The following is a 72,089-nucleotide window of genomic DNA, read 5'->3' as shown; positions in this document are numbered from 1 at the left end:
GACTTAGAGTTGGCAGCAATTGTGCATGCCCTGCAAAAGTGGAGACACTTCTTGCTAGGGAAGCCCTTTGAGCTTAAGTCGGACAACCAAGGACTAAAATACATCTTTACCCAACCTCACTTAAATGCCAGACAAAGAAGGTGGTTAGAGTTTCTAAGTGAATATGATTTTGAAATTGAATATATTAAGGGAAAAGAAAATAGGGTGGCAGATGCCTTAAGTAGGAGGAGACACTTGATGACTATAGCAACCTTCAAAACCTCTTTCAAAAGGCAAGTAATGGATGAACAAGGACATGACCCATGGTATGAGCAAGTCAAACTAACTATAAGACACAACCCGACCGATCCTAAGATCGAAGGGTATACATTAGATGAAGATGGGTTGCTCAGATACAATAATAGAATCTATATTCCTAATTCATGGAATTTAAGGGAAGTAGTCTTGTCGGAGGCTCACAATGCCCCTTATTCAGGCCACCCAGGAGTTAACAAACTTTATGCAGATCTAAAGAAATTATACTTTTGGCAAGGGTTGAAGAGCGATATTGTCAAGTACGTAGCTAAATGTTTGGAGTGTCAAAGAGTAAAGGCAGAACATAGACACCCAGCTGGATTGTTACAATTGCACGATGTACCTCAACATAAGTGGCAAGTTATTAGCATGGATTTTGTACAAGGGTTACCCATGTCACCTTCTAGGCATGATGCAATAATGGTGGTAATTGACAAACCCACTAAGGTGGCACACTTTATACCAGGAAATCTGACGGATGATGCACCCACCTTGGCTAGACGCTTCATTAAAGAGATATTTAGGTTGCATGGAATACCAGAGAAAATCATATCAGACAGAGATGCAAGATTCACTTCAAGGTTTTGGACCACTCTTCAATCAGCTCTAGGAACTCAACTAAATTTTAGCACCGCATACCATCCGAAAACCGACGGTCAGACAGAAAGGACAAATCAGATTATGGAAGACCTGCTTCGCATGTACTGCATGGACCAACAGAGGAAATGGGAAGAGTACCTACCTTTGGTAGAGTTGCCTACAATAATACATATCAAACATCTTTGGGAATGGCACCTTTTGAAGCTTTGTATGGTAGACCATGTCGAACACCTTTGAGTTGGGATAGTCTTGAAGATAGAGTGATTATTGGGCCAAATATGTTGAAAGAAATGGAAAGGAAAACTAAGGAAATTAGGCAAAGATTGAAGGAAGCCTCGGATAGGCAGAAAAGTTATGCAGATAAAAACAGAACACCAAGGGAGTTTGAGGTAGGAGAGAAAGTCTTCCTAAGGGTTAGGCCACACAAGAGTTCCATAAGATTTGGGAAAAAGACTAAGCTTGCACCTCGTTATGTCGGACATTTTGAAATATTGGGAAGAATTAATCCAGTTGCTTATCGGTTGGCCTTACCTCCCCAATTGAGCCGAATCCATGACGTCTTCCATGTATCTCTTCTTAAAAAGTATGTACCTGATGAGAAACACATTTTGAATTGGGATGCTTTACAGGTCCAAGAAATGGGGGGAATAATGATAGAGCCATTCAAAATCTTGGAGAGGCGCCAGTGCCAGTTGCGCAACAGAGAGGTTGATCAGTGCAAAGTGCAATGGGACCAGTATGACGAGAAGAATGCCACGTGGGAGGATACTAAGGAGATGCAGCAGCTGTTTCCTTTTTTGTTTTGAACATGATCTATAAACTCTTTTGAATGCATTTAATAAGTGCATCGGGACGATGCATAGATTAAGGAGGGGAGGATGTCACAACCCTCCTTTATCACCTTTTTGATTAAATACAAAACTCTATTATATTTCCTTGGATAAACTATTGAATGAATATTGTAAGGGAATAAAAATAATAAACCACACACACACATGGAAAATATACATATATATTTTTAATTGGTTATTTAATTTCCCTCACCCAAATTAAGGCACATGTTGTAGGAGGAATAAGAAGCTTCTAGAGGCTTCTCCACCACCCTTGCATGTAACTCCTCCCACTAAGCCTAATCAATTTGCATGGAGGCCAAATTGGGAGAGAATCTCTTTTTTTTTTCAATTAAAAATTAGGTAGTGGGAATTTGAAATTTCTTTTATAAAAGAGGTACAAGTTTCAAAATGAGTGTTGGCTATTCCATAAGAAATTCTGCAAGTTAAATTCTCCTTTGTAGTCAATTTTCATTTTCAGCTAAGATTTTGTTGGGAGGACTTCTCTTCAATTTGGAGGATCAAGGAAGACTCTACACCATTTTCAAGCACCCAGGTTCCTTCAAACTTAGTTTCGTGCATCTTATTCTTGTTGTAGATTAGATTTGATTAAATTATTTTATGAGAATGAAATTCATTTGTGTTTTGATAAGAAATTAGTTTTCAGATTTTGATAAGAAGTAGATTAAAATGTTTGAAAAAAAAAAGTAGACTAAATTGTTTGATTTATTGTTTCAGATTCTTGATAAAAATTAGTTTTAGATTTTGATAAGAAGTAGATTAAAATGTTTGATAAAAAGTAGATTAAATTGTTTCAGATTCTTGATAAAAAAATTAGTGGAGTAAAATGTTTGATAAAAAGTAGATTAAATTGTTGATTCATTGTTTCAGATTCTTGATAAAAATTAGTTCAGATTTTGATAAGAAGTAGATTAAATTATTGATGAGAATGAGATTCATTTGTTTTAAATTCTTGATAAGAAATTAGTTTCAGTTTTGGAAGAAGTAAAATAGAGTCATTTGATGAAAATTAGATTATTGTTTTCAGATTATTTTTGATAAAAATTAGATCCATTCATTTCAAAATTTTGATAAGAATTAGACTCGTCCAGATTAAATCATTGGAATATCTTATTAAGTTTTAGATTTGAATCTTTCTCTGGTTATTTGATTTAAAGTCTGAAATGTAATCTTTTTCTCTGGTTATTTGATTTAAAGTCTGAAATGTATTCTTTTTCTCTGGTTATTTGATTTAAAGTCTGAAATGTATTCTTCTTTCTCTGGTTATTTGATTTAAGCCTGAAATGTATACTTGAAAGGATCTTGCTATAATCAATCTCTCTAAGATTTCTCGTTTTCTGGTTATCTAAATCTTCTGTAGAAATGCGTTTAAGATTTTCCCTGTGTGTATAAATAAATCATCTCTCTTCTCTGTGAATAGACCTCCCTGTGTAAAGAACAAAAGAAATGAAAAAAAAAGAGAGGAAGAACCTCTTTGGTTACTGCTTCATTGTAATTATCCCTGAAATTCAATCTGTGATTATTATTATTATTTCTATCAGACCTGTTATCTACCCTTCTCTGAGTGATTTCAATAATTTTAAAATACAATACTCCTACATTAAAAATAATAATATATATATAAACATAATTATTTATATACATATATATATATATATATATATATATATATATAAATAAATAAACACCAAAAAAAAAAAGAAGAGGGAAATCAAATCATTCAACGTTAAGAAAAAATCGTTCAAATCCCCGTAACGCACGGCGTTCCACGTAGAAAGGACGGCAGTGCATGGACAGTTACATAGTAACCGTCGCAGGGTATGGAGGGGCCCACAGGGTCCCCTCATCTCTGCGGACCTGCGCATGCAGGGCCGCAGGGGTGATGGGACCCGTGGTCCCCACCCCGCACCCTAATTACTACCAATCAAAATAAGTTATTTAATAAAAAAAAAAAAAAGTTCTTTTCCTTTTTAATTTGTGAATTGGAATTTTAAAATTGGATTCTTTTTTTTTATATATGTAAATTAATACACTATGACAGTTACTATTTGTTATATAATTAAACTTTTTTTTTTTTTTATTGATAGAAATGGCATTTAGGAAATAATGAATTCTTTTTTTGTGTAAGCTTTATGATATCATATTTCGACTTAGGAAAAAAAATTTGGGCTAATATGTAGGAAGTTCATAATTAAATTGCCCTTAGTAAGTTTTAAAATTGTAGACTATATTCTTCTAAAAATTAAGTTACTCAACCCATTAAGAATCATTGGGACACTTGATTGGTCCTTAGGGATTAACTTACAATACAAATGCTTAAATTTAATCGTTATTTTGGACTCGTTAAGTCTTCTTACATCATAGATTAATTGCTCTCATTGATGGTTCATAACATGCGAATTATTTGTGGAATAACTATGTCTCTCATGCAATTACTATTATGCAAGTTTCGTGATGGTCATTATTATGCAAATTACACTTCAAGTAGTTATTTCAATTATTACGCTTTCATTTTTGTTTTCGTAGTTAGAAAACTAAACAAAGGAAGTTGGAAAACCAAAACTAGCAGCGTTCGGTATATATGGTGCCTCTGGGTCACACTTACGGGTAATGTCGTCGTGTTGAACTACTGCACTTAACGCCTAATAAAGCTGCATTAACGACGTCTGTGGCATCGTCCCTATAAATCGTCGGGGAGTAATAAGGGACATTTGGAAGTTAAAATCCAAGGGGCGGGTAATCCCTCTTGGATCGATAATTTAATAAGATAACTTTTAAATGATTTTCACATCCGTTGAGATACACCATAGTAAACCCCTTTTTTTTTAAGGATGGTCAGGTTAAATACCCTCATGAAATTTACTTTCATCTCGAAGGGATATTGGCGTTTTGCAATTGGGTGACGTTCATGATAAGTATTAGGATCTAGTTATTTTCTTTTTTTAGGCCACAAGCAATAGGCCATCTTGAGCCTTCGCTTAAGTGCTACCATCGTGGGTAGCAACCGCAGAGAAACTGTCTGGGACACTGACCCTAGAAAGGGTTGCGTACCCACAAATCAGTTTACATCAAACCATAGATTAGAAAATAGAACTACATACTTTACGCCTTGATCCCGTGCCGAAGCGGGTATGTAGGCAGTCTTGGGACGGAGTTGTCCCTCGTACTCAGGCGTTCGTGGGTGGGGTCTAGGCTTGGTTGAGTAAGAATCCTAATTGAAAGATAAGGTAATCAAACTTAATTCGATGCATACTCGGAAGGAATCCCGTATGGATTCGCTTGACTTCCCGAGGCTTTAAGCCAAATTCCGAGGCAGAATTCAAGCTTGTAGTATTTTTAATTACTCCTAAGGACGGCGACCTCGGTGCATTCTTGTTAGAAGAGTGTAGTACTTAGTGAGTGACTCAGGACCCGAATGGTCCCGATGAGTCTAAGTCTCTGGCCAGAGCATCTCCTATCCCGTTTGGATGGATGCCTACCCCGTATGGGTAGATGCCTATCCCGTATTGGATAGATGGAATTTTACGTCCCGTATGGACAATTGCCTAACCCATATGGTTAGAAGCTCATCCCGAATGGATGAATGCCTAATCCTAATTGGATGGATGCCCAGAGTATGCAATTGAATAAAACATAATAAAAAAAAATATAATACTCAATTTTTGTTGAATCAATTTTGGTGGGTTATTACACTTAATCAGCCATCATATTGCCAACATGCTACCTTAACCAAAAACATTAGCTACAACACCAGGGACTTGAAAAGATAGAAGAGAAACATCCACAAAGCATAAGTATTATATCCAAAAGCACAAAACCATAGCACCAAATACAGAGGAATGTGGAGCAAGAACTCTTCTAAACTGTCTTCATCACAATCCTCTACAATTTCACTCTTCATCAACTTTCAAAGGCCAAAACACCTTGTAACAACTTTTGCTCATTTAGGAGCAACAAAGGAGATACTACAACATGTTGATTTTCCCAGGTTTTATTGGATGTATTTTAGTGTATATATCTGATTCAATCTGATACTTGCATTCTTGGAATTCTATGTGTTCTCAAATTGAATAACATTATACTATATATATTCCTTTGGAGAGGCATGTCCTTGAATGGACATGTCTCTCCTTTAATTATAATAATTTAATCAATATTATAATGTTTCATCAATCAATTATTAATTTAGAATAATATAATAGATTAATATTGAATATTAAATTTTATATGATTAATAATAATATAATAATATAACATAATAATATATTATTATTAATCAACATATATTATATGTATTCTAAATGATCATTCGACTGAAGCTACAAACATTAACACTCCCTCTTAGCTAGGGAGGATGATCAGACAGAATGTGTAGTGATCTCCCATGTCAACACTTATGGCCCTCACCATTACTCAAAAAATATCATCTCATGATATTGGGAGTATTTGCATCAACCATATGATGCTCATCACAGGGGACCATAGTCTCAAGGTGTGAATTCGCCTCCGTCGGTGATTCTATTCACAAGCTCTTGCGTGGACTGCCTCTGTCGGTGATTCTATCCATAAGCTCTTGTGTGGATTGCCTCAGTCAACGATTCTATCCATGAGCTCTCACGTGGATTGCCTCAGTTGGCGATTCTATCCATGAGCTCTCACGTGGATTGCCTCAGTCGGCGATTCTATCCACAAGCTCTTACGTGGATTGCCTCAGTCAGCAATTCTATCCATGAGCTCTCACGTGGATTGACTTAGTCGGCGATTCTATCCACAAGCTCTTATTTGGATTGCCTCAGTCGGCGATTCTATCCATGAGCTCTCACGTGGATTGCCTCAGTTGGCGATTCTATCCACAAGCTCTTAAGTGGATTGCCTCAGTCGACAATTCTATCCATGATCTCTCACGTGGATTACCTTAGTCGGTGATTCTATCCACAAGCTCTTACGTGGATTGCCTCAATCATTTGTTGTCAATGCTAATAGCCAATAGTTATCGATGTGTTAGCCTTGACAACCGATAACTATCGGTGTAGACTAACACACTAATAACTATCGGTGACTAACATAACACTACCCGATATGCAACCTGATCTAATGCAATCCGATAATATATATTAATCGGAGTCATCATTATGTTAGATCAATATTCATCTAGATACAAGATTCATTCGATAGATGAACATGAGAAAGATGCATAGTATGATTTAATCAATAGTTTGGTCATATGCAAATATAGAATGACTATCAAGGATGATTCAATTGCTTGATGGTTTTATCATAGTTATCGATATGATAAATGATTGAATGAGAGACTTCATTTATCTCTCATTCAATCATTTATCTTACCGAAGCTATTATGCATTAACACTCCCTCTTAGCTAGGTAAGATGAATGTAGACAATATATTCAAGCATCATAATTTAATAGATAGTGATCATTTTAGTCATTCATGAGAATCATACCATCTAATCATTTGGTATGTAGTATCACCTAAACACGTGATCCTGAAGTTCATCACATCAATCTTGTGATTGATAGGATATCACCTAAGCATGTGATATCAGTATTGCCTACACGCAATACTTAAGGATAATCATATGAGAAAGCTTAATTTCTCACCTTATGCTAGTTGTGATAAGTGCACTAACATTTTATACAAATGTTATATCACCTAAATACATGATATGAAGTATCACCTAGACACATGATACAAATATCCATCACGTCAATCTTGTGATGACACGATATCACCTAAGCACGTGATATCAGTATTGCCTAAACACGCAATACTTAAGGATAATCATATGAGAAAGATTTAAATTCTCATCTTATCCAAGTTGTGGTATGTGCATTAACATTTCATATGAATGTTTTACCACAACACAATCATGGCTTCATCCATGATTCACCAGAGATCCACCATGATAACTGGTTTGGACATTATAAGATCGTCACCTTATAATGTCTCCATACAAGTGTTCATTATCTTGAGAGATTGTCACCTCTTAGATATGAACCCAGGGGATAAAATCCAAAAATGTCCTGTCATGACAAAGAAGTTTACACATTAAACATGCAAATACAAATTGCAAAGAAAATTACCTTTCTATCATACCTAAACCTTTTCTGAAGTGATCAACCTTCACTCTGAAAGAGGTTTTTGGTCAGAATATCTACAGTTTGATCTCCAAGGGAAAACCCCCCTACTCGCGGGAGAAGCACCCAACATAAAATGTCTTCTTTATATATCAAATATGTCTAGCAATAATGCAAGATACGGGCCCAATATATGTTGCTTCACTCCTTGAAGCAAATTTCACAAGAGCAAATTTAATTGGCCTTCTTCAAAGGATCGATCTGCTCTAACTAATATATAAACTGCTCTTCACATAAATTGAATGGATCAGAGAATGAGTTTGCATCTTCTATATATATGAGGGAGGCACCCTTTCACAAGGGGTCGGTCCTCAATGACACCATTTGTCTCTTCACAAGGGTGACCACCACAACATCAACACTCCCTCTTAGCTAGGGAGGAATCCTTGTTAATAATATAGTCATGAAATGACATCCACCATGGCTACTCCTAGAGAGTGGAACACGATTCATCACAGTACTCAACATGATGATATCCATCATGGCTACTCCCATGTATGAGAATGCATATGAAGTATGAACACAAGTGCCCATCACAGAGTTGCTCAACTTGATGTTTTCATCTCATCATGACGTTCACCATGACTGCTCCCAAAGGGTGGAACAAGGGCCTTCACCTCAAACTTCTCCCTCACAGAGAAGAGTGTATTAATAAGGGCTTGCTCCTCAAACTTATCTCTCACAGAGAAGAATGCATTAAGCATATTTTCATGATGATGTGGCTCCCTCTGATATCAACCTTCTGACCTCCTTGTCTAAGGTTGCTTCTGATGAAATGTTCGACTCCCTCTAAATCTGATATCAACCATATGACCTCCTTGTCTAAGGTTACTTCTAATGAAATATTAGACTCCCTCTGAATCTGCTATCAACCATCTGACCTCCTTGTCTAAGGTTACTTCTAATGAAATATTAGACTCCCTCTGAATCTGATATCAACCATCTGACCTCCTTGTCTAAGGTTACTTCTGATGAAATATTAGACTCCCTCTGAATCTAATATCAACCATCTGACCTCCTTGTCTAAGGTTGCTTCTGATGAAATGTTAGACTCCCTCTAAATCTGGTCTCAATCATCAATTCGTTTATAAGCATCAATTTATTTCTCCCTTTAATTCAATTTTATTGTGCTTTCGTCCTGAAGGTATGTCAAAGAGAGATTACAAATAGCTCATAAACTAAATTATCTCGAACAGAAATACCAATAATAGAAGCATACAAGATTTTACTAGCCAATATTATAGCATAAATTACAAACTCAATAATTCATGTGCCTAAATAAAACATGGAATACTTATCTTAAGTTTAAAACATTTCCTTTCATAAGGTGAGCCATATAAGAAATATCACGCATGAATCATCTCTCATCATAATTCCCTTTGAATGATGTAGAACATTTTCATAATTTTGATCAACTTTCATTATGATCTGCCACACACAGTCGTTAATAACTTTTGAAATTTACCCAATTTATCCAATCTCTTCGGTGAGATGTTACAAAATATAATTACAAACATTTTCTCCAAGTTATAGTCAGATCCAACGGTTAAAACAAAAGTTATGACATTTTTCCCAAAACTGCTAACCCTAGGTAGGGTTTCAAGTGACCTGCACCAAAGTCGTCATATCTTGCACAAAACTGAATCAAATTTGATGAGATAGACATATTTGAAAACTAGAAACACAGATCTTTCCATCCATATATTATAGTCCTCATTTTGAGGCCAACCAAGGGCCATACAATGGCATATTTCAGACTGAAAATTCTAGAAAAAAACTGAATTCTCCAACCCTCTCCAACCTCCAAATTAAACTTCACAGGCCTGAGCTCTGATACCATGTTGATTTTCCTAGGTTTTATTGGATGTATTTTAGTGTATATATCTGATTCAATCTGATACTTACATTCTTGGAATTCTATGTGTTCTCAAATTGAATAACATTATACTATATATATTCCTTTGGAGAGGCATGTCCTTGAACAGACATGTCTCTCCTTTAATTATAATAATTTAATCAATATTATAATATTTCATCAATCAATTTTTAATTTAGAATAATATAATAGATTAATATTGAATATTAAATTTTATATGATTAATAATAATATAATAATATAACATAATAATATATTATTATTAATCAACATATATTATATGTATTCTAAATGATCATTCGACTGAAGCTACAAACATTAACACAACAATATGCCTAAGACCATAAAAAACAAATCACTTCATCATCATGCTTCTCATCCTCATCTTAATATGATATCATCATGATAACATCTCTACAATCAAACATCACAAAATACTGAGTGTAGACATCAACACCAAGAAGGTGGACATCGACACCAAAGAAAATCTTCAACCATTAACCAAATAAATTATACATCAATGACCACAAACTACAACACAACACATTAGTACCATGTAATTTTGTTAGCAAAGGGTTAACACTAATGGACAACAACATAACTACACTAACAACAATCTTCAATATCCTCATAATCATTGAGTCAACAATCTCTCCACAACTTGACAATCACAATACTGAGCATATCATGATATCAATGACAACATCAAGTTTATAAACACACAAGTTGAGGGTTGACATCAATGACAACAACTACCAACATTCCATAGCTAAGCATTCTCCCTGGTTCATGTAGTATCTAGTTCCCTTTTTTTAGTCTTTGTTTCAACTTCTATAGGCTTTTTTCCTTTGAATTTCTCATATGTCCATTTTTCTTCATTGTACTCTTTCACAAAATCATGTAATCCTCACACAAACGAATGAGTTATAATGCCATTTTTTTTCAATCACACAATTTTCTTATTTAATTTTATATTAGACTATGGAATTTTTCCACTAAAATACCAATATTGGTTAGATATGTCATATTTAATAGTTTTGATTAGTTAAGCACGAAATCTTGGACTCGTTACATAATTGCCATAAGGGCAAATAGAGTGAATCTCACCAAGAGTGAGAGTAATTAGTTTTTTGGTGTTCTTAAGGACCTCCTAGTTCTTTTCCAATTTAGCCACTTCTGCTTCTAGCTAAGGGTTCTTGGCCTCTTGCTTGATTTTTTCTCTGTCCTTTGTGATAACCCTCCAACTTTAATAGTTGACCTTCTCAAAATTTTAATATTTATATGAAAACTAAATTACTTGTCTTAGTTGTCAAATTATTTTTAAAAACATGTGGTAACTAAATAAATTATTATTGTCTATCATGCTATGTCACATTACTATCATAACATCAAATCTTGCTTCCATCGAGACCATAAAACACACTAATTTATTTACAGCATAAAAAACACTAGTGTATATATATAATTTATTTGCATGAATTTGAATTACTTTCCCATATTTTTTATGATGAAGGTTCAATAAATTTCTTTCAATATTAATAGTTATGTATTTATATTTTTTATTCTATGTATAAGGGGCTTTAATAGCAATAAGTGTACATGTTGGATGTTCTCTACATTGATTTCTAAATCAGTTTTTATGTTATCAAAATCTTGTGTTGTTTTTAGTGTGATTTATTCTGACATTAGCATATTTGCATTCCTTTAAAATAATAGCATTACTTTCCTTATTATATGCAATTGAAGACAAAATACTACATTACACAAAGTGCTCAAATATTGACCCAAATAGTATAAACTATATTTTCTAGAAAAAAATTATACTCTTTTGGCCATTTTATAGCCCCTTTATCTTACATTTACCCAACAATCTATTTGGCACATAACATAAAAAAAATTGGTTGAATTGATATTAACCCTAAGCCTCCAAAACCATGAGGAAGGCAACAATACTTCCATGTCATGTAATGAAATAATTTGTGTAGACACCCAAATCTGTCTACTTAATTAAATAAATACTTAGTATTTATTTGATTATTTAACCATCGATCAATAATTAGTTAAATTAACTCATCTTAAACCTCTTCTCCTATTAATTAAATAAATTATTCAATTTATTTAATTTAATTCATTAAACCATATTTTGACAATTAATTAAATAAATAAAGCATATTTGTTTAAATAGCCCCTCTCCACATTTTAAATAAATCAACATTTATTTAAAATCCCCAAAACCCTCCCACTTTCATTCTCCTACAAATGCAAGTTGCATAATTTTAGTTGAAATAAATGAATTTTAATTAAAATCGCCTTTTATCCTCACCCACTTGCTCACTAACTTCCTTCTAGATTCTTCTAAACCCCTTCTAGACTCTTCTAACCCCCTTCTAGACTCTTCTAACCCCTTCTAATTAGCCTAATACCCCTGTCTAATCATTTGCACATCCCTTAAGAAAGGTCACTTCTCAAAACAAGGCTTTGTGTCTCCAACAAGTTAACATCAAAAGTCTTCAATAACCATTAAAGGCTCTTACATGACCATAAATGGTTAACTCAAACTTAACCTTTGGTTAGAGACTCTCTCTCTAACTCAACCATCCTTTAACTCATGGGTCTCTTCAAGCATTCATTGCTTTGACCATGGTTATCCCTTTTACTCTTGCACAAGAGTTTATCCCTTGGATAATAGGTTTATCCAATAACCCAACCCACATGAGGTTACCCTCATGTCTCCTCAGGCATTAAATGCTCTGTCTCTCTCCTCTCAACCTCATGTCTCCTCAGGCATTAAATGCTCTGTCTCTCTCCTCTCAAGCCATCTCATGTTGACACTTGTCATCATGGGATTGGGTTGAAAGCCATCGCATGGATCCTAAACCCATCAATCTTGACCCTTCACAAGCCCACTCAATCTTAGCCATTCAATCAACATTTTTTCCTATAAAAGGACCCGATTCCCCAAGCAAAAAAGGATAATTGGACAGCATTAGAGCATTGTTATTATAGTAAATTCGCATAGACATTAGGAGCTTTCTCATAGCAACCCTTTTACACTTGCATAAGCATTTGTTTTTCATTTACAACCATCTTGAATCTCCATATGGCATCCATGGATAGTGCTAAAAGTTGAGAGCTACACTCATTTGGGACTTGGAGACGAGAGGAACAAGGAAGAGCCAACATCATCAAGCATAGGGGGGAGTATTAGAGTTGTCTAGCTCTTTATTTCCTATTTGCTTTATTACTAATCTTTCTTGATATGCTTTTGAAATGGATTCATTTTCATGTTATGGTTATGGTTGAAAGTTTACTAACATGTTTTCCTTGTGATTGTCCACTAATCCCATTTTCATAGCATCAATTTTTTACCATTTAAAATGCCTAAAGGATATCCATTGAGAGCTTCGTAATCTTAAATTAGGATTCTTTAGAAGGCACCTAAAAAAATAGTAGTGCACAAGAATGGTTGCCATAATTTTGGAGTTCATACCTAAAACTTATCAACTAGTGAGAGAGGTTTAGTAATATAATAGGCTTTTGTTTCCTTAATTCTAGAAATTACAATATACCATAAGGTAGAGAAAACCTCCTGAAAATCCCAATCTCAGTAGGATCCACAATAGCATAAAGGTCACACAAGATAAAAGAGATTGCTTTAGCTGCAAAATGGATTTTTCATACTCTGGAGGGTGAGGAACCATGAAAGGTTCTAGTTAGAAACAACATTAAGCTTGTTGTTCCTAAGCAAGCCAAGGCCTAGAAATTTCTCCCCTTTAGTGATCTTATTGTTGGTAACTTCCCTGTCTCCCCGACTGGTTCTACTATGTTCAAGACAATATGAAAGGCATGTGAATTCATTAGACACCTTATTACTAATAATAGGATTATCAGCAATAACGACTCCTTTTGTAGTGAAAGGTCCATCTGGTGGAGCTTGTTTCACAAGGATGGGCCTCTTGCACTCACCCAAGGATGCTCTGCTAAGAGCTGGTTTCTTAAAGGTATTTGTTGCTTTAATGATATTATTACTAATGGTTAATTGATTTCTTGGTTTGAGGTCAGTTAGAGGTATCATCTACCCCCTTCCAACTAGAGGACATATTCTATGCTAAGGGAGGCTTGTCTCGGCCTTCAACTCCCTAGGCCATGCGATGAGGTTGTAGGTAGATACAGGTCCTTCATCTAGGTGGAAGGCTCCCCCCTTATGAATACCAAAGCTAAAATGGTTTATGATGCTTTGTGTTCTAGTTTTGATTTGATTATTCATGTTAACTCGGTGTAGCACATTAATTGCAACAATGATGAATGGCAAAAAGTCTTCACTTGGCTATGGGACAATAACATTACACCTAAAAAGAAAGGATTCGAATGGCTTTTTAACCTTTATAGACTTCCCATTGAAACTAAACAACAAGATATTGTTGTGTGTAATATTTGCAAGGTTGTTGATTCTACTATGCATATCTTTTTTTATTGTATTATTGCTAAGGAAGTCTGGAATATCTTTGGGATTAATTTTTATAATGGTTTTAATTATCATGATGTTGTATTTGGTTACATTATAGCTATTAAGAAAGATAGCAATCTCTTTTGGTCTCTTTTATCTTGTGAAATTCTTTAGACTACTTGAAAAATTAGGAATGAGGAAAGCTATCAAGGAAATGATAGGTTGCTTATTGAGTCTCTATGGAGACTCATTATTCATATTGTTGATTTGTAAGTTTCTATTGTCATGAGACTGGTTAAAATTTTTGAGAGATTTATAGAGGACGATACTACCAGGGTCTACCTGTCTGAGCTGTCACATGGTTATACTTGGTCCAAATTCAACATCGAAAGATCCCCCTTTGTCAATGCACTGGAGGCTTTCATGAATGAGATCAATGAAGGTAGAAAGATAGAACACTAGTACGAGGCCCCCTTGGATGGACTTCCTGGATTGAATAGTAAAGATTAGGCAGTCATTAGTTTTGTTGTGTCTCTATTTATATGGTCTATATTGTATAACTCATATGTATAGAACTCATTTTGCATACAGTACATGGGGACTCTCTCTCTCTCTCTCTCTCTCTCTCTCTCTCTCTCTCTCTCTCTCTCTCTCTCTCTCTCTCTCTCTCTCTCTCTCTCTCTCTCTCTCTCTCTCTCTCTCTCTCTCTCTCTCTCTCTCTCTCTCTCTCTCTCTCTCTCTCTCTCTCTCTCTCTCTCTCTCTCACTCACATTTAAATTCATTTAAAATTGCATAACATATTTGAAACTTTTATATTCTTTATTTAAACTTTTATATAGACATTATGATCTACCCATCAGCAGCAGACAGAAGTACAGAAGTAGAAGAATGAGTAAATGTCTAATTAGACTATTTGACGTTAGTTTCCTTCATAAGACATGAAGGGTCATTCATCTTTTATCTTGATGATGGAGTCTTATGAGATTCCAAATTATCAAAATCTTTGCAACACTTTTATTTATGACATTTCTGTTTACCACAATCATAAAATCAGTTTTCTTTAAAACCTGCTAAGAGATGATCAGGGATAAATAATCTCTCAGCCAAAATGTTCTTGCATTTTCTTTTAGCATTATCTCCAAAAATATGTGCTATGGTTACTCTATTTTGCAGACCCATTACAGTCACACAGAGTTATGTCTCAAAGTGCTACGTGAAGCAACTACTAGTATATTTTTTTCTCAAACACCTCTTGATAAATCTGCACTATAACTTAGCATTCTTGAGGGTTTTCCTAATAAAACTTGGGTTACAATAGGGAAAGAGAAAAGTCACTGGAACTCTATATTCAGAGTTTTCCTTGAACTATGGTTACTTAATCTACCCATGTGGAATATATTAAGAGATATGAATTCCTTAACCATGGTCAATTTACCTAAGTAGATGCTTAGAGTTGGCATCAAACTAGAAACCCTTATGCAATTTTGGACATAAAATACCAAGAACTGCTATATCATTGCCTTGGCCATTATAATTATAGGGAAGAAACATACAGCTGATAGGGGCATAAAGCATTTAAACTTGAACCGTAGAATAGAAAATCTCTAAGTTCTGAAATGATCCTCTAATGCTGTAGTAATTTTTGTAATCCCTAAACCTGAAACTTTTAACCCATGATTAAAAAAAAAATGAGCATAGCAAACTTTTATACCCATATTGAGCCTCTACACGATTCAAAAAAATAAGCATAGCAAACTTCAACAGCTTCTAGTCTGAAATAGCAATTTAGTGTTAGATTCTAGTCTGAAGTTCTCATGAAAAAGTTTCAGAATTTCATCAAACGACTAAAATAACAATTTAGTGTTCAGTTCATTCTATTCACACTCCTGTTTTGTTTTTATTTCTTAGTTAAAGTTTTAGACTCTTCATTCTACGCTTTTTTACTGTACTGGGACATGAGACATGGGACATGGTGGAGTTGCTTTTCTACACAGAAACATGCTCTTAAATTTCAGCTGCTGTCTGCTTTAGACTAATGTAATTTAAGTGGAAATTGTTTGGAAAAAAAATTGATGTATGAGTGGTACCACTGTGTCTTTGCTTTGTCTAGAGCGCCTTCGCCATTGCAGAACCTGGATCAAAGGTGCTCCCATACATCAATTTTTTTCCCACACAATTTCAACTTAAACAACATGACATTTTTCACATTCATCTCAAAATTTAAGAGCATATTTCTGAACAACTGTTACAACTCCACCATGTCCCCGAATTTCCATACAGTAAAAAGCATAAAATGAGTCTACAACTAATAAAGAAATAAAAATAAAACAGGAGTCATGAATAGAATGAACTGAACACTAAATTGTTATTTTTGTCAAGAATGCCGCAAAATTTTACTCTATATTTGAAAAGCATGAGATGAAATTCTGAAACTTCTCATGAGAATTTTAGACTAAACCTAACTTTAAATAGTTATTTTAGTCAAGAATGCCGCAATATTTTTCTTATATTTGAAAGTATGAGATGAAATTCTCAAACTTTTGGTGAGAATTTCGGATTAGAATCTAAAGCTAAATTGCTATTTTAGTCAAGAATATCCAAAATTTTACTTTTTATTTCAAAAGTATGAAATGAAATTTTGAAAATGAGAATTTTAGACTAAAATTAACACTAAATTACTATTTTAATTCAGAATTCCCAAAAATTTTATTCTATATTTGAAAATTATAAGATGAAACTCTGAACTTTTCATGAGAACTCCAAACTAAAATCTAATAATAAATTGCTATTTTAATCAAGAAAACCCCAAAATTTTACTCTATATTTAAAAAATATGAGATAAAATTCTGAAACTTTTCATTAGAATTTCAGACTAAAATCTAACACTAAACCTTAGAGTTGAAATAAGTAAATCACAGAGCCTATATGGTAAAAACCTCGCTTTCAACTGTGACTTTGCTTACTCTGTAAATATATTTTTTTTTTAATCAGTAAAGACAGAGCCCAGATTTATATTAATTATACATAATTACAATATTTATATTAATTGCTGTGTAAATATTTAATGATCTGTTAAGCTACCAAATTATCCATGGCATTGGCGGCAATGAGAACATTCACTTTTTTTAGAAGAAACAGCAAACACACATGTTCAACTGTATTTCTCTTTACACCATTTTTAGCTGCATGTCATAAAAAGCCAATAAATCTAGCACATTTACTATTTAAATATAAAGATTTGCCTTGGTAAAATTAGGATCACTCAAAGAAAAGAGGAAAAACATTAAAAAAAATAGAAAACAAAAGATGTTTCATGCAATTGGTGAGGAAGGAGGCGGTGGAATTTTTTTTATAATATTTTAATATTATTTATTTCTTGAAAAAAATAACGTGAAATATTGTAAAAGTATATCTTAAAAAATATATAGAAGTTAATTAGTTAAGAAAAGAGTTTTAAAAAATTAGAAACTAAAAAACAAAAAAATAATATCACAAAAAATTTAGATAAATCATAAAAAAAAATTATTAAATTGTTTTTATCTATAATAATTTCAACATTCCACAATCAAAAGTTGGTCCTGAATCGTAATGGGAGTACTTGCCATCATAGTATTGTAATAAAAATATTTGCTCTAAATTTTAATTATTATAATTTTGAATTGTAATAAAAAAATTTGTTTTAATTTTTATTCATTATAATTTTGAATCATTTTTATTTTAAAATTATATTAGAATAATTATATTTATGTAATATTAACTACAACTCTTATTTTAATAAAATAATATAAACTAGCAATTGCACTTTTGTGTGCAATGGATATGCTAAAGGCGTGGAAGGTCAGTTGGCATGTAGTTTGTGAGGTCAATTTGTGGCCATGAATGACTTAATTGAGAGGTGATAGCTTAAAATCAACTATGCATCCACTTACAAGGACTCAATCATAAATAAAATGGAACCTTTCAATTGAGAAGATAATCAAGTTTCATTAGCAACACACTCGTGTGTTGTTTGCAATGGGTGAGCACGAGAGAGAGGTTGAGATAGGGATAGAAAGAGGTATATATAGAGGGGTAAGAGTGAGAGAGGGAGAGATGGATAAAGAGATAGATATAGAGGTACAAAAGAAGATAAAGATAGAGATAGGAAGTGATATATATAGATAGAGGGAGAGAGATATAGTGGTAGAGAGAGAGAGAGAGAGGGGGGGGGGGGGATAGATGAAAGAAGTGCTAGGGAGAGATAGATATAGAGAGGAAAAGAGATATGCATATAGAGGTCCAAAAAGAGGGAGAATGAGAGAGAGATGGATGGATAGGAGGAGGCATGTCTAGAGATTAGGGGGAGAGATGAAGATAGAGGTAGAGATGAAGATAGAGAGAAAGAGGAGGGGAAATAAGATGGACCAAGGGAGAGGGGGAGATAAGGATAGAAAAAGAGGAGATAGAGAGGAAGAGACAAAGAGGAAGAGATAGAGAGATATATAAAGGAAGTGGGAGAGATGAGAGATACATATAGATGGTGAGATAGAGCTAGAGAATTAGAGATATAGAGAGAGGGGAAGAGGGAGGGAGATAAATAAATGGACAAATACATATGGAGAAAGGATGAAAGAAATAAGGGAGATAGATATATATTGGAAGAGAAAGAGAGAGACATGGAGATATAGATGAAGAAAACGGAGAGAGAGAGAGAGAGAGAGAGAGAGAGGGAGAGAGAGAGAGAGAGAGATAGAGATAGAGAGAGAGAGAGAGAGATGACCCAAAGAGAGAGTGGGGGGCATTGATATAGATAGATAGAGAGGGACACAGAGAGAGATAAAGATATATGTATAGAAAGAGATAAATAGACTACTTAGAGAGATATGGAGAGAAATATAAAAAAATTATATATTGTGCAAGAGATATGGAGTGAATGAGAGAGGGGGGACGCAAGAGGTTGAGAAAGGAGCTAAAAAAGACGAGTAATAGAGAGAAGGGTTTAGACTTTAATGCAGAGAGGGAGAGAGATAAATATGGGGAAAGATAGAGAGATAGAGATAGAGAGAGACAGAGAGAAACATGGAGTGTGTGTTGAAATAGTAGCTAGATCAGATACCTATCTATTGTATTTTAATGTTGTCAATGACATTAAAATACACATGTATTATCTATTATGTAAATTGAATTTCGGGCTGGACCCAATCATGTAGTGTGGAGAAAATTAATTGTAACTTGTAACGTGGTGACACTAAATTGTTACTTAGGGCTGGGCCCAAATACATGTGATTTGTAATTATGTCTTGCTATGAATATTGGGCAAGACCTATATATAATGTAACTTGTGGATAGGACAGGCCCTATAAATGTAACTTGTAATTTGCTCTGACCCTAATTGGGCGATGTAACTTGTGGTCCTATATTGAATGTAACTTGTAACTTGTGAATAGGGCAGACCCTGTCTTATGTATCTTGTAATCTTAACCCTATGTTTTGGCGCCAAGTTGAAGGGGATGACCTAGAGTGATTTGGTAGGCTGAGTCACATATATATAGAAAGGCTTGGTTATTGTATCAATATACACTTAGTGAATTGTCTTCAATCAGAAAATTATCTCCTTCATTCAGCAAATTGTTTCTCTGAGACAGCGAACTATTCTCAAGGGTAGCGAACTTCATCTTGTGGACAGCGAGCTTCATTTGAAGGCTCTGAACTATCATTGATGACAACGATCTTCATTCTAGAGACAACGAACTATTCTCAAGGGTAGTGAATTTCATCTTGTGGACAGCGAGCTTCATTTGAAGGCTCCGAACTATCATTGATGACAGCGATCTTCATCCTAGAGCAGCAAACACTATATCTGGGGCAACGAACCTCCTTAACAGTAGATACCCTATGCTTAGAGATAAGTTTATCATTTATCCTTAGTTGAAGGTGTTATCCTATTATGCACAGTTTGTTGGTTCTGATTGCTTCAAGTGTTGAAGTCATATTGTAAGATACTTTTGATTATTACATAATAAGATCTAAGATCTATAGTTGGGTTTTTCACCTCCAAGAGGGAGGTTTTCCCAGGGTATTCTTGGTGTTCCTTGTGCACATTGTTTTTGCTTGCTGTTATTGCTATGTTTTGGTACAGTTTGATCCTAAAATTAACAGTGTGTGTATATCCATTAGAGAGAGCAGAAGTAGAAAGATATAAAAAGAGGGGGTGATGGGTGTTAGGCCCAATATGGAAAGCTGATGTACTGAGAGGGGAGGGGTGAATCAGTACTCCAAAACTTTTTTTTGATAATAACCTTACTATTATGCATAAACAGAATAGTGTAGTAACATAAAATAAAACTAAAATCAACAGATAGCAATCATACATGATTCACTCCATAACACATATATTTTGGTCGCGCAGAAACTCTTGGTTAGAGAGAAAAACTGCGATGGGGATGGCACCCACAACTTCACTACTGCAATAATAAAGAATGCTGGATTAGAGCTACATTTAGCTATTTCTGATAGCTTACCCTGTTAGGAGTATCAAGATCAGTTAGATCTACCTTACTAAAGTATTTTACAACACTATATAAATGTTGCACCTGGTTAAAGGATTTACAATTTATAGACTTGGTTAGAGTCTTTTACCCTATTAAAGGTTTCTCTTACAACTTCAAATTTTACAATTAAATCATTACAAATATCTGCAACTTTACATCTGAAATGCTAAAGCAGATTCTATGTGCTCTGAATAAGATTACCTAGCTCGTAGCATACCTCGGTAACCCATAATGAAACTCGGTAAACCCTTTTGTTTACTCTGTTCTTCGACTGTTCACTGATAACCTTCTCGGTGACCTCTCTATGTCTCTGTAATAGTCTTCCTTCATGCATACACACACACATTCCCTTTTTCTAACCCTAGAATCATGTTGTATAAATAGATCTCTTACAGCGGTGATTTAATTCATTGCTTCGATCTTACAAAAAGATTCTTCGAATGAATGACTAAACGAAATATCTCATTGGTTAGATTGACCTTGTAATCATACACAATCTCCTAGTGCAATTTCCAATGCAAAAATAGTTAGACGTGCCTCGATCTTGTAACACGTTTTCATGTGCATGTCAGGTTCAATGTATCTGGTAAAACGTTTCACTCGGTGAGTTAACTTTACCACTCGGTAGCCATGAAACTTTACTCAGTAAACAGCTTGGTGAATACTGTGTTCTGTAACTACTTTCTTCTGTAACCGACTAGACTATTCATACCGAGTTCTCTGTGTATACCGACTGCATGATTCAGTAATACTAACCGACTAGAATATAGTATGACTTTGGATATGAAACTAATGGCAATTTGATAAGTAGTAACAATCTCCCCTTTTGACATTAGTTGAGATGTTTGACAAAAACTACTTACAAAGTCATAACTCAAAAACTATATACTTGACAATATATACAATAGTCAAAAAAATAGTATATGCAGATATACTCCCCTTATCATTATTTTGTACATAACTCTGAATTTTGCATGTTCGGTTTTGTTCTGTACTTGTGTGCTATGAATGCTCTATATATTTTGCTCGGTATACTCCCCTTGTATACAATACTCAAAATTATGTTAACAAAACTGTATTACTTTCCAAATGTAGAATTACTCCCCCTTTGCTGGGATTTCCTCTTTGTAGTATCATAATATTACTCCCCCTTTTTGACAAACATTAAAAACTTAATTTCCATCCGGAGGCGGTAACTGATCAAAAATAGTCTTATACTTGGTCCGAGCGTCGGTGAGGGCGACTGAGAGTGAGTCCTTGACACTTTCCATTAATGAGTTTTGTGCTTGAATATCAGATAATAGTGATATCAAGCCATCAAGAGTGCTTCCCTCTTATGTAGTTGATAAGCGTGTAGCTCGATTGAGTTGTTCCTGTACTGATGAGAGATGAGGAAGGAATAATGTTTGAAGGGTCATTATATCCATCCTGATTTTATGCTCTTCATTCCTCAGTTCTAACTATTGAGCCATGAGTTGTTGTGGCTTTTTGTAAAAGTTCTGAACTGAATTAGGCTCAGTGGTCAACTTAGATGAGAGATCGGTGATCTCTTTCTCAATTGCATCAGTTTTATTTTTGATATCTTTAATAAATAAAGAAAATGTACACAATTTCTTGAATAAATAAAGAATGTGCTTGAGTTGAGGGGACAACTCAGCAATGAATTTGACAAGTTTTACCTTGCCAACAGCAATTGATTTTTGTACTTCCTCTATCATTTTTGTTGTAAGCTCTTTACCCTTGAGCTTGCTTAAGTACTTAGATGCATCAACTCCAGATGTTTCAATCTGATTGAGGAGTTCATCCAACTGAATATGGATGACTGCATCGGTTGACACTGTTGCTGATGGTAGCATTTCTGTGAGTAGTGTCCTAACCTTCTGAAGTACTTTATTCTTTTTCTGTATGGCCAGTTGCTTCTCCTGTTCAGCCTTTGCTTTGCATAGTTCACCGAATTCAGTGAGTGCTTGCCCTTTCAATTTGGAAATGTCTACATTGGGCAACACGATCGGTTTAGATAAGTCAAATTTAAAACCATGCTTTCTCACCTTCTTTTCTTTTCCTTTGGTATGTGGCACTAAGACAAGTGCTTGTGAGGCTTGCTGACCCTCGGTAGGTTGCTCGGTAGATGCAACACTTTGGTCTGTTCCTGTAGCCGTTGCAGTGTCTTTGGGTGGCTCGGTGCTAGGGGTCTCAGTTGTAATAGTTGCAATGCTTGTCTGTGCTTGAGACGTCTGATCTTTGGTTGTATCACCTGCAGCTTCAGATTTGTTACTTGTATCTCCTGCAGCTTCATATTTGTTACTTGTATCTCTTGCAGCTTCAAATTCGTAGCCTTCGATAGCTTGCTCGGTGTCCTTGGGAGCTTCGGTTGAGACTGGTGGCTTCACCAGTGGATAAGGCTGAACTTGTTCTAAGACAGATTCACTAGAGACAAGTTTTGCATAAGTGGTGCCTTCAATCATTTCCTGCTTCGGTGCTACTTCATCCATTACATCATCAATTTGTATAGTGTCAACTGGGTCTGGACCTTGCTCGGTGACATCTGGATCTTGCTCGGTGACATCAACAATTTCAATTTGAGATTGTTCACCAACATCCTTTTGTTTGAATATCTCCTGCCACTTGGCTTTAGTCTCATTTTCCACATCAATGTATAACCCATTCATCAATTTTAAGGCTCTCTGTTTCACAAGAAATTTCGAATTGTATGTGGTCAGATGCTCCTTGATTTCAGCTACGGACATGTCAGGAAATAGATGGACTAGACTTCTTTCTCTTATTTGTCTCTCCGAATCCATTGCATATTTCCATCTGTTATCAATGTGTGAGTAAAGTTCACTCAGAAGTGACTTTGCTAGTTCTAATGGTGCTAACCGAAACTTTAGAAGTATACATATGATAGCTTCTTCAATCTGTCGTTTCTCATCATTATTCCTAGTCTCATACTTAACATATCTAAATCCTGCAAATCCACCGTATTCCATAAGATTGGCACAAAAAATTTCAACATTGTGAATGTTTACCTTTTTGCTTTTCACAACCTGTAATTTGTTTGCATCATTAGACTCTGTATCACTCGACTCTTTTGCCAAAATGAGTCTCCGAGTAGATTTCTTGTAAGTCTTGGTTACCTTTGGAATGGCAACAGTCTTTTGTTTCTTACTCGGTGATGCAGCTAATGCTCTGGTGTTGGGTCTCTTTGTTGGTGGAGTCGGTAGGGCCTTTGTGATGTCTTGTTTCTTTCTTTTCAGAACTTTACCCTTTGGCAACTTTGTGCTTAATGTTATTGTAGCCTCCTGTGCTTCTGATTCCTCTTCGGTAATGGCAAGATTGCCTTTGACAGGTGTAGAGGAGGATTCTTCTTCGAATTTCTCAGATAAAGCCTTTATCATCTTTGTAGCTTTTCTTGTAGCCTTAGGAACTACAATGCTCATTTTTACTTTCTCCTTCACCTCTTCATAGGTTCCATACCTTAGTTCAGTTGCATGCCTTGGCAATGATAGATAGGCATCAATTTGTTGTTGTGTAATATCATAATCAATCTCATAACCCATTGGTTGCAACAATTAAGTCCTTGGTTCGACAACATTTACATAGCAATAATCAGTGTCGACTTCAAAACATATATTGTCCTTGAATTTTTCGACCAGCTGTGGTGGGATCCTATACCTGTTGTGAATTTTCTCTTGAAATTTGTTGAAGTAATCATCCATGATATCATTAAAGTTATCTCCTAACTTCTTGATGTAGTCATTGATCTGATGGGTGATAGGTCGGTGTAGCTCCCATACTACTTTACCGACTGAGGGAAAAAACTTCTCAAAATAGAAAAACATACATACAAGTAGTGAACCGAACTTTAGTGTGTTTGTCGAGTTGTTCTTCTTCGGCTTCCTTATTATGTTCAGGTTCTCAAACAAGTTCTTTAGTAGCACTTCACATAAGTCTACTTTCATTCCCTTCTTAACTATTTTGTAGGCCAAGTCCACTGCAGCACATGGTACACTGTTTTCCCTTACAGATTGGAAGAAACAATAACCAATAACTTTGATTGTAAATTTTAGTTCAGCATCAGTGACATTATTCAATTTCAGTCCTCGATAATCAGATTCTACTCTGGTTAGATTGATTAGCTCCTTTTGTGATATCATTTTCTGTGCATGAGCATGATCGTAGATGGGATATCCGGTGATCAGGTGAATGACTTCCTTCGTGATCTTGAATGGTTGCTCTTGTAGCCACATAAAATCATCATGTACTCTACTTAATACAAACTTAACCCACTGGGGTTTGAAAACACGGGCATAGACTAGGGCTTCAGTTAGTCCCTTGATTTTGATATGCTCAAATTTGCTATCCAGTTTGCCATCAGTGCATAGTTCATCATATGTGTCACTAATCTCTACATGACCGAGTTCCTCAACATGGCATTTGGTAAAGAATCTGACATCTTCCACTAACAAGACTCGATCCGGGATGAGTGAAAATGCAGTTTTATCATCCGGTTATGAGGCAACTTTAGGAGTTAGAGAATATTTCAGTGAGGGCTTCTCCACATTTTGGACAAATACAGGGTCTTGGATCTTGGGCGCCATGGTAGATTTCGGGTAAGATTTGACAAGTTATCCTTAGGGTTTACAAACGACTGATGCTTCACACTCGGTAAACAATAACAATTTGACTAGATTGGAAATCAGCTTAACAGTGTGAATAGATTGATGTAAATACCTCAAAATTCGCTCTGAATGAAGTTTGATCGCTTTGATTCGCTCTGCTCTGCTTCTCGAAAACTTGGGTGAATGAAAATGATCGCGAAAACACTTTTAAGTACTCAAAAATACCTTATCGGGCTCCGTGCAAGTTAGGTCAAGATATTAAATGCACTCGGTTCACCTTTTACCGATTTTCTCCTTTTTTGGTTCTCACCGAGTACCCAACTTTGCTTTATTAACCAACTTGACAGGTTTCCTGTATACACTGACTTGACAGGTTTCCTGTATAGTATATAAACTGACTAATTGCATCTTAACTATGCAGATTTTGAATTTTGTACATAATAGAATAGGAACTGTTATGATTTAACTTTTAAAGAATGTAGTCCCTTCATACCTTTCCTTGACTAATTTAAAATAGGTGCACCTAACTCGGTAGGTAAGGTGCTTTCCTCATCAGACATAATTTCTTTCTTTTTCCAAATCATCTTGAATTTTTCTTTTATCTCTTCAGTGTCTCTTCTCGGTTGATCTCTGCAATCTCCAGCTAAATGTCCAGCTTTGTGACAATGAAAACATGCCATACCAGGATTTCTCCATGATCTTCAGTTGTTCATTCCAAATCTTATAAAACAGTTGGCACTTATATGTCCATATCTTCCACAACATTCGCACCATATCCTTGTATTGTAATCCCATGGTACTGCTACATATTGTCGGTAAGGATCAGTGTGAGTTCGATAACCTCTAGTGTTTTCACGGTGTGGATACTTCATGTAGTTATTTTGCTTAAACCAGCACTTCTCGGTACTATGTCCATATCTATTGCAGTTTTTACAAAACCCTTTGAATTTTGCCTTTTGATAGTTGTTAACAGACTTTGTCCTACATTGATTAGGTGTGTGACCATATTTATTGCAATTGTAACAATATCCATTGGACTTAGAGATATTCGATTGCTTACCTTTTCTGATCTAGCATATGTTGGCAGTATGACCTTGATTTCCACAGTAGTAGCAAATAGGCTTCTTCCTTTTGATGTTATTCCTTTTTCCAGCTTGTTTTGATGATTCTCCTCTCTCGGTTGATTCTTTTCCTTTGTAACCTAGTCCTCCATCTTTGTAGAGTCTTCTTGTATTCAGTTTCTCATCCAACATCTTTGATGCTTCATAACTTTTCTCTAATGATTATTTGGATTTCTTCTCAGTTTCAAGTTCACCAGTCAACCTTGATACTTCAAGTTTCAATGATTGATTTTCATCATTCTTTAAAATTGCTTCATGATGTGCATAACCTAGTTGATCTATCATATTTTGTTGAATACCAGTTAACCTTATGATTTCATCATCCTTATTAGATACTAGAGCTTCAAGTTGTTGTTTCTCTCTTTGTAGATCTCTTGCTTTATCCTCAGTTATCCTTAATGCATCTAGATTTTCAGTCATCTGTGTACTGAAATGTTCATGTTCTCTTTTCATTGCTTTTAGTTGATCAGCCAATGCTTTGTTCTTTTCTTTCAACATTCCAATCATTTCTTCAGTCTCTTCAGATATACTGTTCTCAGATGATGTCTCGATTTGTTCCACTAGCTCTTGAGAATCCTTCAAGTCATCAAATAATCTTCTCCTTACTTTCAGAGATTTTTGCATTTGCCTTTGCATGTCTGCAATCACTTGATTTGCATTATCCAGCACTTCTTGAAGATGCACAATCCTCTGAGATTGTTTGTAGCCTTCCATTGCTAAGATCTTTCTCTTTAGGTAGTTAAACCCTTTTCCAAGATTCAAGCTCTGATACCAATTGTTAGGCCAAACATGGAAAGCTGATGTACTGAGAGGGGAGGGGTGAATCAATACTCCAAAACTTTTTTTTGATAATAACCTTACTGTTATGCATAAACAGAATAGTGCAGTAACATAAAATAAAACTAAAATCAACAGATAACAATCATACATGATTCACTCCATAACACGTATATTTTGGTCAAGCAAAAACTCTTGGTTAGAGAGAAAATCTACGATGGGGATGGCACCCACAACTTCACTACTGCAATAATAAAGAATGCTTGGTTAGAGCTACATTTAGCTATTTCTGATAGCTTACCCTGTTAGGAGTATCAAGATCAGTTAGATCTACCTTACTAAAGGATTTTACAACACTATATAAATGTTGCACCTGGTTAAAGGATTTACAATTTATAGACTTGGTTAGAGTCTTTTACCCTGTTAAAGGTTTCTCTTACAACTTCAAATTTTACAATAAAATCATTACAAATATCTGCAACTTTACATCTGAAATGCTAAAGCAGATTCTATGTGCTCTGAATAAGATTACCTAGCTTGTAGCATACCTCGGTAACCCATAATGAAACTTAGTAAACCCTTCTGTTTACTCTGTTCTTCGATTGTTCACTGATAACCTTTTCGGTGACCTCTCTGTGTCTCTATAACAGTCTTCCTTCATGCATACACACACACATTCCCTTTTTCTAACCCTAGAATCATGTTGTATAAATAGATCTCTTACAGCGGTGATTTAATTCATTGCTTCGATCTTACAAAAAGATTCTTCGAATGAATGACTAAACAAAATATCTCATTGGTTAGATTGACCTTGTAATCATACATAATCTCCTAGTGCAATCTCCAATGCAAAAACGGTTAGATGTGCCTCGATCTTGTAAAACGTTTTCATGTGCATGTCCAGGTTCAATGTATCTGGTAAAATGTTTCACTCGGTGAATATCAACTCGGTGAGTTGACTTTACCACTCGGTAGTCATGAAACTTTACTCGATAAACAGCTCAGTGAATATTGTGTCCAGTAACTGCTTTCTTCTGTAACCGACTAGACTGTTCATACCGACTTCTCTGTGTGTACCAACTGCATGATTCGATAATACTAACCGACTAGAATATAGTATGACTTTGGATATGAAACTAATGGCAATTTGATAAGTAGTAACAATGGGGAGATAGGGAAAGTTAAGATAGAAAGAGGGAGAGAAGGGATATATAGGGATAGAAAGGATCTAGAGAGTAAATATAACTTGTAAAATATAAAGGGAGTGAGAAAGAGGGGGAGATGGAAAAAGAGAAAAAGGGGGAGAGGGATAAATAGAGATAGAAAGATGGTGAGAATTAGAGAGGGTGGATACAGAGATAGAAAGATAAAGATATAGGAAGTGACATATGGAGAGGTGGAGAGGGATACAGAGTGAGTGAGAGAGATGAAGGAAGAGGAGTGTATAAGATCTAGAGATAGTGAGATAGAATAGAGATAGGGAGGGAGAAATAAGCTGGAGTGTGTGTTTGTGTGAGTGAGAGATATAGAGATAGAGATAATGAGGGAGAAAGAGGGAATATATGTGTGAGTAAAAGAGATATAGAGATAGATATAAAGAGGGAGAAAGGTATACAAATAGATAGAGAGGGGGAAGGGAGAGAGATGATATAGAAGTAGAGAGATAGATAAAGAGAGAGAGGGGGGGGGAGGTAAGGAGATATACATAAGGGAGAGAGATGCAGATGGAGATAATAATCAAATGGCATGCTAACATCATCATAACTCCCCAAGGACATATGTTATCCTTAAATTATTGACATGAAATGAGTAATCAAAATTAGTTGCTCTTTCCTGCTCTCTTGCTCTAAACATTTAATTTAGGTGTTAAGTTGAAATTTATTTTATTATATAAATTAGAATAATATTCAAATATAATTATTCTATAATAATAAATTTTTAATAAGACGAAATGTATTCTAATATCTTTTAATTATTATTTTTAATAAAAGAAAGATTTTAATTTAAAATATAATTATTCTATCATAATTAAAATTTTAATAAGATATAATTATAATTGATTTTAAGAAAAACTATTAATAATTATAAAAGTGAAAATAAACATTTGTTCAATCTTAATGAAAAATATTTAAATTTGTGATTAAAAGATTAAATTATTTTTTATATATTAAAAAGATAAAATAAAAAAATATTAAAAAATGGAATAATTTCAAAAAATATATAAAATATAATTATAAAGAATACATATAATGATTAGGTTTATTTAAAAAATATTTTATTTACAACATTATAAATAATAAAAAAACGAAAAAAAAAATTAAAATAGACATTTCCATTTTTAAAATACACAGAAATCCAAAAAAAACATAAAAAATCTATCCTTCCTAAAAATTTGCTCTTATAACACCAAATTTTTTAAACCAATTATAATTTAGATAAATAAATTTTATGATATTTTAATTTTAAAAATATAAATCTCAACTTTACAAAAACCAAGTTTTTCTTATTAGAAAAAATAATAATCACTTTTGATAGGTGCAAACTAATTGAAAAAAAAACACAAAAGAGCTGAATAAGTATTATTGTGAGATTCATTTTTTCTCTATAGTATTTGGGTAGGTAATTCAAAAAAACTAAAAACTAAAAAACAATATTGTCATTTCTATTTTCTATAAAGCACTAGTTGTGGTGGACATTAGAATGCTTCTGCACCATTAACGTTGTTTTTGTTTAATGCAAAAACTTATCTTACACATTTAAATTGAAATTTTGAAATTTGTTTTTGATTAAAAAAGCAGTCATAACTAAGTGTGGACCCTTTACATAATCAGAGACTATAAAAGTACAAAAATGACAACCAAAAACAAGGGTACTAACCCTTAACAAAAAACAACCCAAACCCGTTCAACTTTTTACTTATAAAAATATTATTTACTAATATTTTTTATAAATGTTATTATATGAAAATAAAAATTAAATTTTACAATCAAGTAATATTAATAGACCCAAAGATGGTGCAACTACTAGGTATTACCATTATTGTGGCATGATTTAAGGTCTTCTTTGGAATACATTATCAAATGAATAGGACTATTCCAATTTAGCATCAAACCGTTAATTTATTATATGGTCCCACCATATATTCTAGACATAATAAAATAAAAGTTATTGATTATTTATGTGGAGAGGTGTTCTATAATGATATAAAAGTGTCTTATATTGTAAACGTGATATTTTTTTTAAATACATTATAGATATATTATAATTGTTTATAAAGAAGAATATATGGTCTTTAAAGAAACTTTCAATATATCTAAGAAACTTCGAATGCTTGGATGAATGCTTCAAAATTTACAAGGTCATGGTGTTTGTCATTACAAATCATTTTTATAGTTGTAGATCAATGATGCACCTACCTAAGTGTACATATTTGAGATCTAGACATGTGGATCTAATCTTTATAAATCTCCAAGAATGTACATTTTTGTAACCTTTCAAGTGGATGTTTGAACTCATTATTGTAAAAAGACTTTGCTATGTGGTTGAGAGTTTGTTAATGACCAAGAATGTGTGGACCTTTGGTCAAAACCTTAAGGATGCCAATTGTTAATGGAATTTTGTAAATTATGATCAAACATAACAAGTAAACGTGCAGGGGATTCCCTAGATGATGATGGAATCTAAACAATGTAGTTTAATATAAATGTGTCAATGTAATGCTTGAATGGTTTACTTGGGATATCCCCTTAAAAATTATAAATGTTAAATCTAGAGGCATGTAAGAACAACTTAAGGTTGCCCTTTTAAATACAACTCCAAGGGCGGAGAGGGAAGGAGAGAGGGAGATGTAGAGAGGTGGGGGAGATGGAGGGAGGGAGAGGTAGGTTGAATAAATTTAAGAGATCAATAGCCTAACAAATTAATGACTAGGATCAAATGATATTTTTAGCTTTAGACTAGAATCTAATTTCTAACAAATTTCCTTCTATAAAAAAGACATGGGACTTAATAAGGGACTTCATCTAACTATGTTATGATCTCATTCATCAAAAATATGTTTAGAAACAAAGATACTTGGGACTCCAATCTTAATATGTCTTAATATGACAAAAAATAGCATACATCTCACTTTATGTTTTGTGCAACCAAGGTTTTGTATATCTTCCATAATCATTTAGCTCAATCCTATGTTTGAGAACATCTCTACTAATTGATAAAGGACAAATATGCTTGTACCAAAAAAATAAGATCAAATTCCTAATATTGTCTTCAATATTTTTATATTGATGAGACCTACACATCAATGCTCATTTTCCTTCTATAGTGAACATTAGCATCCAAAACATTTCTCCTTTTCACATATCTTGAAATCATCTTTCTACTTAATCTAATTTCCTTTGAAAGTGAAGAAATTTAACATTTTCTAGACAATTATAGATTCACGATAAAGTCAACATTAGTCTCCTTGAAATGTTTTTATCAATATAACAATATCTTTAAATGGAAATCAAATTGTTTGCCACATTACGAACACTTATTTTTTTGTTTGTTTTCCTCTTTTTTATGAAATCTACGCCCATAATAGTAATGTCTCCTTCATCTCATCGTGACTAGGTATGTTTTCTAACAGTTGGACTTTACCAATTGTATCACAATTTTTTAAAGTGTTTTCAAATCTTTCCTTAGAATTTATATTCAATGACCTCTTTTTAACTTGACCCTAAAATTGTTCAATATACAGCTTTAATTTTTTTTATCAATCCCAATTAAATGATCTATATTCTTCTTATAAAATTCTAGAATGTCTTTAATTAAATTGACCTATGCATCTATGAAAGGAAGCAATTGGAACTACTCTCTAATATAAAAATGATCTATGAGGTTGGGCCTTCTCTAACATAAATGTGTGATTGGACCTCCTCTACTCTAATATCTAAATTATATTGGACTTCCACTCTAGTTTTGATGTATAGATTCCTTGCACTTATATAAACATAAGATCATAACAAAATTAGACTTGTTAGGATGTAAGGCATTGAATGGGTATCATAAAAAAATTGAACTGGACAAGTTAGTCCATGATGATAATAGGGTACAATTAATAGTAGTTATTAGTTTTTGTTTTGGGGCATGTAGAATGCGTAGATGTTAATGACCAAAACTTTGAACAGGGAATGTGTTGTTGGATAGGGCAATCACCTATCATGTAGTCTGAGAATTTTTTTATGAAAATTGGTAGTGTTTGTTGAAATATCTTATTTTTATAAAACTAGTTTTAATTTTTTTAGAAAAAATAGTTTGTAAACTACACTCAATTTTTAAAAATTTTACTATTACTTTATTTTCAAATTGTGTAGATAATTCATTCAATTTTTCATGTTAAGTTGTTTAAATCTTTTTTTTAACATATTCATTCACTTAAGAATATTATTTAACATTTCATGATCTTGTGTCCATCTTATCAAATTCTTGGTACAATCATTACTCAAGTTGCTAGAGCTAAGACAAAGTGTAAGTAGCTAATAGTCATTTGTGTCAATTGACCAATACTTTGATCCTTGAGAGAGTTGTGAGTTAATTAGTTAGTAATGGCTAATAATCAAGAGGTAGCCAATTGAGAATACTTGTACATATGTGAAAACGATGATGATGATGTGTTATGTGATGTGATTATGATGTCATCTATTTGTGCAAGATAAATGATATCATGTGTGATGTGTTAGTATTATGATTCTAGAATATAGACTATCCATTTGATCAATTCAAACAATGTTTATAGATGAAGTGGATTGGGATTCTATTACTCCTCTCTGAGGTGGAATTCTCCTCAAGAGTGAAGAATAAGAAGACCTCAAATACACACACTTTTACTAGGCATAAAGCCAAGAGTTCCTTGTAATGTATTTGTATTGTTGTGTGGCATGTGAATATTTATTCTCATGTATTGTGAAAGTATGTTGTTAACAATCAAATATATGATTTAAAATTTTCCTATATAAAAAAAAATAGATTCAATTTTGTCAACCTTTTTTGCTTGTTCTACAATGATTATGTCTTGTCATGGTTCTCTTAAAATTCTTGGAGCATTAGAGTGTCATCCCACTATATAGAAGCACACCAGTTAATGTTTATTGAAAACAATAGTTAGGGACTCATTGACCACTTAATCTTCTAACATATAAGAAGCTGTGGTCTCTTATACTAAATAAATCAAAACCTCATTTGATAAAATATCTTTGGGACGGGTGATCGGATAAGAAAAAACATCATTTGTACAGTCCAAAGTAGAGAACAAGAGTACTTTAATTATAGTAAGAATCTCTCCTTGGTGGGCAAGGCATGGAATTGAGACAAAAGAGTAGCTTGAGGATCACTAGGGGAAAGCATGTCTAGAAGCAACCCACAATATGGAAAGATTTCTTCATGGAAGACGTCTCTATTTACAAAAAAAATTATCATTGAAATCATATAGGCAGTAGGCCTTAGAATCTTGTTGTATATGCTTATGGCTCCTAAGTTCTAGCTTGTGACAAAACTTGTTCACAATGTGAGTCCAAGTATCAAATCCAAATATAAGAAATGTTTGGTTATCACTATATCATTCAAATGGAGTATACACTTTGAGAGCTTGAGTAGATGTTTGGTTGATGATATGTGTGGCATAGACTGCTACTTATCTCCCAAACTAAAGATCCATATGCTTCGCATGAAGCATACATCTAGTCATTTATATAGTGGCATGTTGATTCTACTCAATAACTCCACTCAATTATGGAGTGTTGGTGAATTGTACATTAACGTGTAATGTTTTGGCTAGTAGCAAAACGTTGCAACTAGCTCTCTACTAAAATACCTTTGCATGCCTCTTTGGAGTCACTTGATCTTCTTATTGATTTGAATTTGCACAAAATCTTTTAATTCTTTGAATTTGAAAAATGTTTCATACTTCCTTTCGATGCAATGCATCCAACATAATAGAGAATAATAATCAATGAAGGTGAGAAAATACTAGTCCTAATGGTGATGGATTTCACGTAGTTCTACAAATTCAATGGATCTAGGTCTACAACTAGATCTCTACTAAAATACCTTTGCATGCCTCTTTGGAGTCACTTGATCTTATGGAGTTCGAATTTGCACAAAAGCTTTGAAGTCTTTGAATTTGAAAAATGTTTGATACTTGCTTAATGCAATAGATCTAAAAGAATTGAGACTAATAATAAATTAAGGTGAGAAAATATAACCCCTAATGGTAAAGGATTTCACATAGGTCTACAAATTTTGCTATGTATGAGATATATGCATTTAGTGGATATATGAGTTTTATTCTTCGAACAAGGTTCTTAATGGTGAATAACTAGGGTACAATCTTCATAGACTCTATTTGGATGATGAATGTAAGTCATCTAAGCATGTTGTGAGTGATGATATCTCACATTGAACCATAATTGGTATGACCCATTTTGTGATGCCAAAGACAATTTGTGTCATCCACCTTTATTAAAATAACGACAAATTCTTATGAGACACATGATGGATCTAAGCAACAAAACATGTTCATCTAATCAAACTAACCATAACAACCTAAAGATATCTTGTAATTGTTATTCGTGTCTTTCATAACCCACTTGCCTACATATAACTCAACTTTCTTGTTGGCATGAGTAATGTGATAAATAGATAGAAGTTTGGGGCACATATTTAGTACATGTGGTGCTTCTCTTTAACTCACATTGTCAATGGAAACATCACTACTTTGAAATGCGATGAGAAAAAATCATCTCTAATTTAGTATGTTATCCTTGGTGAAGTGCACATTAGTAATTAGAGAGAATTCTCCTATGACAAGTAATATGAAGATTGACTCCAAAGGAGAGTAGTTATTCAATAGATTTTGTCAAATGAGGAGAGGCATGTAAGGCGATATTCCAATTAATTTTAGTAGCATGCCCCCACAAAAATTTAAATGTGTTTTCAACATTCCTCCTTATCATGACCCAATCTCTCCTAGTAGCCACATATGTGATGTTTCCTTAAGTGGTTTCTAATAAAGCCTTGACTTCTAGTTCATGATCTCTCACTGTCCAACTAGATACACTAATTTGTGGATAACCTTACAAAGTTTCACAAAGACACCTCATACAAGTTGAAATTGTGATGTACTTCATAAGATATTATGTCCTTAGGCTATCCAATGAAGAGACATGCAAGACTTTTGCAAGCAAGAGGTTATGAGGAAAATACTAATATATGCCAAACCTCTCCTTTTGCTTTAATCTCCAATACTAATTCTTTTGCTCAAGTGTGCATAGTTACCTATAACCTATTGACTTGGGAATTATTGTTAGTACCAACAAGCTCTTGAACTTTTTAAATAATTTGGGTATATAACTTTGATGCAATTCTTGTGACAAATCTCCAACTTGATCCTCTATGAAACATAATTTGATCTATAACAAATCATTCCATTATTCTTTGTGCAAATTAGGCTAAACAAAATATATACCAATGCATGAAGTACAAACAAAAAGTATTGGAGTTGACATTTAGATACTTGCTACAATCTTGTATGGCATAATAACACAATAAAAGCTAGCGACACAATAGAACCTTAAAGTGGCACGTTAAGAAAGCCCTTTTCAACATAAGAATGACTTCTACAAAAGATACTTTTGAAGACAAATTTTGACAAGTTGCTCCGTTTTTGGCTATGAACACAAATCTTCAAATAGATTTGCCACAAAAAATACTTTTATGAGAAATTTTGACAACCTCCTCTGTTTTTGGCTATATGAAAAAAAAATCTTCAAATGGATTTGCTTGAAAAATAGTCTCCTTGAAACACTTATGATTTGGCAAATAGCTTTGCAATGTTAAGATGAATTTGTGATGACACAAGAAATTATTTTGCTAAAAAAAAATGGGAGAAAAATTCTTTAGAATTGCAATCCTCTCCCAAAGACTTACAAGGGTCACTCCGCTTTGATACTATGGGAAATTTGAAGATTGCCTTCAATCAAAATGATATAATTTGAATCAAACGCCATAGAGAAAATGCGCATAGCGACAAAGACATAGAAGAGGACACAATCAAACAGCTTTGCATATCAAGAAAGGAATGTAGTTAACGATGATGGTTGTACATAACAAAGCCAACTTTAAATTTAATATTATACATCATTTTAGGTAGCCCTTGCTGTGGACAACATACAATGAAAAGTCAAGGCAAGTCTAAACAAGATCTAACATGCATGAGATAAATTTTCTTGAAAAAATATAACGATTTGCCCTGGAGAAAATAACTTCCTGGCAGAGACGCGCTACATTTTTTGATCAAAATTCACTTCCAGGTTATTGTTCACGAATGTAAACTACACCAAACTCAAATCATTTAGAAAATAAAAAATAATCATTCCCATGAGGGCTTACCGACTTGCAATTTGCTGTCCTGAAACTATGAAGGGACCTGCATGGGAGTATCTCGAGCTATTGAACAAATGATATGTCCACTTGCTATAGTCTACAACATCTAAAATGATAAATTCCTTGCCAAATTTCTACTATTATGAATGTCATCTTTGTTGGCATTAAATAAAATGGCACACACAAATCTATAATTACTGGATCTAACAATTTCTGAAGGACTGTTTATAAAAGAAATAAATAAAAGGTTTTCTCACTAGCCTAACAAACTTGAACTGTGATTTACGTCACATAATGGGATGCGATAGAGATACTTTTTTAATGTTGATGGAAAAAATGGAGACTATACTTCATTACACATAAATATTTCCAGACCATAATAGTGTGAGTGCATTCCAGTCCATCACATCACACTCCATGATCCATCACCATGCAAAGGATAACAATCAACATTTCTGGCTTTAATTGTTAAACTCTTCCTGATGATGCATGTGGATCATGGAGTGTGATCCGAAAGATTGATGTAAAAACACTACACGGATAAGCCAGAAGCAGGCACCGTACAATACTTATTACTTAGCAATGCAAAATACAATATTGTAACTATTTATCTATTATATCACATAAAGATTTAAGGCCTTTATTCACAATTTTTCCAATGGGGATGCAACAATGTAGCACACTGCCAAGTTTACCAAGCAAGGAAATTAAAAACAACATATGGAATGTGTTCTATACCAAGAAAATCATTTCGGAGGGAAATTATAGTACCATGTTATTGATTTTATCATGAAAATCCATTTCATTAGGGGAAAAAATGCATGAAGAATGACGAGAAACAGTTAGCTGTGTTATTTCCAGTCTTCGAAACAATATCTAAGTTAGTATTGTACACAGAACTAAACAATAAGAAATCAAATTCCCTGGGGCTTGCATAGTGTTTATTTAACTAAGCCATCGGTCAATTGAAGAATAGATTTGGCCACTTCCAACCATACTAGCTTCTAGATGAGAATATTCAACGACCTCCTTCCTAGATCGCAATTTTATTACTCTTCCGCAACCTCTTTAAAAATAGTTGGTACATTACCACTAAAGTTTAGAAATCTAAGTACTATTAAAAAAGCTGTTAATCTAGGTCAAAGTGTTTTCCATATTCCTTTTCATGACAATGAATTCTGACCATACAATACTGAATCAAAACCCACCAGCCTGAAACAAAACCAATGGTCATTACAGTTTGCAACTGCACCAACCAACAATATTGGATGAACCAGAAAGCACCACCATGTACCATGCTGAGTGAAATTATTCACACTTTATTGAACGATATATGTGGCGGACAAACAGTAAAGAGGCACGGAATCCCACTGTTCCAAGCATCAAGAAAAACCCATAGCATATGCAAGCCATATAACCAAAGAAAAAGGAGGTTTGCATGAATCCAGTCATATCTGATCGTGCAAAATAATAATATAAGCAGTACCCAAAGATAAAGACACCAGTCGATCCTCCACATAAAACAGACCTGCAAGATAATTGCAACCTCAAGAATATCAGAAGGAATCAGACAATTTGCAATCATTAATACAAGCAATTAAAAAAAATCTTGGTTAGAAAAAATACTAAATCAAAGCCAACTGTGGAAGAAAACCAATAAATTCACACAGTTTATACCCAAAGCTATGCACAATAATAACATGGACTGTGGAAATCATATGACTACAAGATAACCAATAGGCAAATATAAGAGAGTATCCTTTTAAATACAAGAACTTCCAATCAGAAAAGGGCCAAAATGATCATGGCATTGCTGATCTGAGTCACCATAAATAAATGCACAGCAGTATTTGCCAAATCTGTTAGTTGTTTGTGACAAATCTAGCAGAAGAGGTCAAAATGATTATGGCATTGATGATCTGAATCACCATAAATAGATGCATAACAGTATCTGCCAGTGTACAGTGAGAACACATCTCTGGAGCTTTTATAGTATTCCCTGGAATAAAGACATCCCAGGGGTGATGAGACAAACACAAAACATCACTCCACCATCCCTATTGCAGAGGTCCTCTCAAGAGGCCATCCTCAAGATGCACCTGCGCAGCAAGGACGTCTCTGAGGGTATTCCCCTTTTGGGGGGTACATCCAGGCACCCCCTGCCCTCCCCAGAATGGTTGAAGGTCTGGTCTGATGTCATTTTCAAAAATCACTTCAAAATTTAAAAAACTTGAAAATTTTCTAAACCTAAAACTAAAAGGAAGGCTCACAAGGCTCCTCAACCTTAGAAACCGATAAAAACCCTAGCCCATAAACTTTTCCAATTGCCAAATGAGAAGAAGAAAACGAGGCAGAGGAAGTAGACCAACGTTAACTCCATGTATGCTCCCAATTCCCATTTGCTCATTTAGATTGCACCTTGTGCAAACTGAAAAATATTAAAAGAAAATCCCTTTTCTTTAGGCCTTATTTTATGTAGCAAAAAGTAAGTTTTACTTGGTTTTTGCAGTGCCAATACAAATTCCTTTAGTTTAAATGACAATAAATAGTTTTTAATACGTTGCAGAATCAAAAATTTGGAAATGGAGGGTAGGGGGGAGTTTAGCAGGAGGAAGCATTCAAAGCTGCACTTGAGTTGAAAGTGTCATGGATTTCAATTGCCCTTCCAAAATGTTGGAAAATTTTGAATACGGTCCATTCAAAAAGATGACACCTTTATCGCAATTTGCAACAAGATGAGATACAAATAAAACTGCTAATTCAAAGGGGTGTCTCCTATGGAAATGTCATTGTTGCACTCTTGAATATTATGGCAGCATTAGAAGATTAGAAGAGTAAATGCACACCTACCCATTGTTGGTGAAGGGGTTGGGTATGTGGTCAACTCTCCCTTCAACACATCACTAATATAAAAGAATAGTTTAATGTTGACATCTCCACAACTACTGGCACCAGCACTGGCACCAACATTTTCTTTTAGGACTACTAGTACTTGACATCCACAAGTTTCTAATTTTGTGTCGTGCCTTCAAAGTTTACGAGGTTACACAAGGCCACAAATTCAACTCCAACAAGATACCATTCGCACACTCTTCTTTGCCAATAGCATTTTGTTCCATGTTAATTGCTCTCATTATGTTAAAAAGACCATGTCCAAGGTTGCACAAGCAGGGCCTTTACCTGCAACACCAGGGAAGACAAAGTTGACGAGTACCATCTTGTATAAGAACTGTTCTAAGATGAATGTACTAGTGGAGGAAATGAAGACCACATGGGTCTAAAAAGGGTGTGGCAGTATGATGGATAAGTGAACGGGCATTAGACATTGTCCACTCATCAATATCAAGATCAGATGTAAGGAGGGCCTTTAAGGCAATTGATTGTTTGGGGAATGACAAGGATGCATTTACAATTTCAAATCCTCAAAAATGTCATTAAGGAGATTATCCTTCACAATATGGTGCAAATTGTGATAGATGTAACATATATTTGCAGGGTAATTAGGAAGCAAGCTTACATTGTCTATGAGCATATCCATTGCACCCTTTGTGTGCATGGCAGTAACTTGCATTCAAGGATATTGGCAAAATTGAGTGGACCAAATGAGTTGTAGCCACTGCGAGGGATATGCTGATGTTTATCTGCAATCACCAAACATCACGTGCCATTTCAATTCATCTTCAACAAGAAACTTACCAAAACATTCACAACCAAATGTGCATCCTCCTTCATGCAAATAATGATCATGACACAGGGATGGAATCAGTAAGCCATCTTGAGGACGAGACAAGGGTTGAGCATGAAGGAAGTGATGTAGAGTGACACTCTTTTGTTGGATGGCAAATATCCAACAATTTTCATGAGGATCACATATGGGACCCCATCACTCCCAACCTTTGGGAGATATATGAGTGCATTGATAACATGTTAATGATCCATAATTGAGTCACAACCTGGAACATGAGATCATTTTGGAGAGCGTAATTGCTGTGAACGATCTCAAATGTTTTACAAGGTCTTAGTTCTTACACAAGGTCTTTGTTGCTATGCAAACATTTAATTCTGCTGCATAAGCCATTCTTCTGGCTTTGCAGACAGTTCTTTTGTGTCCAAAGAAATGTGCTACCAATTTATGAGTGGGGGGGGGAAAGTTTCTACAAACGTATGTCTCGTCAAAACAGCATTTTATTTGCCTTTTGTCTTCGTCTGGGTATCACTGTCACAATACTGACTTCCCTTTCTTGGTTGTTTATTTTGTTTTGCTCATGACTGATTTGTTTAGTTGTTATGGTCCATTTCCTTCTTGGCAGTTATAGTTCTTTTGACCATTTTGGAGAACGGTTCTTGAAACAAGCAGAGATAAAAAGTCGAAATCCTCCATACGCATGACTCTTAGCCTTCCACAGGCCATGGCAGGCTTGGGGACATCTAGACTATGTTTTGAAACAAGAACAAGGATGATCTTTGAAGCTAAAATTGATAATCGGCGCTATGACGAAGAAATCAATGCTGAGAAATGGATTTTTCACAAATGAAAATCTATTTACATCTTCATAAGCCCACCCCTTATCAGAAAATATCCTTTGAACAGCTCAAACTTGCAAGCCACAATTTGACGTGATATGAAAGCTGCATGCATACTGTCATTAGATTGTCAGAAAATAGAACTCATTTTGAAGTGGATGACTTCCAATTTCTGTTAAGAAAGCAATTTTATCCCATTTGCCATGAGGAAGAGCAAGTAATACGGTGGCATTACTTCCTTCAAAGGCAAGACAAAGCATACAAAAATATACAAGTGAATTCAAAAAGAAGGTTGTACAATTGAGAAAACATGTCATGTATATAGAAGTTCTGATTAAATACGTTGGGCATCCCTGCTGTTTAATGGCGAAACCCAAAAACATTGATGAAGCATGTACCCAACACACTTCTTTGAGCTGGACTGAAAAGAGAGCTTCATCTTTTGAGTGAAGAGGCAAAGAAAAACAGGGACAGCAGTAACGTCATAATAAGAGTAAGGATAAAGACAATGGAAAGCCCGAGATAAAAGAGAACGTCTCAGTCCAAAGGAAAGAGAAGGGCAAAGATGAAGGAAAAAATCGATTGTTTTCATTGTGACAAGGATGATCGCTCAGAAAAGAGGTGTTGGAAGCTTCACCTGGATTTAGCACTGATGCATAGGAGGATACCAATACAACGTTCATCAATAAAGATAGGAAATTATTGGTTAGTCTGAACGAAAATATTTCTTATGTGGTGAAGAAAGATTTGTGTGTTGTTGATGAGAGCTCCAAAACCAATGAAGAGGAAGAGCTCACCAAGCCATTCCATATTAAAATCTGAATTAAGGACAATAAGGTAGATTTATTTCACAAAAGATGGTTGAAGAATTGCATTTAAAGACCATGGAGCATCCACAGCACCATTCACTTGGATGGCTTAGGCAAGGCATGGATTAAGTGTTAAAAAATAATGTCAGTTAAATTTTAGCATGGAAGCTAATTTTAGAGATGGAAGTGTTGATAGATAAAATTTCCTTGGACGTATGTGGAGTTATTTTTAGTAATCCATATCTACCTATGATGGATGCAATTTAATTCCATATAAGAAACCATTATAAATTGATGCTTACTGGTGAGTATTCACTTTGAATGCTACTATTAAGAAAGCTAAGATATCCATGCTAAGTGCCACTCAATCCAAGAGACTGATTAATGTTAAATTTCAAGGTAAAGAAAAACAGCCTAAAGCAAACATAAAATAATTACATGCGCTGCATACTCATCATGATCAGCTTGAAATTAGTGACCTAGTGCGGCAAATTTCTGAGTTTCTCAAAAAACTGAAAGGGCTGCCACTGAATATAAGTCTTAAGACAAAATTATGTTATTGTCAGATTGTCCTCTGCCCACTATTGGGCTATACAGGTGAATGTATTGGAAGCAAAAGAGGTCAAGGATCAGCTAAAGCAGTTGTTGGAACAAGAGGAAATTAGACTGATAGCATCTCCTTGCGGATCTCCAATAGTTAATGTACCAAAGAAAGATGGAAAAATGAGCATGAGCATCCATTATGGGAGCTTAAATATAATTATAATTATAAAGCAGTACCTGCTGCCCTGGACAGATGATTTGCTAGATCAGCTCCAGCACATCAAGTATTTCACAGAGCTTGTCTTAAAATCTAGAAATCATCAAGAGAGGATATTTGCACAATGGCATATAAAATAAAACAAGGCTTCTTTGAATGGCTAGTATTACCATTCAAACTTTACAATGTTCCAACAACATTTATGCATCGCATGAATAAGTATTGAAGCTTTTCCTAGATTCTTGTGTAATTACTAATTTTGTATCTTGCTAATATTTTGGTCTTTTGTAGAACATAAGAAAAGTGTGTATTGCATTTGAAGCAAGTATTGGAAATTGTAAAAAAGAACCAATTGGTGCTGACCAAGAAGCTATGTTACTGGTTCACCCCTGCTGCCTTCTAAAATCTAGGTATGATCTGCTCCAAAGTCAGATTCTGGTCCAGTGCTACATCCAGAGTCATGATTTAGCCTATGGGTATGTCCCTAACAATCACAGACGAACACATACTGAACCCCACAAAATTTCACAAAATCTTCAACACTACCATCTTTTTTTTACATTTTTAATTGATTTTTTGCTTTTTCAATTGTTTTTGGATGCATAAAAAAATATCTGTAACCCTAAACAAAAGATTGTTTGTAACTATTTTTTCTTGCTGCCACCTTTGCCCTCCTGATCACGTGTTGCCCTTCCGCTCACACGTTGCCCTCCTGCTCAAATGTCTGATCCCTGCAATGGAGAGTTCACAGCAAGGAGTTCGCATGAAAAATCAAACAAAATCAGATCAGACAGAATGGTGTACCTATAGTTTTAGTAATACAGTAGGTTCCATTTCAATCAATAGTTGAGTAGTGAGCAATGTGGTCCAGGAGTTTCAAATTTATTTGGTTATTTAAATTTTATTTATTTATGTAGTTTATATACTCTTGTAGATTACCGTGGTAAAATATATACTCTATTTAATTATTTATTTATTAATATTTATTTAATTTATAAGTTATCATTATATTATAATTATACATAAATTTTATTAATATTGTATAAGGCTTATAAATATTATTATATTTTTGTGCATTATAAATGTTTTAAGAAATATTTGTTTTATAATTAATTTACTATGTTGTAAATATGTATGTATTTATACTATTTATATGTTTTTGTATGGAGAAACCCAGCCCCAAAAAAAATTTGACCAAATCTGCACACAAAACCACAGAACCCAAACCCAAACCAGTACCAGGATTGGTAACTTAGCCAAGAAGTAATGAGAGTTTGCAAAGACATCTTTGGTCTATTTGGGTCGTATCATTGGCAGTGGTAAGTGAGGATCGATCCTTCAAAGATTGAGGCTATAGTGGACTGGCCAAAGCCCAATTCATGTGCTATAACATGGAGCTTTATTGGTGCAGCCCATACCTCCAAAAAATTTGCAAAACCATCTTCATATGTGACTGCCCCATTACACACCATCATGGGAAATGGTAAGATACTAAGAAACTTAATGGGGAAATAAACAGCAGTCGTATTTTTTTTATATTGATAATTGTTTACAAATATTCTGCTCATACAAGCTTCAACATAAGACCAATACAAGCTCTTGTAAGCACAACAATAAGACTAATACCAACTCCTTTCGAGCAACCACACTAAAAATCACCTATGGAGGACCAAAAGTCACAACTTAAAAACCACTTCCACACTAGAAGCCAACTGTGGAAGACCAAGAATCACAACTTGGAATTTCATATTAAATGTCCCTTTGGGACTTGAGCTTGAGTCTCCACAATGAGAACTCAATGCTTTAACCAATTAAGCTCAAACCTTTGGACCAGCAATCATCCTTCAAGGAATAAAGAAAAGAATTAGTTCCCCACCAGTTTTGGCCTCACTAAATCTACAACCACCTTTTGAAGTTGGGATGGATGCAAGTGATTATGCCATGGGAGCTGTTTTGCTACGAGGAAGGTCAATATGTTATTATTCAGAAATATTTAAAGGGGCTAAGTTAAATTATAGTGCATATGAGTTTCAATAAGAAATGGAGGCGTTTTGTATTTGGTAAAGAGACCATTATTCATATCGACTATCAACCATTACAATATTTATGAGCTTGGACAAAGTTACAGCAAACTCACTACTATAAATGGATGGATTTTTGCAGTAATTTCATTTGTTAATAAAATATAAACATGGGGTACTAATAAACTGGCAGATATGCTTTCCAGGCCACCATTAATTTAAACAATGGTCACATTGGCGTCGATTGAACCATTTGGCAAAGAGGTATATGCTGCTAATTATGCCAATGACGAAGATTTCAAGGAAGCATATTATCAGTAACTCGAGGTGTGTAACATTAATTTGAGGCTAAACTTGATTTTTACTTGCTAGATGGTTTACTAGATAAACCTGGAAAATTGTGCATGCCAAAAGAGCAAAAAGTGCTGCTCATTATGGAAGCACATATCTCAAAAGTGAATAGTCATTTTGGGGTGACCAAAACAGTTGCAAATCTTCAGAGTTAAGTGTATTGACCTAATTTTCAGGCGGAATTTTAAAGCTTCCCAACGATCGAAAAGTGGGTCTGTATCAACCATTGCTGGCACCAAAAAGACCATTAGAAAGTACAAGTATGGAGTTTGTAGGTGTATTGCCAAGAACTAAGCATGGTAATCACTACATTTTTGTCATTGTAGAATTTTTTCAAAAATGTGTATCTTGGTTGCTTGCAGGAAGACAATAACATGAAGTAATGCAAAGGGATTGTTTTTCAAGAATGTGTGGATTCATTTTGGTATTCCGGATAGCATTATATCTCAAAGGGACATGAGGTTTTCTGACAAGTTCTGGTGCACATTGTGGAACAATATGAATACAATGCTCAAGCAATATACAACGTTTCATCCCCAAATAGATGGGCACACCGATGTAGTTAACTAGACATCGGTACAGTTACTCAGAGAAAATAATCAACGGCATTCAAAAGGTTGTGATGAACATTTGGCATAAAGTCAGCATTCATACAAGAGGGACATCCACTCTTCCACCAATTTATTCCATTTCAAATCTTGTTTTGGCTATTTACTGCCAAGTACATTAGATATTTGCCTTCAACAGTCAAATGATGGACCGGAGAATGGAGATGTAGAGATCGAAAAAGCAGTTCATAGAAAGGTGACACAAATCCATCTCCAAGTCCAAGAAAAATTCAGTCTCTCCATCAAAGCACAAAGGTCATTATGATCAACATCATGAGGAGCTTAAATTTCAAGTGGGTGACAAAGTTTGGCTGTATCTTGGCAAAGAGAAACAACAAGGCACGTAAAAGAAATTCATACCGACATCATCAGGAGCATAAATTCCCCCAAGTGGGTGACAAAGTTTGGTTGCATCTTAGCAAAGGGGGGCTACAAGGCACGTCACGGAAATCTGTACCACTCAGGTATGGAACATAGAGAAGGTGGGAAACAATTCAATAAGATTGGACTTGCCAGACTATTTAAAGATTTCTGCCATAATAAAATGTTGACGAGTTGAGATTGGTTGAGTCCTCAACGCTCGATGAGGAGGATGATATGATGCCCAGCATGGAGAACTTTGCATGAAAAGAGCAAGATGAGCTGAAACATGATGTTATTCTCGAGAAGAAGGTGCAGCAGACCTGACAAGGTAATTATAGCTATTTTGTCCATTTTGGAGAGCTATTCACAGCACTTAAAGAGATAACAAGTTGAGGGCATTTGCACAAAAATGGGAGGACAAAAAGTGGCCAACCTTTGATAATTTGCCAAAACATGCTCACTTTCCAAGAAACATTTTGCATGGAGAGTAATGCACATGCATTGTAGCACTCACATTAAGGCTCAGGCATGTTATTGGTAACGCAAATGCATATAACACATACAAATTCCAATTTAAACCAATTAAATGCTGCCCCTAGACTTGGAAGAAGTTTGAATTTACCAATTCTAGGGGTTGGACATGCAATTTGGGTGCCCAAACCCATGTTTACAAAAAGGTATAAAAAACATACAAATGTCAAATGTCCCCTCCATCAAATTTTCATATTTAGAACTATATTAAAAAAATCACCACTTTGGCACACATTACTGTCAATTTTTAAGTTTGAACGGTTTTTTAGGGAAATAGCAAGGTTGTGCTCTAGCCATCCCAAACATGTACCCAATTCCTCTCCTGCTCCCATTCAGTATAACAAGAATGGCTGATTAATAGAGAACCCAATAACATATGTAAAAAATAAAATGTTTTAAAAATTAGCACAAATGCTAAATAATCTTAGCTAACTTTCCGTCAAAAGGATTTGCAAATTACTTAATGGAACTCAAAAATGGGAGGTGGCATGCCCAACAATATGTTATATTTAAAAAAAAAACAATACCATTTTGTGTACTCTCAACATTAAATCCTCTTAATCTCAACCAATTTTATAAAAAATAGTAGTTTAAAAACTAAAATTCTGAACACTATAATTAGTATTCTTAAAACATCTTCAAACTTTGAGAGTAGGCATCTCAAAATACTCATCAAAGTTTAGTTTTTGGCTTTTGCTAATTTCAAGAGAAAAGTGGTCATTTTTCACCCTTGAAACATTTGAAAGCGAAATGATCCATATTGGTGACTCTTAGCCTTTCATTGGCTATGGAAGGTTTGGGGACATCTAAATGAGTATGTTTTGACAATTTTGAGGGATTGGCTCTTCATACAAACTTTTTGTGATGCTTGTTGGAGGAGACTAAAGGGAAACAAATTGAATTTAAATTCCAATGAACCCAACTAGGTGATGAAATGATTGTAATCCTTTTGAATTAGCAACATGGGGCAAGTGATTGTGCTTTTCTTGGAGTTTTATTCCCCTTGAGGTTTTATCCAGCAGTAGATTGTTATTTATCTCTTATATACATGTGCGGTTTCCTTATCCTTTCCAATATTTAAGCACATTATGGGCATTGTTGAGTTGCATTTATTGTTTCATTTCAAGGGAAGGAATTACTATGTATCGAGAAGAGTAACACCATCTATATGTTGATGAAAGTTTAAGGGAAAGCATCCAGCTCTTCAGGGATCACCCAGCCAAATGAAGGTTGTTCAATAGAGAGACCCCAACCAACCAAATAAAGGTTGTTCAATAGAGAGAACAACCTTACAGATCTACGATGGGTACATCCAACCTATCATTCAGCAAAGTTGAGTGAAGTTTGATACGATTTTTCACATGGCTGCCTATGCACTGAACCCAAAATGGTATGTATGAAGGCCTGGTAGAATTATTACCATAAATGGCATGAGATAAGGAGAGGTTTCATGAAAGTCGTTAAGATAATGTACAATACAAAGGAAGCTGCATCATCTTGATATAAGAGGACCAGATTTGTTTAACTTACGAACAACATGAATTCAGCAAAATGAGATGGGGGTACTTTGACACTAAAGAACCTACTGAGTTAGTGACAACTGTATGGGCTTTCACTTACCATTTTGTTCTTATCATAGGTTTGCAGTCCCTTTGTTGTTGAAAGAAATTAATTTACAAACAACTTCACCCACTCTATCGAGAGAGATAGGTTTACCTCTAGGAGAACAAGTAAATTTGTCGTTGTACGTAGTATCTTGCCTCTTCTGGATCGCAAGGCGGTTGAGTATTCAACATGGCAGGATGAAGAGCTTCATGAGCCAACGCAAATTACTCAGAACCAGGTTGTGCATACAAGGTTGGTGGGGCTCCAGTTTCAGAAGCTAAATGATTCTTGTAGTTCCAACAATTAAGTAATGCCACAACTTTTGTATTAGACAATGATTTAGACTAGCCATTGTACTTTGTATCTTAAACTTGATGGATATCATAAATATTTAGAGCAATTGATTTTCAAAATTGTCAAACTTTGTATAAATTTCAACTTCTTTCATTCATTGTTTACATAAATGACAGATTGCAACTTCTGTTACTGTTTTTTGTAATTAATTTTGCAAATCTTAATTTTACATGTTATTTTAACAGTAATTTCCAAAGTCTGGAAAAACAATTGCCATCCTTGAAACCCATCCCTGGGTCTACAAAAATCACAGAAAAACTGGTTTTCACCACCCAATACCTAGAAACAGAAACCTGGAAGCATAAAAATCACAACAGCCAGTGTCTTAGGCTTGGAAACCATGTCTTTGACAAGACATTATCATCTTCTCTGGCATTTCATTCTCTATCCCAGTCTTTCCCACCACATAATCCTATCCATAGAAGCATGAATCACCAAAAACACACACTTAAACAGCAAAATCATGAAATGACACTGGTGGCAATTTCACAAACTACAATCAGCATTGATTGGCCAATTTTTTCCTGACTAAACACATTTTAATTGCATGCTGCATTTTTTCAACAATTTTCAATGCCTCCTCGATTTTCTTTGTATCAAGGTTTCCAATACCTATTGTTATTTGGCAAAACAGATTTGTCATTGTTATTTTCCCATTCGGAAATTATTTTTGGTCTTATGATGCAGGTTACAGAAGATATTTGTACTTATGAATTATTCCTTCGATCCTCTACAACTTAGATTGATCATTGTTTCTATACAACTTCAACTGAGGCACACAATTAGTATACTGTATATCAATCAATCAAAATTATTTGATGTGAGTTTTTTTGTTGTAATAAAGCAAACAAGAGATTACAAATAACAATTTACAAATGCACAGTAACAGTTACGCATTGATGGTCATAAACCTTTAAGATATGGTAAATACTACCTTTATGAGTTGGGTACTAAGAACAAAAGAATGTGATGCTCATTGTCCACGAAAATTATAAAATGTTATGGTCTCTAAATTTATAAATGTAATTGATTTCATTTAAGTACTACCAAAAGAATATAACAGTCTACAGATCAAAACTGTAATACATGCGTGGACAGTGTTAATGGAGCAATTATTATGGATTGAATTTTAAGAGTTAAAGATAATGAAGTGAGGAATCATTAATTAAAATTAATATGAGATAAGTTTATTTTAAAAGGAAATATGTGTTCTTATTTATGCAGTTTGATTAAATATGTTTTTTTAATAATGAAATTATTATGAAAATTGTGTAATGGAACTTATTAATAGCTGTTGCAAATGTATTTCCACGGTGGTCATGTAACTGCTGCACTGTCTTTCCACAGCAACTGGAAGACTATTAAAGAAGAATTTTATTCATCAAAACTCACTGCTACGAAACAGTTTTGCCCTTTACACAGTACGCAATATGAACATAAATGATAAAAATGCATATTCCACAATTGATGGGCTAAACTCTCAATTTTTTTTGCTCTCTATATCTATATGTTATTGAAATTCCTTTTCTCCCTTTTTCTGCATTTTTTACTTTTCCTTCAAATCTGATTTTTTCCTGTTTACATCCTGATTACACTTTTGGTTTGCTGATTTTCCCTCAAATATTTTTGTTGCTATGACTTCCCATTATAGACACAGGCTAGAGGAAGAATTATGATCGGGAAATTGATGCTGTTTTTGGTTTGCTGATTTTTTCCTAAAATATTTTTGTTGCTATGACTACCGATTATAGGCACAGGCTAGAGGAAGAATTATGATCAGGAAATTAATGCTGCAGCACATGTAGATAAATTATGGTATAACTATAAAAATTTAAGCCACCAGGCTATCCATCATATTAACATAGAAGAAAGAAGCAAATAATAAGACATATTTAGTAGTGCCACAGCATAAATTGGTATTGACCACATTGACATATTTAATGTATATACTATATACTAAGTTTCACAGACACACTACTGACTGTGATAGATTTATTGGCCCTGTTTATATACAAAAGCTTGTGCATGACCAGCAACGTGCATATTAAAAGCCGATTGATCCTTTGGATTAAAAACACCAGCATTGAATTCAAACATGCCTGTATGCTGTAGCACCTAGACATATCAGATTCCTCAGCTCAGAGGGCAAGGAAAGACGTGACCAACTACAATGGGTTCCACTAGTTTTGCTCAAATATCAGACCAGTGACATATTAAAAAAAAAAATTAAATTTTTCACAAAAGTTGCCCTATATATTTGCAAGCAAATGCAATATCATGTCAAATTTGCACATTTATAGATACCATTTTTCAAAGACCTAGAATTGTTTGTGCTAGTTGAAACGATAACAATATTGAATATTCAGAGTAGAGTAGAAGTGCTATATGTTATGTTATAAATTATGAACAAAAACATTACAGTGTGAACACTATTAATGTTGATAAATCTTTTCTAAACCATTAGTGCAAAAAGCAGGAAGGATGTCAGAATGATGTTGATCAATAATAATGATAGTTCAATGTGAGCGTAAAAGGTTAGATTGTGTAGTTAGATTAAGATAGACATGGGAAATGTTGGTGTACCAATGAGCTATAAAAAAGAGTTGGAAAAACTTTGATAGACTAGAAGACTGAAAATTTCTCACTTGGTCAGATGATCACGAATATCTGAATCATAAATATCTGGCCAAAAAACTGAGAAGCATTTCATACATAGAGTGTAGATCATTATCTACATGCAAATAAATAGAATGCTTGCACCATCCATGTGAAGGGAGATCCCTCAAGTATGTTCTTTTACCAGGCCAGGTTGATAACCCTCTAGAAAACCATGCTCCTTCCTATAAATCAAGATATAATCAGACCAAAATGGATATTCCATACAGAACTTAATTCTATAGAGTTTGAGACTTCTGGTAAATACTTCCCATGAGAAAGTCAAATCTTGGGTACAAGTTGTCCCAACAGATGGGAGTGTCATATGCCTTCCTGTATCTAATATAAGAATGCAATGATAAAGTGAATAGATCTATATATACTTTGTGATGTTTTTTCAAAATTCTGCAATTGAAACTCCAATCATGCACAGTCAACCTAAAGGAATTCAATGATGGATCTTCAGATTGCACCAGGAAACCCAACAAAAATTAGCAGACTTCAACACAAATGTAAGAAATTTTATGTATAAGTTTGAAAAATCACTGCAAACAATAGGTTGAAAATAGAAAACATATTAAACATGGTACATGACATATGTGAGGCAATGTTTATGAAAACCAAACAGAAACATAAAAAGTATCTAAAACAATTTCAATAATAGGTCAAGAATTTGATGGAAACTCTCGAAAGGGGTACAGATTCTCGACAACCAATATCTAAGACAATATACAGTTTCAAAGAAAGGATTCTAAAGATAACAGCCGAGCTCACAATGTAGAAGGGACACCTGTGATCCCCAACATAAAATTTGGGTTGAAGCGATATACAAGAGACAACTGTGATCCCCAACATAAAATTTGGCTTGACGCAATGAAACACTTTTAGGAGTGCAATTATTATAACCCAATTTTCCTCCATGACCTCTTGAAAACAAATTAGATGTTCAGTAGATCTTTGTCACCCATTCTATCTCATACTGAATCAAGTGCATATCTAGCACATCAAAATGTGAATTGAAAAAAAACAACACCTAAAATTAAATAACAAGTCCGTACACCATTTCACTGATAGGTTAAATAAAAAGGTAACAAATCACCCTTGCGACTAAAAGATTGATAAGCATTTGAAAATTCACAATAGTTGCATACGAAGTACTATAAATCTATGTTACCATGTTCTGCCACAGGAACCCTTGCCAAACCTGAATTACTGTGGGACAGTTTCTGATTCTAGTCCAGGCCCGGCCTGGATTCACCCATAGTCCTGCCCTGTGCATCTAGATTCATTACAGGTACATTACCTGAGCCAAATCCAGAGGCCTGGGGCAGGACCCTGGGTGAAACAGGAGGAGCTCACCTGGAACCCAAAAAGAATATTTTTAAATGAAAAAGGGCAAAAATTAAAAATGAACTTAACTCTAACTAACAGGTTTCCTTAGTCTCACTCTCAATAGAGGATGGCAAGCAAGCACAAGTCTGCTAAACAGCATCATTTGCATGCTGCAACTAGTGAGAGGGCAGCACTAGCTCTACTAGTCCTTCCAACAAACCAGCTAAAGTTACTGATTCTCTGAATGAAGAGCAACATGATGATTTCTATTAATTTCACATGTGCAGATGCACTAATATAAAATATTTTGATTTATCTTTAACATTTGACAATTGACATTGAATTATCAATTATCAGCTGTGTTATGCGTTTAATTTTGTACCAAAAAATGTATATTTTTACATATTTAATATTCTTGTCATACCAAACCCAACAAAAAAAATTGCAAACAACCAGACCTGAACTAGTAACATAGCTATATATATCTTGTATTACCTGAATAATAATTGTTAGGTAATGGACCCACAACACCTTTTTATGTAACTAGGCACTTTATGGAAAGTGAGTCCACCAACCCTCTGTTCGGTCAACGTGTCTAGATCAGTATTATCAAATTCAATGGGGTTTAATTCAAAACCAGTTTATTCTGTATTTTTTTACCAGTCAGATTTATCCAGTTCGGTTCAGGCAGCTTTTCATTTTATTGAAAATATTTTTAATTTGATGCTAACATATGTTAAAAAATCTTTAAAATGACAAATAAAAAAATGGAAAAGATGTAAAATTCCTGCATCACCACCACCATGAGAAGGAAGAGAGAAATAGGAAAGGGGGCAACAAAAAAAACTGCAAACGCAGCAATTCTAGACATTGAACAGCATTGTGAAAATTTTCCAATTGCTGTTAAAACACTGTTAGAATTTTGCAATCTCTGCATCTATTGGCTGCTGTAGAAGTTAACATTGTTGTAGCATATAGCTGAAAAACTCAGATTCAACAATTACTACAATGACCCAAAAATTTTATAAACTTGGGACTTGGCAAAAAGTTGGAGAATGCACAGAAGTTGTTTTGGGTGGTAGGCCTCAGAGTTTCATTAGTTGTTTAGGGCGGTAGTTGCACACAAGTGTATGTGACTGCATTTTGGACCAAGGGTGGCATCCAATACTAACCTGGAGATTTAGGCCTGAGTTGGTGATCTAAACCTTCTTGGAAAGGTTTTATCTTTTGCCATGAAAGTGAAAACACCCATTTCCAGAATGTTTTGGTCGTGTCCTTCTGCACTAACATGGCAGTTTATTCTGTTTTTGTAGTTCTAGATGAAGTAAACATTAGAGTACACTTTAAAAAAAAAATATTTCCAGACTTAGATTTTCCAGTTTTAGGATTTCAAATTTGCAACAGTTTCATCAATTTTCTTATTTCAGTGCCGAGATCAGGTTTTTTGGTTCAAATATAAGGTTTACAACAGTGATTCAAAAATTCCAGGAATCTTTGGGCATTTTAGAATGTATATGTCTTTCTACTTTTCAGACTTCAACTTTGTTCTTTCAGGTCTACAACTTCTGCCACCCTAGGGTTTAGGACACTTGTGGATATAGTTGACCTCATTTAGGAACACAGCACAAACACTAATGATTGCTGCTATATTTTCAGCAACCCATCTCATCAGGTCTACACCTTCTGCCACCCTAGGGTTTAGGACACTTGTGGATATAGTTGAACTCATTTGGGAACATAGCACAAACACTAATGAATACTGCTATATTTCAGCAACCCATCTCATCAAAAGGCTCGACTCCTAATGGAAAGAAGGTAGCACCCCTTGGCATTAAGCCCTTCAAATAGACAACTACACATGTCCACGCACCAACTTCTTTCGAAAAAATTACCAACTAAACTATTATATACTAGAGGCAATAAGTAACCCTTAAACACAAGTCAACTGGTAGCTTTTTAGAATGTAAACTTGACAATTTAATTTATCTAAACAATCGTCACATCATGTAATGAAACTTTTCATAGACTAAAATGGAGATTAAGTTAGAGCATCAAATTACAATTAGTACAGTTGACAGACACTAATTTTGATACTAGTTAAATGAATACAAATAAAGAGATGGTATGTAAAAGCACAATGAGGAAACAAATATCTTTTTTTTTTAAGATTTAAACAATAATAGAAATAAATTTAGATGGAGATTAAGTTAGAGCATCAAATCACAATTAGTACAGTTGTGTTGACGTGTATTTTGTAAACAATCAAACACAAAATAAAATACCGAAGGGTACCTTATCCTCTCTTGAATAAAGCCTCTGATTGCTGAAGATATCGCGAAAAAGGATCAATCAGGATGACTCCAAGGTTCTTGTATGTAGGGTCTCTACGTGTGGATAAGCTCTCTGTGGTATGATGCGATTTGCTGGAATCACAAGGGGACTTACACTTGATGCCTGAACTTCTGATTTGCTTTGAATATTGCTGGAACACAGGCTCTTACTAGCTTGGACTTGAAAAAAAGGAAAAAAGATGAGGGCGAGGAAAGGATCTAATCCTAATACTAAGAATGTAGGAGCAATGAATGATCTTTGATGAAATTCTAACTAAGTCTTGTTTTGACATCCCAGGACCATCTCCACAAGGTTAGTGCGATCTTCGAAGGAAAGCTTTATGATGTTCAAATCATCACTGCAGGCATAGACACCATCCGGTTGATGCATATCAATGAAGAAGCGACAATTGAAGTTAAGCTTAAGCTGAATGATTCCAGTTGACTACGCAAGGCAAGTTTGCAATCAACAAACTGCTAGTAGTATGGATATACGAATTTCACCATCAATCAAACACATTTCTTCCACTCATCTAATAACATGAAACCAAATATGAGAAGTATAAAGACCATGCAAATTGTCGAATCGACCCATAAATTTCACCATTTCTTCAATGAAGTTACAAGTCTTTTACAACAACATCTTGGCAACAATCTTTGCCTTCTCTCTCTACTCTACTCTAATTGCTATTCTATCAACTAGCTAATCACCTTCTAACTACTCTCTATCTGTCTTCTAACTGCTTACTGCCTAATGCCTTTACAAAATGAAGAGTCGGGGTTTATATAGTGCCCATAATACAATTCGATGGTTGAGATCAATTCGAGATCAATGGCCAAGATTTTGCAATGAAAACCCTAATTAGGGTTTGTTACAACCATTACATAACATTTAATGCTCGACCAATGATAAAATTGTATTGCTTGGACACATGTCCTCCCTGGAAAAATCGACCAATGGATAGCCGAGGTAGGTACATCAGAGTTTGTGCCACCTTCCATGAGTTAGGTACATTGAATCTGGAAATGCTAAGGTGGACCACACTGACTGGAGAAGTGATGAATAGGATGCCACCTCGTCTGACACTTGTAACTTGGTAAATATTCAACTTGATGTTGTTGAGAAGCTAGCTTTAATTAATTCATTTGGAACTATCTGCTTCTTCAACGAACCCTTTGCTCTAACTTCTTGTGTCCTTGATGTGTAGGATGATTGATGTACCTCGCCTTGGAATACTGGATTGGAGAAGTCGCCCTTGATGACGTTAGTCCAAAGAAGGTCGTCCTTGTCGATGCTAGGCTGGATCGAAGAAGGTCGCCCTTGATGACGTTAGTCCAAAGAATGTCGTCCTTGTCGATGCTTGATCGTCCTTGATCTGGCTTGATTTTCCTTGAGGAGAGTCTTCCGACTTGTAGATCTTTCGAGCTTGGAGTCGCCATCTTGATACCTACACAACATTTCACAATTAATAATATATCTTGAAATCTAAAAATTAAACTTTTAAAAGGAAGATTCAAGATTTTAATTAGGAAACTTCATGATAAATCTTGAGTTATCATTTCCTAATTTAGGATTTTCAAAGCAAAATTTAAATCTTCAAAAAATGGTGCCAAGGTGATTACGCCATACCTCCACTTGGGAATTAATTCTAAAAAAATGATGCAAAAATAGGAGAATTCGCTAGGCAAAGTGTAGATCAAAGCTCTCCCTTGGATAAAATGCACCTCCTCTAGCCTTCAACACCTTCAAAACATCTGGAATTTATCCTCCAATCTAGCAAGAAATGCGCCTCTCCAATAGCCTTCAAGATGGATTTCACCTTCCTTAGTCTCCACACTTGGTAGAAATTCGCTCCACACAAGCTAGATTTCGCACCTCCTTCCTTGCTTCTCCAAATCGCACTTGAAAGGATGATTGAATGATATGAATTGTGAAACAACACCTCCAATATATAGAGCGCTCACCTTCTACATCTCTCCATAGGCCGACTTGGAAAACAGGCCAAAAATAATTAAAATTTAATAAAAGGAGAGGCCGACCTTTATAAAATATTAAAATAATATCCCAAGCACTCTCTTTTTAAATTTAATTTAATAATAATTAATTTAAAATGCCTTTACAATTAAAAATTTTGATTTTTTAAAGGCTTAAATTAATTATTAAATACCAACGCACATTTATCAAATGCAAATTTAATTAAAATATTTCAAGGATTTGGCGAATTTGGCATTTAATACAATTTGAAGGATATTGGCGCCTAAGCATGATGAAAATATCACTTTGTTAAGAATCTCGCCTTGGTCCCTGGGAGAGGGACAGGAGCGAATTTTGCATTTGTGCCCAAGACTGTCGATTCTTGGAGTCAATTCCTTGTTCATCGTCCTTCGAAAGACATTTTTGACTTTGCATATCCTTGCCTTGACGTGGTTTTGGAAGGGAATGGTTGATTCCATGAAAATCGCCTTGGTCCTTGAGTGAAGGACAAGAGCGCCTTAGCCATTTTTATCAAGTCTTGTGGTCTTTGCAACTTCGTCCTTCCTTGTAGCGCTTTTAAATATCACTCCAATCTTATGCCTTGACCTGGATTCGTCCCAATTTGGGGAGGAAGGCTTGATAATGTGTTTTTCGCCCTGGTCCCTGGGAGAGGGACAGGAGCGCCTTGGCCATTATGGGTTCCCTTGTGCTTTGCAAACTTTCAAAATTATCTTCAATGGATTGATTAAGCCTCCCTTCCTTCATCTCAAACTTGAAACTTGCCCTACCTTTGCCAAAAGTTTGTCTTATGAGAAAATCGCTCTGGTCCCTGGGAGAGGGACAGGAGCTTCCTTTGAAAATCACTCTGGTCCCTTGGAGAGGGACAGGAGCGCCTACTGCAACTTGGGTTGATTTTCTCCTTTATAGGCCACTCAAGTTATATTCAACGAATAAAACATACTTCTCTTGACCTCCTCAAATCGCGAAATCACTTAAATCTTGCAAGGATAATGGAAATTTGGAATTCAAGCTCCGGTCCTTCAGTGAGGGACAAGAGCGATTTTTCATTTTTAAGCCAATTCGTCCTTTGCTAGTCTTCCAAATTATCTTCAATGGATGAATCTTGCCCTCTTTTATTCATTTCAATCACGCAACTTGCCTTGCCTTTGCAAGAAATTTGTATTTTTAGAAAAGAGGGACGGTCCTTCAATGAAGGACGGGAGCACTTTTGGAAAAGTGGGACGGTCCTTCAGTGAGGGACGGGAGCACTTTTGACATCTTGGCGTACCCTTTTGTTCTTTAAATCTCTCAATTGCGTCCAAGGCATAAAACATCCTTCGTCCTTCCCATCCAAGTCAAGTTTTGCCATAAAATATCAAACAAATAGGAGAAACTTGAAAAAGTGGCACGGTCCTTCAGTGAGGGACGGGAGCACTTTTTGTCATTTGGGTTGATTTACTCCTTTGTAGACTACTTAAATTATATTCAATGGACAAAACATCCCCTCCTTGATCTCTTCCAATCATAAAATTGTCCCGATCCTGCAAGAACAGTGCAAATTTGAAAATCAAGCTCCGGTCCTTCAGTGAGGGACAGGAGCGATTTTTGTCCTCAAGGCCAAATCACTACAATTTTCATCTCAAATTTCCTTTGCTAGGGAAGATTTCACCTTACTTCATGCTATGAATAAAAGTTAATGTCCAAAAAAGGTCTAAAATTGTGCATATAAAGAAAAGCGCTCTGGTCCTTCAGTGAGGGACAGGAGCGAATTTGACCTTCTAGGCAAAAAACTTCATCATTTCATTGTCAAGTTTGGATGCTCTATCATGCTCATTTCGTCCTTCATTGTGTCTTTGATGTTTCAATTTGACCAAACAAGGCCAGGAATGACTCAAATAAGCCTTTTCGCCTTGGACCCTTGGTGAGGGACAGGAGCACTTTGCCTTGGTCCCTGGGAGAGGGACAGGAGCGAAATTCGCTCTGGATCCTCAATGAAGGACAGGAGCGAAATTTGACTTTTTGAACTCTCTATCAGGATAAATTTTATGGAATATAACATTTAAGTATAAGAAAGTCACTTATACTTTAAGTTATATTCCATATATACTTTCAGGATGTTTGAGAGTGGTTTCAGACCTCCAGAAGTTATATTGCAAAATCTAGTTTTTTGAGGTTTTTCAGTTTCTAGACTTAGTCAAATTTCAGGATTAGGACATTCCAGACTTAGCCAAATTTCAGGATCAGGACTTTCAGACTTAGCCAAATTTTCAGGATCAAAACTTCACTCCAGCAGGACTTGCTATCCTATTGATCTCCCCGACAGCACTCAAAATGCAAAGGCTAACTAACAAAACCCTAAAAGACCAAAAAACAAACCCCAAAAAGCAAAAAAGCAAGGGTCCCCATTTGCAATGGGACGATGTGTGAAAACGTCACAACAAGTTGGCAGATGCTAATTTTTGTACCAGTTAAATGAGTAGAAATAAAATGATAATATGTAACAGAACAATGAGGAAACATAAATCTTTTTATACTTGTCACAACAATCATTCATTGACAGCAGCATTTGAGGGTGTGCATAAAGTGGCAAGGCCAGTTTTGCTCCCGATTGCTATCATAAGGTTCAAACCTAAAGAAGAATAGAATAAAAACGATATTTAGTTAATAAGGAGATCCCACGTGCCAATGAAAGCATGCTGGAAGGCCTCAAAATTCTCTCCTAATGTCATGGTAAAGGGGTAAAACTATTGAATTATAATACAGTATACCAACTAAAATGAAACTATTGCACCTGTATATTTCATGGCACACTTGCCGCACAAGAAATGAACATGTATCATCAGCCTAATCTATACAAGCCATTTCATAGCACCACTATTTGTACCTCATAGCTAAATGAAAATGTAACAATTGCAGCTCTTCAATATTTTTGAATATGCAGTAAGTATAATTTTAATTTAGAGAACCTGAAAATTGCAGCTCAAGTAATAAATGTGTAATATCCACCCAATCTAGACAAAACCATAACCAACAGACAAACTGATCACAAACCGAACCACCTATCATTCTTTCATTTACCAATAGAGACTTCCAAAAAGAAAATCAAACGAGAAACATTGAAATCTCCAACTAAATGAGTATGACTTGTACAAAGTAAATCAAAATGAACTGGGACATGCAAGCTTATGAGAAAAACAATCAACGTACCTCCACCACCACTCATGATCCTCAACTGCTAGCTGGAAGTAGGTCAATGCAATGGTAATGAAGGCTGTCACAATGATAAGGATGATGAAAACAATGAAGAGGATGCTGTATATTGTGTAGATTTTGTGACCCCATACACTTGCAAATATATAGTATAGCTCAATGTAGATTGCACTGAATGGCAAAAATCCTGCCATGGCCATTTGAGAGATGGTCCCTCTGTAAAATGGCAAAGGAGGAATTTCTCTGGGGTACTTTGTGGTGCGGCAAGGAGCTTGAAACTCAGCCTTGCTGTTTTTACCAGCAATACCACCCAGAACAAGCAGAGGAGATGTCACAAGTGTCCAGATAAGGAGAATGACCATGATTGTGCCAAATGGCAGAGCTGCAGTTGCATTGTAAGCTATAGCAACTGTATTCAGGAAGCAAAAGGTTAGAAACAGAGGCCCACAAAATAGGCAGCCGGTCAACAACAGATTCCTCACCTGCAATAGACAATAAAAAAGTTAAATCATATTCATATCATGTTACAAAATTATTATACTAGTTCTGAATTGACTTCAAAAATGAAAAAATATATACCCAGTTTGATCCTTCAAGTTGATAATAGAAAGAAGCGGCAGTGTAGCCTGCAATGCCAGATGTAAGGGCATATATAACCACAAGGGCTGTGTATAGGGCACCCCTGTTGTAAGGATAAAAAACACCTACCAGTGCAAGCATGAAGATGAAGATGGCACTGAAATGGCACATTAAGAAGATTGAATCAGGCAAATGCCTAGCAGAATGAGAAACTAATATTTTTGGAAAACTCCCAACCAATTAAAAGGCACTAGAAAAACAACTCCGGAGCAATAACGCCCTTAGTCATTAGAATATATTTATGTATATCATATTTATACTTACAGAGCAAAAAGCTGAGTCCCAGATCCAAGAACAGCACAAAACAGAGACTTGTGTTGAGGATATCTGAAGACATCTCCATGAATGTACTTCCAACCTGTCTCCTCTTGGTCATCAGTAGACTCCTCATCATGAGAATACCTTCATGGCAACAAAATCGGTAGATTTCTGGGTAAGGAAATTATCATTTTAGGATTTATCAAGCAAATGAAATGATCAATTAATTTCATTGACTCATGACATGAGATATTATGCACAAGCAATCATGTAATATTTACTTCTACAGGAGTTTATTTTGCCAAACTGTACAATCAAATCACGCTTTCTTACTTGATGAAGTCGTTTTTGAGAACCCGCATAAGAATAGTGGCAAGAAATCCAGTCAGAAGAAGAACTGTTACACAAGAATTGATAATGGAGAACCAGTGAATTTCCAAATGCTGTGGCAAAGAAGATTGCTTTGCATATTTATCCATTCGCCGTTCAAAAGGAACTTTAGTCTCCACCCACTTAACAGAGTACATGAAATCAACTTCAACTTCCTTGTCCTCGGTAATGTCAACTGTGAAACTTGGATCTGTGCGAACATTTATTTCTATGACTCTGTCATTCTTGTAATAAATTTCGAAGTGGATATGTTTGTATAGTAAATATCTGGCACCATTTGGAAGTGCCTTATTTTCTTTCTCAAACTTTCCAATGAAACCCCAGATTGGTAGGTCATCATAGTACATCTGAAAATAATAATCCTTTCTGATAGCTTCCCTAAACTTTTCTAAATCCTCTTTTGTCAGTTTCTTACTGCAAAGTAGTTCAGAATCTTTGTTTTCTTGGAAATCAAGCTTGTATCGAGCATCGACCATCCTATCACCATTCAAGACCTCTCCAAGATCTTCCCTCTTCTCATTGACTTTATCTACAATTGCCAATTAAAATGGAAACTGGTTAACAATGGGCCAACTCAGATACATAGTTATTACATACTACAACACTACACAAAGTCAAATAAGCAGAAAGGTCCAAACCTGGAGGGCAGAAAGGCAAATCAAAATATCGATATGTTTCACTGCACAACAAATAGAAAAATAGTATATTAGATAGAGAGAGTGGCATTGAAGGAAACAACGGCATTTAAATTTAATACAGAAATTTAGTTTAATTTTTCTCTCTGGTTTTATCAGGAATCAACTGTGCTAAGATTTTTATGAAACAAAAGCTTTGTATGACATGCTAATGAAGTTAAAATAAATTTGATTTTAACATAATGAGAATCTAGGCTCAAAGACTAACCCATCATTATTCAGATGACAAAGTCCAAAGCTCCAGTAAAGAGATATTCCTACAGAGGATAAGAAATAATTGCCAGAGGCCAACCAATCACGGTGACCAAAAACATAAAAAGTTAAAAACAGGAGTAATCACCCCAGCCATGGAATGGCTAACACTCCCCTGCATATCCAAGAAGAGCATTTGCCCTGCCCAATAAGACGATATCTTTTCTCTGTTTACTCAAGAAGTGGGCTTGTCTTGCCCAACTTGGCATTGGCTCAACCAAGATACCTTCCATGGATTTGGCAGTAACATAGTTTTGGATTCTAATGAGTGCGGCAGAATAGATAAGCATCTGGCCTCTTGCCATAGAATAGCATCGAACCCTAATTAATGAAGCAGAATAAACACAGATCTGGCCTCTTGAATTGCTTCCTGCAATTTCTAAATACACCAACTAGAGAATTTTGAAAAAAAATAACTACCCTCTTAAAAGAATTATCTCCACTCAACTAGATTCTTGATCTAAGTGTCTTCTCTATATGGATCATACTCAACACTTTCTAAAGTGGTGGTGCAATTGATCCATTCCACACTTTCTCTACACATTCTCAAAATTCCTACTACAAAATTCAATCCCAATGTGCTCTAAATCTTTGGACCCATTGTAGAGTCTAAAAATGTACCTGACTACATAGAAACGTTATCTTCCATTGAACTAGATTCAGGATTCAAGTCCTTGGTTATATCTGCTTAGTTCATTTTTTTAAATGGATGCTTGACTCTCTTCCTCTCTATCAACTAGTATAGATATCTCAAATACATCTATCTAAAAAAAGTTGAGAGATATCAGTCTGGAGCTAACTTATTTAATTAAGAGTTATTTTATTTTACTTCAGAATTATTTTATTTATTACATGGACACATAAAAAGCCACCATTAATTATTTCAGCAATTCTTTTGTTTGTGTTTTTACCGTTATAAGTGGAAATATTATATACTTATGTAATACTTTTTAGATATATATTTAATATTAAATACTTTTTATTTGACATGTAAAGTTATTATTATATACTTATATAATACTTCTTAGATGTATGCTTATTATTAAATACTTATTTATTGACATGTAAATGGCCTTTGAATTTAAGGGATTTTAGGGTACATGATCACGACATGAGACTCCTTGCTGGCACTGTATAACACCACTTGATGTAATAAAATAGGATTAAATTTTCCCAAATGCATCCCATGGTCAGTCTACCAAAGGATTCAAACCCCTAAAAAAACATGCTATTCCTTGGTAAGTCTCGTGTGTGAGTACCAAAGAACACTAAGACAACAAAACTAGCAAACGTCAATAAGATAGCCATCTGACCCATAGGATTCCCTCTGTTTATCATCTTCATGATCTACAAATCGAACATATGACCATATACCACTCCAAAAAAGCAAGATTCCAAGTAAAACGAACACACCCATAACCTAAATATGCTGCCATAAGTAATTCCAGTGCAAATCAACTTATAAGCTTTCCATAAAAGCTTCAATCACAACAATCAAGCAAAACTGGTAGAATTTATTTTAAAACTAAAAACTCATTCACAGTAACAATCTTCTAAATAAGTGAACATACTTTTATAGGTCCTACAGTAATTAAGTCCCTTCACCACCTCCAAAGATTTGGAGGCAATTTGAAGAATTTTCATGCATCTTGTTGTTTATATATTAAAAAACTAGCTAGCAGATCTTCAAAAACGCATTTTAGAAATGATTTATTTTTCTAAGTCAATATCCTCCATTTATTAATCCTAACTCGTGTTTCCCTAAAATCCAAGCAACTTGTCCCAATGCCCAATTGTGCAGTGAAATTCACCCTTGACACCCTATCTGCAAAAAGACACCAAGCACTATACAGGGATATGCTGCCAGAAACTCAAGCATGCGACAAACTTGCCATAAATGAGGAGTTTAAGTATTGCCTGAAATGTATGTGGAGCACTCCAAATCGCAGTGACACTGTCCTCAATCTGACATGAAGACTTACATACTAGCGAACCTTAAATCGCAGGGGACAAACTACTGTTAAAAACTCAAGAATTCATTTTGTGACAGGTGGCACTTGCAACAAAACCACTAAATATAAGGACAACCTCCAAAACATATGTGTGCAAATCAAACACTCAGTGTTTACACATTGTTCCATCCAACACTAAAATCTAAAAACTCTCAACCCCTGGATTGTAGGGGAAACACTGTTGCTGAAAGATGAAGTGTGAACTGCATAACACAAACGATGTTTGCAACGATCCCACTTAATATAAGGTCAATCCAAATATGTATGCGTACATCCAGCATGCAGTGTTACACTCTTCCATCCAACATTAAAATCTAAAAAACCTCAACCTGAGTCATAGGGAAAACGTTGCTGCTAAAAGCTGAAGGATAAATTGCATGAGACAAACAATGCTTGCTACAAACAAGCTAATATAAGGTCAACACCAAAATGTATGTGCGCAAATCCAACACAGTGTTACACATTCTTCCATTCAACAATGAAATCTAAAAAGCCTCAACCCCTGAAACATATGGGAAACGCTGAATTGCTCGGGACGAATAGTGCTTGTAACAAACTCACCGAATATAATGTCAAACCCGAAATGTATGCGTGTTAATCAACACAGTGTCACACACACTTCCATCCAACATTAAAATCTAAAGACCCTCAACACCCCTGAATCACAGGGTAAACACCGCTGCGAAAAAGGTAGATGGCAAATTGCTTGAGACAAATCGTGCTTTCTACAAACTAGCTAAATATAAGGTCAAAACCAAAATACACGTGTGCTAATCCAAAACGCAGTGTTACACACGCTTCGATCCAATATTAAAACGTATAAACCCTTAAACCTTGCATAGTGAATAAACACTGTTAAAAGATCTTGGATGAATTGTTTTAAACACGAGGTGCCTGCAACAAATTCCTTAAATGTAAGATCAAACACGAAAATGTACGGGCTAGGTCTAACACACGATATCACACACTCCTCAATCCATCATAATACTTTCACACTCTGACCCTTCTATTACGGACGACGCTGCAGGTAGAAACTGACGGGTGAATTCAGTGACGCGTAATGCCTGCAAACAAATTCGCACAAACCCCCAATATATACGTGTCACTCCATGACACAAGTGATGCTTGGTACAAACTCCCTAAATGTAAGGAAAAGCCCATGGATCCAACATTAAGAACTAAAGATTCACTCAATAAAAGTACAAATTCTAAATTTATGCGTCTCAATTTTACACACGCTACTCCATCCGACATTGATACTTAAAAACCCCTAAAACACTAAATCGCACATCTGACCACATAAAAACTCAATCCTAGCGCAGATAACTACGATCTCTAGATTTCTCGTCCAATTCGACAAAATGAACAAAACTTAGACCCTTGCAATTTTATTTTGTCGTAACATTCTACCTGGGATTACTGAAGGGGCCGACTTTGTTGGCGTAAAGCGGAACATGTTCTCCCTTGCTGTATTTGTGATCTGAGGCGCCGCCATGAACTCCGCATACAATCGCCAAAACCAGTGCTAAAATAGCCGTTGATTTATTCAGATTCCCTGCCATTATTTTTCCTACGTTTAAGGAAAAAAACCTGCCTGGGCTTCGAACAAAACCCCGATACAGCTCCGAATGTGTCTAAATTACTTCCATGAGCTTGTCCTTTTTACTGTAATGGATTGATAGATCCATCAAATCTGGCGATACAATGCCAACTCCCTTGCTTCATGGAGGGTCCCTCTTCCTGCCTCGGATATCGTACCCGTTAGCGAACGATCACATCGTGGGTTAGAGGCTTCAAACATTTGCCTTGCATGTCAATAATCTCACATTATAGCGCTGTGATGATGTTGTCCGTTTGTATTAAATTGTGTGGATGTATTCTTCTAAGGGTGAAAACTCATTATTTTTATGGATGTATTCTTCTAAGGGTGAAAACTCATTATTTTTATGGATGTATTCTTTTAACGTGTTTCTTATATGAACTACCTAAATCATTCATGTCTATGGAGAGACTTCAACAAGATTGTAATGTTTAGAGCTATTAGATCATTTTAATAAGTTTCTAAATTGACATTAAAAAATATTCAAAATCTAATTTTTAAAATATTTTAAAAGGAAAAAAATATTATAATTTTATTTTTAAAATATTGTAATTTAATATATATTTTTTAATAAATATGATAAAATGATATAAAAAACTTGCTCACAAAATAAAAATCTTAATTTAAAAAAAAAAGGTCTATATATTCATTTTAAAAACAAGAGTTGTGGTACATCTAGAGTCCCTGCATATTTGCTAAAAACTAATGAGTTATTATTTTTTGTGAAAATAATAAAAGGATCGCTTGTTGTTTAGATTTCATAGGGAGCTTAGTGATTGATGTTATGTGGTTTTTGGCTTCTCTAGTACCTAAAGCCGACTGTCTTTTTGTTTGCCGCCATTTTTGTTTAGATATTGAAACAAAAAGAGGTGTGGAAGGTCAATTAGAGAATTTTTGGGTCTATTAGTTGCATACTCTTGTGTATTAAATAAATGAGGTCAATTGATAGGCCATTTAGCAAGTGATGTTGTTTGTGCAACAAAGGTCTTAATGAAGAAATGATGTCTTCAAATCAACTATGCATCCACTTAGAAAGATCCAATTAGGAGTTTAATAAAATGTATGGAATGAGAAGATAATTAAGCTCATGTTATGTTCATAATAGGGAGAGAGTGAGAGAGGGAATGGGGAAGAGTGACAGAGAAGGGGTAAGGATATAGAGATTAAAAAAACATAAAGAGAGAGAGAGAGAGAGAGAGAGAGAGAGATATTCGGGACAAGAAGTATGGAGAGATAGCGATAAAGAGACAATGAGATAGATATAGAGGCCTAAGAATAGTGAGAGGGACAAAGAGGGAGAGACATAAATGAATAGAGGGACACACATCTAGAGATAAAGGGAGTAGGAGGAAGATTGATGAATACTAAGAGGGGCGGTGAATTAGTATACCAAAAAAAACTGTAACCAATCTTTTAAACAATTTAGCAGATAACCGGTAAAACAGATTCACTAATAAACCGGTTAAGATAAGTGCAAACCAAATAGCAAACAAAGCATTCACCCACAAAAGCACAATCACCATAACACAAGATATTTGACGTGGAAACCCAAATGGGAAAAACCACGGTGAGCAGAAACTCACAAGTAACTATCTGTAGAATAGTAACCAAACCGGTTAAGGTCATACAATGTTCTTCACCAGAACATATCCTGTTAGGAATCTAGATCTCTGTTAGGAGATAAGTCTTGTTAAAGACTACCTTGTTAAAGGATTTCAAATCCACAGTTGTGAACCACCTTGTTAGAAAATTTACAAAGGCTTTGTTGGGCCTACCTGGTTAAGGGTTTCAGACTTGTCAAAGATATTAGTAATCAACAAGTGAATGATCTAGACAATAGCACAATATGCTTAATTAGATCCTTGACAGCTCCTTGTTAATGCATTTCAACATTACTTCAGTCTTCAATATCTCCACACTCCATCTCTTCACACAGGCCTAATCTTCTCTTCGAAGATCGCACATAACCTTTTCTATTCTATGTCTCATACTCTATCTCATACATGCAAACCCTATACATGATGTCCTTATAAAGGAATCTGATTTCATGTCGGTCCAATAGAATTAGACTACAAGTTCCTAGGTACAGTGCATCTAGACACATTTGGTAACACGACACAAACACACTACCAAAGTGTCGATGGATGATAACTCATTACACATTACAGTAATACCAGTTGGTAACTCATCACATATATGTACCGGTTAATACAATATATCGATTACTGATTGACAAAAATGAAGATTGGAATATCTTAGTGTTTCGATCAAAAGTTAACTACCACTTGGGTCCATCATACCGCTTGAGATCCTCGAACCGCTTGGGGTCTTCATACCACTTGGGATCTTCAGTCAATCTATGACCGGTAAACCATCTTCTGCAAAATACCGATAGTCTAAAGACTATACATTCAATAACATACAATATCGGTTAGAACAATTATCAGTTGAGCATAATTCATACATCAAAAAAATGTGTGTCCATCAATGACAATCAAAACATCATCAAAATGCCAACAATCTCCCCCTTTGGCATTGATGGCAACACTTAGGAAAATTTTGGCATCTAAGTGTTTTTACAACAAAAAATGCCATAATCAAAATTACTCCCCCTAAGCATATACACTACCCCCTTTGCAAAAATTACAAGTAAGTGCATAAACATTCACCAAAATTTTAATGTATGTACACTACTTCCCCTTTGCCAACAATGACAAAGTAATGCAAAATAGCCCCTTTTTCCTTATAATAAAATATAGTAGATGCTCATGACAATAAGGAATGAAATTTCTCAAAAACAGATTTAAAGTTCTGCCCAAAAGTTTTCATGTCCAGTGTCCATGACTCAAGTAATGAGGTAGCAACCTCACTTTCAGTCTTCATCTAGAATGCCAGTTCTTCCATTGCATCAATGGTACTCAGCTCTTAAGTTACCGTGATGGCTTCCAAGTTAAGAAAACATCTCTGAAGAACCTGTAGTTTAGGTAATAGGAGCAGTTGAAGTTCGTGCAAATCTTGAGTCTGGTTGCTGATCTCTAAGTCCATCTTGGCAGTCTGATGCTGAAAACGATGAACAGTTTGTCCATAGGCAGTGAATAAATCATAGGGCATCTTGAAGTTGTTGATATATTCCTGTAACTCCGATTGGAGTTGAGCTTTTTGTTTGAGCACATCTTCACAAAACAGATGGGGTTGGCAGATTTTACTCAGAAGTAATTTACCCTCACCCATAGCAACACTGATATCATTCTGTTGTTTCAGTAGTTGTGTCCTGAGTTCATTCATTTGCTTGACTAAGGCAATATTAAGTGCCCTTTCATGGTTCTTACTTGCAGTTGCTTAAGCAACATCTTCCAAGCATTGTACCTGGTCCTCTACTACGGTACAAAGAAGTTTGAGCTTGGATAGAGAGGAGTCGATACTGGGGAGGTTAGTACTGGAAATTAGACTTGTAAGGGTGTCAACTACAATTTGTATGCCATCATGTTCTTTCTTCCTCCGTAATTCTTCCAGTCTCTCCCGTGCAAGTTTGATGCCTCGAAGTAGCTCAGACTCATCTACTGATTGAGTCAAACATGCAAGAGTTAGATCAATAGGACTGGTGGAATCAACCTGCTTGGTTTGATCACCAGTCGCCTTAGGAGTCTGCCCTCCTTCTATGGTCTTGATCTCCGCTTGTTTTCTCTTCTCTGCTTCCTTCTCCTCTTCCACTCTTTTCTTTTCTTCTTCTTTCTTCTTCTCTGACTCTTTCTTTTTCTCCTCTTCTTGTTTCTTCTCCATTTCTGCCTTCTTCTTATCCTCTTCCTGCTTTTTCTTCTCTTCCTCCTTCTTCCTTTCTTCTTCCTTCCTCTTGTCTTCTTCTTTCTTCTTGTCTTCTTCTTTTCTCTTATCTTCTTCTCTCTTCTTCTCTTCTTCTTTTCTCTTATCTTCTTCTTTCCTCTTCTCTTCTTCTTTTCTCTTATCTTCTTCTTGCTTTTTCTTTTCCTCTTTTCTCTTGTTTTCTTCTTGCCTTGCTTTTTCCTCTTGTTCTTTCTCTGCTTTCTCTTTGTCATGTTTCTCTTTCTCAACTTTTTCTTTGTCAGGAGTGACATCCTCATTATCTAATGCATCAACATCAATAGGGTCAATTTGTTCTGTCACTCTTTCACCTTGACTGTCAAATACCTCATCTGATTTGTCTGAGGATAAGTCAGGTGCCTGGTCAACCTGCCTAGTGGCTTTAGATACTCGGTGCATATTGATAGCAGCTTTAACATGTATGTGTGTATCCTTTTCTACTTCAAAAGTTTTACCTTCTAGTAACCTGAGTCGCCTCCTTCTCATAAAGAAGATGCCTTTGTTCTTATCCATAATTTCAAATAACTCAGAATTTGAAGCATCGGGAAAGTATTGTGCAAAAAAAATCTCCCTAATCTCTTGTTTTCTTTCAATGGCAATGCGCCATTTATTATACAAAGAATTTGGAGTAACAGATTTAATCTCAGAAGGCGACCAATCGTTAACACATAAATATTTAATGACCTCCTGTTCTACCTCCTCTTTCTCACTATCATTAAAGTTGTCAAAATATTCCTTTAAATCATCAAGCACTTTCCTCCTAATATTTTTTATTGTCCTTTGACAATGTGTCATTGGTTTATAAGAGGTAAATTACCGGTGCAGAAGTTGCTGGTACATTACCGGTAGACTTCGGTTTCTTGTTTGATTGCCTTGTCTTCTTTGTTTGAATCTCTGGTTCAGTGTCTTCTGACTCCAGTGAGTGAGTCTTGGATTTCCGCTTCCTCTCGAATACTTTTTTCTGGAATAATCTCAGGTTTCTTTTTGGCTGGTGACCGCTTGGTCACTTTTGGAGTGGCAGATGTAACCGGTGCAGATACCGATGGCACTGCTTTGCCCTTTTTTTGCTTTGGTTCCTCAATCGGTGTGACCCTCTCCAAGTAGGTACCGGTTCTTTTCTTCTTTACATCCAATGGTGAGGCAAGTAGGGTAGAGGCATACCTAATCAACATGTCATTCACCACTTCATACCCCATAGGGCCAACTACTTCCTTTCTTGGTTCCACCACTTCCATTATGTAGTCATCTGTCCTTATTGTGAAGCAAATGTCATATTCATACTTCTTCACAATATCATCAGATATCCTCATGCTCTGGCTTATCTTTTGATTGAATTCATCAAAATACTTACTTAGAACCTCAAGATATGCAGTTCCCACTACTCGTAGACTCTCCTTAATCTATCTGGAAACTGGTAGGTCAGCAGACCATTGAACACCACCTACTCCAAGGAAATAACCTTGAAAATAGAAAAATAGACCGACCAGAAGTTATCCAAATTTGAACCTCAGAGATTTATCCTATTTGATGGATTTCAGATTCACCAACAATTGCTTATGTAAGCAGGTACATAGGTCATATTTGGTGTCTTCCTTGATCATCCCGTAAGCAGCATTCACCACAACAGCAGGGACATAATTCATTATGCTGGCATAAAATATCCTGTAACCAATCACCATGCAAGCATAATTTACCAGATCATCAAAAATGGTGTTGACGGTCATTTCCTGTTGGTCACTCACAGAACCGGTGAGTTGTGTCATTTGAGTTTTGGTGACCTTCCGTAGAACTGGTACTTCTCCAACATTGCAGAACCCTGTGACGACATGAATCACTTCCGGTGTGATGTCATGGGTCCGCTCGAGATACATCTTGTCACCATGCACTCCGCTGAGGATAATGAGAATATGTTCTTTTGTAAATTCTTCTAGAAAGTATACCGCATTGTGTAGATTCATCTTCTCGAGGATGCTATACTCTGGTTTGATCTTCTTGTCATCTCCACAGAACAGACTTAGCTGGGAGTGAAATACTAGGGATCCTAGGTCTTCCAACTTATAGTCTATATACCCTAAAATATCTCCTTCGACAATGACTCCGACAGGAATTTGAGATAGGGCATTGTATCTCATTTTCTTTTGAAGGAACTCAGGTGTATCTTCAGGTACACTAGAACTAGAATGCAATGCAGAAGCCATAACCCAATGTTAAGAAAGAATTTTGGAAAATACCTTCATAATCTGAAATTTGAGTTTTCCAATATCGTGCACAGTACACCACTTCA

General features: G+C 35.2%; 1 protein-coding gene across 1 annotated transcript; it reads right to left on the bottom strand.

The window, feature by feature from the left end:
- Nucleotides 1–37,709: 37,709 nt before the first annotated feature.
- On the bottom strand, nt 37,710–66,169 carry LOC131062455 (transmembrane 9 superfamily member 2). Its single transcript, XM_057996118.2, has 7 exons — nt 65,779–66,169; nt 62,048–62,088; nt 61,353–61,938; nt 61,026–61,163; nt 60,702–60,858; nt 60,120–60,604; nt 37,710–38,222 (listed from the first exon to the last, which is right to left on the bottom strand). Exons 1-7 carry the CDS (start codon nt 65,928–65,930, stop codon nt 38,003–38,005), a joined length of 1,779 nt encoding a protein of 592 aa, XP_057852101.2. The 5' UTR covers nt 65,931–66,169; the 3' UTR covers nt 37,710–38,002.
- Between the last annotated feature and the right edge of the window lie 5,920 nt (nt 66,170–72,089).

The sequence above is a fragment of the Cryptomeria japonica genome, chromosome 8 (genome assembly GCF_030272615.1).
Source record: "Cryptomeria japonica chromosome 8, Sugi_1.0, whole genome shotgun sequence".
Lineage (NCBI taxonomy): Eukaryota > Viridiplantae > Streptophyta > Pinopsida > Cupressales > Cupressaceae > Cryptomeria > Cryptomeria japonica.
This window is presented reverse-complemented; position numbering and strand designations above follow the sequence as displayed.

Excerpts from the sequence above, each read along its gene's own strand:
- LOC131062455 (XM_057996118.2), bottom strand. The coding sequence starts at position 65,930 with ATGGCAGGGAATCTGAATAAATCAACGGCTATTTTAGCACTGGTTTTG. Across the intron at positions 61,939-62,047 it reads TTTGCCTTTCTGCCCTCCAG|ATAAAGTCAATGAGAAGAGG; the intron begins GTTTGGACCTTT and ends TGGCAATTGTAG. Across the intron at positions 38,223-60,119 it reads GATCATGAGTGGTGGTGGAG|GTCTGTTTTATGTGGAGGAT; the intron begins GTACGTTGATTG and ends ATTATCTTGCAG.